This window comes from Eleginops maclovinus, chromosome 14 (assembly GCF_036324505.1).
Source record: "Eleginops maclovinus isolate JMC-PN-2008 ecotype Puerto Natales chromosome 14, JC_Emac_rtc_rv5, whole genome shotgun sequence".
Taxonomy (NCBI): domain Eukaryota; kingdom Metazoa; phylum Chordata; class Actinopteri; order Perciformes; family Eleginopidae; genus Eleginops; species Eleginops maclovinus.
This window is the reverse complement of record NC_086362.1, coordinates 3,808,738-3,879,778: the sequence shown is the minus strand read 5'-3', so window position 1 is coordinate 3,879,778 and position 71,041 is coordinate 3,808,738. Positions and strand designations below refer to the sequence as shown.

The 71,041-nt window shown below is 41.7% G+C and overlaps 4 protein-coding genes, 1 long non-coding RNA gene and 1 pseudogene across 15 annotated transcripts; 5 read left to right on the top strand and 1 right to left on the bottom strand.

Moving 5' to 3' along the window:
- The first annotated feature begins 12,824 nt into the window (after positions 1-12,824).
- Positions 12,825-28,230, top strand: LOC134876293 (uncharacterized). The gene is given in 16 exon segments (XM_063901283.1): positions 12,825-13,033; positions 14,251-14,729; positions 15,036-15,227; positions 15,447-15,542; positions 17,418-17,651; positions 19,369-19,516; positions 19,969-19,995; positions 20,996-21,532; positions 22,775-22,850; positions 23,895-24,846; positions 25,147-25,242; positions 25,352-25,370; positions 25,373-25,581; positions 26,027-26,174; positions 26,289-26,315; positions 26,395-28,230. Coding segments are annotated over 16 exon segments (3,801 nt in total). The 5' UTR covers positions 12,825-13,026; the 3' UTR covers positions 26,949-28,230.
- Positions 28,231-28,455: 225 nt separating this feature from the next.
- On the top strand, positions 28,456-34,096 carry LOC134875739 (E3 ubiquitin-protein ligase TRIM47-like). Of its 2 annotated transcripts, XM_063900353.1 has the most exons (4): positions 28,456-29,229; positions 31,359-31,995; positions 32,276-32,503; positions 32,622-34,096. In XM_063900353.1, exons 2-4 carry the CDS (start codon positions 31,444-31,446, stop codon positions 32,646-32,648), a joined length of 807 nt encoding a protein of 268 aa, XP_063756423.1. In that variant the 5' UTR covers positions 28,456-29,229; positions 31,359-31,443; the 3' UTR covers positions 32,649-34,096. The 2 variants fall into 2 exon arrangements, with proteins under 2 accessions (XP_063756423.1, XP_063756424.1); XM_063900354.1 differs by lacking the exon at positions 28,456-29,229 and having other exon boundaries at positions 30,987-31,995.
- A 223-nt stretch (positions 34,097-34,319) lies between these two features.
- Positions 34,320-38,600, top strand: LOC134875738 (E3 ubiquitin-protein ligase TRIM39-like; annotated as a pseudogene).
- A 919-nt stretch (positions 38,601-39,519) lies between these two features.
- LOC134875735 (uncharacterized) lies at positions 39,520-49,931 on the top strand. 10 transcript variants are annotated; one of them, XM_063900344.1, is made up of 31 exons: positions 39,520-39,661; positions 40,818-41,055; positions 41,212-41,291; positions 41,572-41,652; positions 41,748-41,829; positions 41,905-41,990; positions 42,108-42,171; positions 42,259-42,344; positions 42,450-42,525; positions 42,613-42,698; positions 42,816-42,903; positions 42,991-43,076; positions 43,182-43,236; positions 43,336-43,421; positions 43,527-43,602; positions 43,690-43,775; positions 43,893-43,980; positions 44,068-44,153; positions 44,259-44,313; positions 44,413-44,498; positions 44,616-44,703; positions 44,782-44,867; positions 44,977-45,052; positions 45,142-45,230; positions 45,360-45,485; positions 46,051-46,146; positions 46,224-46,327; positions 46,595-46,703; positions 46,852-46,996; positions 47,177-47,203; positions 48,353-49,931. In XM_063900344.1, exons 2-31 carry the CDS (start codon positions 40,818-40,820, stop codon positions 48,892-48,894), a joined length of 3,159 nt encoding a protein of 1,052 aa, XP_063756414.1. In that variant the 5' UTR covers positions 39,520-39,661; the 3' UTR covers positions 48,895-49,931. The 10 variants fall into 10 exon arrangements, with proteins under 10 accessions (XP_063756414.1, XP_063756413.1, XP_063756411.1 ...); XM_063900343.1 differs by having other exon boundaries at positions 42,096-42,171; positions 43,539-43,602; XM_063900341.1 differs by having other exon boundaries at positions 42,096-42,171.
- Positions 49,579-52,856, bottom strand: LOC134876292 (complement C1q tumor necrosis factor-related protein 6-like). The gene is made up of 4 exons (XM_063901282.1): positions 52,802-52,856; positions 52,157-52,444; positions 51,905-52,036; positions 49,579-50,554 (listed from the first exon to the last, which is right to left on the bottom strand). Exons 1-4 carry the CDS (start codon positions 52,854-52,856, stop codon positions 50,280-50,282), a joined length of 750 nt encoding a protein of 249 aa, XP_063757352.1. The 3' UTR covers positions 49,579-50,279.
- Positions 52,857-60,532: 7,676 nt separating this feature from the next.
- LOC134875704 (uncharacterized) lies at positions 60,533-62,206 on the top strand. Its single transcript, XR_010167263.1, has 3 exons — positions 60,533-60,672; positions 61,151-61,337; positions 61,529-62,206. It is a non-coding gene; the product is annotated as an uncharacterized LOC134875704 (long non-coding RNA).
- The last annotated feature ends 8,835 nt before the right edge of the window (positions 62,207-71,041 follow it).

The window sequence follows — 71,041 nt, the reverse complement described above, 5'->3', positions numbered from 1 at the left end:
TCGCTATACCTGCAACACAAAGCCCCGCACACAGGCAGACAGAAGCGTTGCTCAAAACCGATTCTCTGCCGACTGACAGAACAAGCACACATCCTTCAACGTGGATGAAACGGGAACGCACAACAACAACAACAACAACAACAAAAGCACACTCTCTAATTTATTTTCTTTCCGCCGTCACATGCTTTCTTTCATTCTCCGTCTCTCTCCTCTCTCTCTCTCTCTGCGAGGATGAAAATAACACCGGTCTCAGGTGTGTGTCACCTCTGCATCGCCTCCCGTTGAGGCCAGATATAGGATTGCCTCTGCCGCTCTGATCTCACAGGTGACGGAGGCGGTGGTCATGGAAACTGGCTTACTAACTCTCGCACACAGTCGGAGGCAATTTGCTGCCAGGCGAGATCAATATGTGAGGGGAATGTAGACACGTGGCCCGCTCACACGAGTCGTTAACGCCGCTCTGCCGCGTTACGCCCGATGATCGACGCGTTAGAGATCATCGAGCGTTTATGCGTCTACAGCGTCTGCTTCTCCTAACGGCCCCTCGTGACGCTGTTTAATATCCCAGAGCCAACGGGGCGGAAATCCATTCAGATATTCATATCTAGCCATTTTAAAACAGCAGCTTTAATGGACAACGTGCTATTAGATCTGATGGTGACACACTGACGCCGATAGTCTAAACATAAGAAGCAGGGATACGTATTTCCTGCTGTTTGCTTTAATTTGATTTAAAAAAAACATGGAGTTTGACTTTTCCAACAGCCAGACAATTTCTCGCCCTCCATTTAGGCGACTGGCAGGTATATTTTGCTGTAGTTAGCTAGCTATGAGTCATTTTTGGCTGAAAACTAGAAGGTGAAAACTAAATTTGGATGAATTAAGCCACGAAAGGTTACTCCTGGACACATCTATTCTTCCTCAGCTTAAGAATGTAGCTCAGGTGTTTCTGAAATAGTGACAGCTACACTCAAGATAACCAGTCAAAAAAAATGTGTTAAACATAACACAGTAGTGACGAAACAGCTCCTGGATAGTGTGCATTGTTACCATGCCTGAACTTGTGGCCTCTGAGGCTTTTTTGCAGTCTTTACACGACCAAGAATAGTGTTTGACCCACCTAGAATAGTTCAAACCTCCATCAGGTCAGAAACTCGGGCAGAGGCCACACATTCAGACTGTCTATACAAGAGGCATCATGTTACCCCCTGCGTCGTAAGTCACAGGTAAAACATTTAAACGGTGTCCATCTACCGCTGAAAGCTCGGTGTTGGGTTACCGAGCGCCCCAAGTGTGTAACTAAAAACCTCCGCAGCCTTAAATAAACACTTGATAATGATTCGCAGCAGATGCCAGAGGCGAACCCGAGCCCTGTCACCTTTAGCTCGGACAGGAAGACAGAGAGACCCGGCAGCTGTCGGACCGAGACGGAAAGAAAGAATGGGACTGCAGCACACGTGAAGCACACTGAATTATCCATAGACAACACACACTGTACACAGGACAAAACACACACACACTCCGGCTTCATCCCCCTCCCCTCTCCCACTCGATGTATGTAGCACACTGAACTGCTTCTAAAAAGCCAGACTTACTCCCCGTCGCTTTAATAATAATCTCACTAATTACTAGAATTATTATTGGAATGTAACCTCTTTCTGTTTCGAGGACAGGAAGCTTCCCTCGGCGTAGAGGAGATGTGACGATGACATCGGCTGAGTTTCATATCAAACCTCCTTTCCTCCCCTAACTGGATTACTAAATAATTACCTGACATGCAGTATTATGGATTCAGGTGGCTTTGACATTGGCAGGCATTTTAAATACACAACCCTGGAGTAACAGCGTAGCGTGTGTATAAACGTTTGAATAATATTTCCATCTGTGTGGGCCTGTCCGGCGCAGATACATTTGTGCTGGAGGCTGATCGGATTAACAAGTAAGAAAACAGCTCAGATAAGCTTAGTGGACACCGCTGAGATTCAGCCTCCTTTATGTGCTGCACCTGCATGCTTTCTGTCCAGCTGTTCGACATCACCAACACAATACTCTCGGGCAGGGTGAGCACGCTGTTTGGCGTTTAGAACATGCATTTGTTATTTAAAAAGGGCTTGAAAACATCCAAGCTTGGTCTGTTAAATTCACATTGAGATAAATTGGAAGTCTCAAGGGACACAATGGAAATGTATTCAAGCATTTAATCCATCTGCGTGGTGAGTTTGGACTAATTGTGATGAGACAAATGCTAACAACAGAGAATAACTGTGAGACAAAATAATGAAAAGGACCTAATTTTGCTGTTTCAGGGGCTTTAAAATGGCAAAATGAATATTAGACAGAATGCTATGACCACATCTAACAAAAGCGACGCGTAAAACCTCTGAAAATATAAGCGCTGCGTATCAGATTCTGAATTGTCATCCGAGGAACCTGAGCCAATAAACTGAAATTGAAAACAGAGTGTCTGTCTGCAGGCTGTAAATAGCTACCTGTCAGAAACTAAAGAAGCTGAATGTTGCCTGGCAACAGGCACAACCCAAGAAAGTAACGCAGGCCTGGTCATTTCAATGAGAAGTGTGACTTGTGATAAGCCTGGTGGATTTGAGGCTGGATATTGAGGCGGCTGGATAAAGGTGACCCTGCGATGAAAGGTCGGAGTCTGCACACATGTTCCCGACATGTTCGTCTTTTACTCAACGCCTTAGCTTTCAATGTCACCTTAAGGGAGGAGAGGAGTTTGATTTAAACTCGGCATCAAATGGAAAAGCTGATAAAGCCATCAACTATGATCTGTCACGAGTTTGCATGAAGTCAAATCTAAAATATATAGTTGGAAGTAATCTCTTTTTACTACTATCAAGCAGGGATATCACGTGTTTCTTTGCAATACCATGACAGCTAATACCTTTACCGTACCGATAAGAAAAGCCCTTTGTTTCTCACTGTTAATAAGCCATCAGTGTGGATGCACTTACATGATTGTTATCACATGACAGATGCTGCTACAGCATGTTGTTGGAGATGTGCAAGATGTTTCAGGTCAGATTTGTCAAGGCGTCACCCTAATTTATATTTCCTCCAACATCTGACGACTTCAAGCTGATTTTAGACATTAAGCATCCCTCTATACTGCACCACATTATAGCTCATGACGACACCTCCCTTTCTTTGGTTCTGTTTCTTTGTCGATGCCGTGTTTTCCCTTGGCTTTGTTAGCCTGACCTCATTTCCTTATCCCCCCCGAAGGCAACCAAATGAGGGGTTTCGGCGTGCACAGCATGGTCGGCGTGAATAAGAGCGGAGGATGGGTGGAATAAATAAAGCTTGTGTCATTACAAAGATCACAAATGGAACAAAGACGCATTTAGTTTGTCCGAGATGGCTTAAGTGAAGTCCCCACATCCTCCTTGACGTCACGGCACACAAGAGCTTGGCAAACATCGGCCCAGGCTTTTGTACATACCATTTATACACTTCAGTGTCTGTACAGTGTCTCCCCGAATCCATGCTTGCTGACTAAATATCTTCCTCTGCTCGTACGTGTTTATCTACATCCACTTCTTATTATGCTTGACAAGAATATACTTGATAGTGAAAAGTAATTGGTGCGGTTTTGCCAACAGCGGATATTTGGGCGCAGCTTTCCAGCCTAGAAGAGACATCAAAGCCATACTTTAGAGAACAAAAACATGTATATTTAGATAATCCTTTTCTTGTACATCACTTCTGTTATGTTGTCTGTAGTGCCCGCAAAAGCAACAGTCGAGCAACTTAGAAGAAGAAATCCAGCGCATCCGGCTGAAATAACCATGCCATAGAAAGAAAGCATGTTAAAGTAGGGTTTTAGTTTGTGTTTGAGATGATTGTACGTTCACGACGTGGCGTTGCGGTGTGGGCTTACCCTTCACAGCGTGGCCAATCACTGACCACCGTCCTTTCAGGGAGGCATCTGCCAATCAGGAAGCTCTACAGGGCCCCATCCCACAACCCACCAGTCTCCTTATTGCCTCATGACTTCAATCGATGCTTTATTTATTGCTGGTTATAAAAAAAATGATTATGATTCTAGTTTTCATGTTACGTTGTTGTGAACTCCTCCTCCTCCTCCTCCTGTTTTGTTGTGTTTCTGACGTGATGGCATGTGAAATCCATATTTGTATGTTTTAGGCTATAAATTCCCTCTGTGTATTTTGACATTTCAATCTATGACGTGTTGTTTGATGACTTTCAGAAAAAGGTGGCTAAAGAGGTGAGAATGCACAAGAACACTTCCTGTACTGTGTTTTCTGCACTCAATAAAATTTGCTGCATATTGCTTTCAACTCTACACATTTTGCTTTTGTCAATTACTTGAGATCAGAACCCTGAAAGTCATACATGGAGACCCCTTATTTGGGAAAAGATGGCCCAGCGAACCATTGACGACAAATAGCAAAATTCAGCCAAAAAAAGGTTTACTTCTTGCAAGAGTTTTGCAAATTGAAAATAACATCTGGAAACAGCCAATAATATCTTCTCTTTCTCCATTTTAACTCCACCTGAACAGAAATACACATTTTTATTACACGGCTTGGATAAATACTCAATTCTTATTGGTCATTTTGGACCTTTCAGAGGTTGTTAACCCTTTGATACACAGCATGAGAAAAAAAAAGGGACCTAAATGAATTAAAATTGTAAATATATTTGCAATAAATTACTTTAATCATTCGGAATTCCAGGTATTCCTTAACCGACTTCCTTATATCTTGTTTCAGTACCCTTCTAAGGCCCAACATGGGTCCAAAATAACCTGTAGTCTCTTCCTATGTTGTTTCATGCACGGCTGAGGGTTTCTTTGCTCTATCTTATCTATAAAATCTATATATTTAGTCATTAATATTCAAAGTATTTATGAAATATCTTGTTTTTTATGACAAATCATTATTTTCTTACATTATTTATGAACTAAAATAGTGTTTATATACAGAAATGACCCATGAATAGCAAAGAAATGTGGCAAAGAAATACTCAGCCTTACATGAAATGACATAATAGGTTTTTGGGTGGTCATTAATGAAAAAAAGAAACCCTAACTTATCAAACATGCCTTTCATGTCTGCAGGGGTCTTACATGTGTTACACGTAGAGCTTTCAAAGTGATTGAATTTGCTATAAGAATATCCATTGGACCCGGACCCCTTCAGGGGATGCTAGTTTTTGTTACGAGGGTCCCCGCAGGACCTGGTTTCAATCTGGTCCCCTCTGGGTGCTGCTCCAGTTCAGACAGGCTGGGAGATGACGTTAGAGAACATGGCTTCTTCATTTCGCTCATGGAATGGAGGAATGTGGAGCAGTCAGTTATGAGTAGTTTTTGCATTTGACACCCATGCGTCAAACCACACGTTGTTCCAGACAGAAATATGATTGTGTACTAATCAAATATCACAGCAACATATTTGTGTAATGATTGTTTGGGTTGATTTGGGTTTTCTAAAAAGCCAATAACTGTTCAAATACAGAAAAAGCACAGAGTCTCTCTTTAGGAGTTTTGCAATATAAATGTACTGACGGTAAATAGGATGTATCAAAACTTAAATATTGATATTTTAATAACACAAATAGAACAATATTGTGTAAAAAAATCAACAACTTTTAAATAATTTCCATTTCTTCCTTGTTGTACTGTTCTAGTAATGGACCCTCACCCCCTTACAGTCATATTTTGAGTGTAATTAATCTGCCAAAAAAGAGACAAAATGCACAAATGATTAATATAATTTATAATGTCAACAAGTGACAGTGCTTTATTTGGATTTGCCAAATTATTACCAGTAGTAAACTGGATTTCTCCCACCATAATGAGAAAAATCATCATTAAAGTAATGATGGTTTATTAAAAGAAAGAAATAATAAAAAATGGTTATATTTACAGACAAAAAAATACCAACATGCCTCGATTCTGTGTTTTTTCCAAACAAAACGAGCAAAATCTTGGCAATAAAAGTCAATCGCTACGCAATATATCTGAAAAGGCACGTCAATCTGTCCAGTGAGCCTTCTGTAAGTCGAGTCAGTCCAAAGAAATGTGATTAATTCACCATAAAAGGCCACATGCCAACAGCGCTTTATCAGCATCTAACTTCCTGGAAGGTAACCCACTTTGAAAGGTCTTGTTCAGCAATCCGCAATGCACCCTGGGTTATTTTTTGAGGGGCCACTTCAACCGAGGGGTAATAATGGCAAGGACGTGTTGAGTTAAGGATGACTCATTTTTCACAACTCAAAGTGTTCCCCAGCAAATGGTTGACTACAATTTCAATGGGCTGTTATTTCCCATTACGAGGTCAAAGGTTATCCTGCTATGTTCATGGAGCTAAACGGATCACTGCTGATAAATATTTGGAAACAGACAACAGAACAATGAATCCTGCCTGGTGTGTATTGAGCCACATCATCTTTAACCTCAAAATGTCTCATATGATCACATGACGGTAGGACGTGCAGCGGGCCTTTTGTCCACCGTGGCCTCTCCAGTGTCTTTATTAAGTCAGATGACGGGAATATTGTACAAGCTGAGCGACGAGATCAGATCAGACGGCATCAGATTAGATCAGATCACATCTGAAGAAAGACGGGTTAATGTCGCTGTCAAGCGCGGCATCATGCTCGACTGTTTAAGCTGTTTAAAGCAGAATGTGGTTTAAGAGGAAAATCCTCCGTTGGCCCTGAACGCTTTCACGATTACGTTCAAGAAACACAGTCATCCGGGCGACAAAAGCCACGTGATGCGTGAAAAGGCATTACCTGATAGGATGTGATACAGATATTACAGGGAGAGGAGATTCACTTCCCCAATCCACAGTGCGCACACACACACACACACACACGCGCAGCAACAGGCAGGAGTCGTTACATGTGGCGCTCAAAGCACGCTTCCTCTTTGAATGATGGTGAAAAAAAAAGGGGCTTATTTCGCTAAAAATAAAACTCTTTCTAAAGCAGCGTGGAAATTGCAGCTCCATTTTAACAGGGACGGTTTGGCTCCCTCAGAATTGATTGGCTCCACATTCATGCAAGCTGAATACATTTACACATGCATGCAGTAATCTTTAGAGAGTGTTGATGGGTATGGGAAAAAAATCCTTCCTCCTAAAGAAGCAGGGAGGATGTAAGAAGCTGCAGCCCTATTTATGACTTTTTTTTGGAGCAGTGTGCAAAACATCAAAGTGATGACTAACAGCAACACATACAGAAAGCAGCTGATTTAATGCTGCTGCTGAATTACAAGTAAGCCTCCTGCTTTCATTACTCTGCTCAGACTTCCATCTCATGCTCATTATCTCCCTCCTCTCCAACGATAGGGCTGCTGATCATGGGGGGTTAACATCTTACCGAAACACAATCCATTACTTTGATGATTAATTCATTGATATTTCGCAACCAAAAAAAAGGACTTGAGATTGTACAGTGAGGCTGTATTTGGAGCACAGGGCTTTGAGCTAAATGCTAGCTGTTAGCCTGGTTTGAAAGTAGACGGGATACTTCATAAATTGACCTGATAATGGCCGCTGGATGATGGATGATTTGCTTACCTGCAGATATTTAAATAAGACGACTGATGGCACACGGCACTTGGTAGTTGCATCAGCGTTCATTAAAGGTGCAAATACTCAACGCTAACGCTTGCTAATAATCTGGAAACATAAATGAATCACATTACCAAGTTTGACCTCAACTTCTCCCCATCTTCCACGGGGGTTTTTACCATGAAATGTAGTAACAGATAGTGCTCACAGTATGATAGCGGCACCAAAAACCTAGGGATGTCTCAAGTTACACTGAAGTAAAACAAATCTCAAACCAGTTCATCTTGTATGTCTTTTATTCCATCACCACGCGTGTTATCGTCGTGATGAATCATGATTCATCACTAACCAGAATACATTTGTGGATCAATTGACGCCACATGTTATGTCACTGATGATTGATCAGTCATGCAGTCTGCACACACTCTCACACAACCATTCAGCTATGCCCTAGTGTTCAGAAACACCTTTCAAGTCACAGTAATGAGCACCTGTTCTACGCGAGTGCCCTTGAGCAAGCATCTCACTTCCCTGAGCCTAAAGAGAATATCCAAACTGGGATTATAATCTCAGTGCTAATGCAACAGGACTGCCACCTGATCAGATCCAGGAGGCGTGCTCTCAGCTGTGGGTTTTATTTTTGTGTCCTCTGGTTGCCGGGGCACAGCGCGGTTACCAGTGACATAGAGAGTGTGACACTATCCGCACTGACTATCAATAATGCTCACGAGCGCTACCGTATCCCCCCGGAGGAGGTGAGCGCACTGATACCTTCTTTGAGAAACCAGAGAGCATCGAGAGAGGAAGGCAGAGGATGACACACAGGAGTAAGCTGGAAAGGAGGAGGGGGTGGGGGGGGAAGCAACATGCTGAGATGTGAGGAAACAATAAGGAGAGAGAGCGAGCTTACAGGTTTTAAGAGGAAAGCTGCAGAGTGTGTAACCTGAAGCTACATTTTATTAAGAAAGACCTGTGTTTGTTCTGCAGGCGGGTTCCCCAAATGATGTGCGAGTTTAGAGGAGAAGGGGGGGGGGGGGGGGGGGGTTAAGACAAGAAAAACCCAGCGCAGTGGAGAGACTGGTGCTGGATTGCAGTGAGAAGAGAGAAACAGGAAGCAATGGAGAGAATCAGAGAAGGGCAGAGCTCCAATAATTAACCGAACGATAGAAAGATGGGTAAAAAAAAAAGACGCTGCTGGTGGACAGAGAGGAAGAGAGAGGGGGAGGAAAAAGGAGAGGGGAGGGGGGGAATACATTTACCTTGACTGACACTGCGACAGGGAGAGAAAGCAGAATCCCCCCACTCCAAGAAATTGTAGCTCCCCAACATCTATGCGACACAATCTCTGCAGTGGGTTTGCTTTAGGGCTACACTGAGTATTACCGCATGCACGCTCATATGCATGCCCACACACAACCACACACACACACACACACACACACTGTAACCATGAGCCAATGCAAGGTGGTGGTGATTGTGCAGGTAAAGTTCAATTTTAGGGAGGAAGTTCACACCGAAACAAATGAGCTTTCAACTACATGTTTTAAAGGGAGTTTCTCTATAGGAGCTGAGGAAAATGAAGACGCACAAGACAATCAATAATATGCAACAGATAAATAGAGACGAGTGACATTTGCAGGAAGTAATAGGGATCGATAACACCTCAGAGACCTGGACGTGTCGGTCATTTTTCCAATAGAGCCCCCCCTCTTTAAAGCCTCATTGGACCAGAAGGATCAATACAGTCGATACGCTGCAGAGCAAAGTGATCAATCTCTTTGAGAGCTCGGCGGGCGGTGGGTTTCAGGGTAATGATTCAAAGTTTGAGACCAGAAATAGAACATGTTACATGAGCTGAACACTGACTTGATCGTGGTCCTTTCACCTCTAACATCTGACTTTTATAAAAGGTGAATATCGTGGGGGATTTCAGCCTGTTTCTGTGGCTGTGCACATACGTTGCCATGACAGCATCTGCCACAGTATAGGGTAAAAATGCATCATGACTGTAAAGTGTGTGTGGACAGCAGCTGGGCTTCACTCAGCACAATGCCGCCCACTAGTGGTGATGATAAAGCATTGCAGCTTCTACAATGCTATCGTTACACTGAAAAATCTTAAATATAGCAAAACAATAAAAGGGAATAAAAAACAAATATGGTTTATAATCATTAAGTGTTGTTATGTACGCCATTTAGAGCACTTTTTCTCAGTTTCTCAACAACTACTGGATGTATTGCCATAAACTGTGTGATTTCTTTCCCCTCTTTCTGACCTATTCTGTAGACATTTCACCACTATGTTGTTCCACCTCCAGTTTCCATTGTGCAGCGCAGTTTGGAAAAAAACAGAGTGAAAGGAAACCGGTTCATTGCTCCACATGTAAATACAATTCGGGAAATACAAAGAGATTGCGTTACAGCCGTTACACCCAGCGGTCCAAACAGGAAGAAAGATGGCACCTGATAACTGTCATACCTGCACGAACAGCCAAGATAAAAGCAGGCATGTTGTGATATCTTATCATCTATGTGCAGTGAACAGGAAAGTGGATTTTCATCCTGCTAAGGGGCTTTACATACATTAAGAGATATGGGTTTTGAATTGAAGTTCTTTCTTTAAGAGCTACTATCAATAGACTACCTGCATGGCATAGGATAATCAGAGACTACTTGGCTAAGTTTAAACACTGCAGGTTACTTTTTATTTCCCCTCCAAGTCAAAAACTAAAATCAAATCCACTTTAAAAAACTGTTTGGGGCTTTGAGATGCACTTAAGTGCCAGAAACTCTGCATTATGAGGAGCTCTATTCAGCTTTGGAGGCTATTTTTAACATAACAATAACTAAATCTCATTCCTATAACATGCACTGTCTGTTTATACCTTGTCACTTCCTCCTGCCACCAACATTTGTGTTCCTCATGCCTTTATGTTGAAGGAGAGGCTGGATTTCCCCCCCAGCTACATTGAATGTTGTGGACTTTCCCCTAGTAGAGCAAGTTTGTGTGTATTCTAACACATAAGTCAGTCTACTTCACATTAAAGTCTAGAGAGAGCAAGAGTTCTTAAGGCATTAAGTACAAAAAGTAATGTTTTTCACTGTGATTTAGCAAGATTTTAGATTTGGCATAGCATAGGAAGACTCGGACAGCATGGAGTTGTCTCGCTGTCTCCTGTGCATTGAGATATTTGGAATATTTACACAACTTCTTTTTTGCAAAGATATATATTTAAAGCAGATGTACTGCCTGAAAATAATTGAACACAGTAGTATTCTGCCCCAGTGACATGTCCTATAGTATTGTACACAAGTTAAAGGAAAAGTAGGCCGGTTAGTAGTAGGGTAGTAAAGAGAAGCATGATAGTGTATATTACTTACTGTTTAATACCAAATAAAGTGTTTTAAATGTCAACTTCACACACCACAACTCCAAATGTCCAAAACAACCAATGAGTTTTCTGTTGACACACTTGTAGCCTTTGCTAACAAACAATATAAATACACAACAACCTCAGTTAAAAGAGACACAACTTAAACAGGTATTATGAAACCACATAAGTAAATATCCTGACGCTTCATGAATACCAAAATATCCGAACCCAGAGGAGAGACACTGTTTAAACATGGAGTGAACCCACACACAATGCTACATTGCGACACAGCGGTTGTTGACGGTTTTTTTTCCAGGTGAGTTCATAGACATGTTGTGTGGCTGTACTCACGTTTGAACGTCACTCTTCAAGTCTTCCTCAACGCGAATTCTTCCTCAGTCTTCTCCAGGTTCAACTCTCAGCCACATCAAGGTAAAAGCCCCTCAGCAAACGCAGAAGTCACCTGGAAAATCCACCATTAGCATGTTAGCATTTTAGCTACACATACACTTGTTGCAGCATTTGGGTCAATTAGCATGCTAGCTGCGTGGTAATACAGTATCTATGGATTCATTAAAGAAGATATTTCCTTTACCTTACAAAAGGTACACTCAAAGGATGCTAACCATAACATTTGGTACTGAATTTCATTTAATTGTTGTGCATGTTTGTTTGCTAACTGCTGGTCCAGGTGTGTCACTGCATTGACCAAACATTAGCCTTTTTTTCACCTCAAAACTTTATTTAAAACAAAGAAATTAGCATAACAGTATTACTTCAAGTACCTTAATGTTTAGTCATAGTATGTATTATTAGACATTGCCATGATTTCAACTACACCTGTATCTTGAACATTTGTTTAAGTCAATACTGTTATTATTATTCATTTATTAAATCTATATTTTTTAAATGCAGTCTTTTTTTTAAATGCATTTTTGGACTTTATGGAACATGGACAATGGCTGAGAATTGGTCTAAGCTTTAGGGTCATATGTGGCCATTATTGGTTAACACAAGGGTGTTTGTTACCCTGGAAGATCTGACTGTGTCGTTGACAGTCTGATGATTAAAGGGTGTTGGATGAAAACGCTGCACGTTAAAAATAAAGTGATAAATTATGTTGTCACTGAAGAAGTTTTGAACTCTGGGGGGATTTGATTAATGAGCTATTTTAATTTATTTAACTACTCTTGTCACCTATCACCTAACTAATTATGGTCTGTCTTTATATCTTAAGAAAGTGTGGTAATTTGCACGTTGGATTTTTTCCTGTGATTAAAAAAATAAGTCAACTTTTAAATCATGATTTACATGATTTTTGTTGAATGATCTTCAGGATGTAACTTCTGTAAAACAAACAACCAACGTGTCTTACATTTTTAAGAAAATGGCCTGTACACTTCATCAGATGAAGGTTCAGGTCAGAGAATTGAATAAATAAACTAGTAAATAATCAAAGCAGTGTTTGTTTTTAAAATATAAATTAACCAGATTAACAAGAAAAGGTCATAAGTAGTCCTACAGTTCCTTTCAAATGAAGATATTGATATCATTGACACTTATCAGAGTAGTAAAAGGTGAGTAAAGGGTCTACAAAATGTTGTAGCTGAATAGTTGTTATGTATTAGTTTATATATATATATATATAATAATTGCATACATCAAAGCGAAATTATAAAAATTGAGGGCATGAGAGCACATAAAAGCAGATAGAATGACAATGAAATAAGATAAAAACCTTTGATTAATAAAATATAGAGAAGTGAATCCTAATATTAATGATGTAAAACCAGTCACTTAATACATATGTAAGATGAAGTAAAAAAAAGTGTGGATTTATTAAGTGATGTGCTACTAAAACTAGAAAAACTGTGTGTTTTAAGGAGGCCCTTGCAGCGGGCTCTGCATCTCTACAGCGCGCAGCCATAGAAATCAGAGAGTGATAACAAAGGGCGGGATGTGTGGAGGTTGGGTGTGTGCACTGAGAGTGGGAGGGACACTTTAAGTTTCAGGAAGAGAGCAGCACCTGTCGGAGTGAGACACACAGCGAGTGAAGGACTGCACCGCTCCACGTCACAGGAAAACATGCAGAGTAAGTTCTACCTCATATTACATGTTTTTAATCAGTTATTACCTCTTCTTTCCACATGGTGTGTCTTGTCTTTACACGTCTAATACATTTTATTAAATTTACATTTGTTTGTTTTGCTAGGAGAAACAATTGACACTACATTAGTTCGTAAAAATGTGTCTAATTAAGTTCTCGTTGGCTACAAAAATACTTCAAATCAACATTACGGTCGACGAATGTAATACAAAAGAAATCTTCAAAATATACCCATTACTGAATACTGGTGTAGAATCGAGTCAAGCCTGTAACACCTTATTGAAAATGACATAAGCAGTTGTTGTTCTGTGGGGTTGTGTTTTCTTTTAAATGTGAAGCAGGTGCTGCGAGGTAGCAGGTCCTGAGTTTCTGCATTCCTCAGATAGTTACTCATTCACCACAGGACAGAGTGACGCTCTTAAGTATACTTCCTGCTTGAGTGAACCAGCCTTGGTGCTGATTATGAAAGGTTTTCTCTTCTCCTCTGTGACTCTTTACGATGTAACGCACGGGCCAAGAGAACAATAACACTGACCTTTGACCCTGGAGTGAGATTAAGGGTAACACAAGCCCATTTTTCTCTCCCCACCTTATTGTTTCCATATAATATCAGTATTGTGCGCATAAAACAACATCAAATACGCTCGTTTTTAATCAAATATTAAACCTTATCAGTCAGTGCAATGGCTATGCTGTCCTGAAATCCCCTCTGAGGCAGTTTCACAGCCATTCACACTTCATTTCTCATGCCGCTGACATGAAAGTCACTTAAATGACTCATTCATGACATAGAGGCGTGAATGAAGCACAAGCAGATCCAGATTTTGGGTTTCTAGATATATTGTTAGTATAAAATCTTTGCAAACACAGGTTGGAAAGGTGCCACATTTTGAAGCCTGATACCTTGTTGTGTTTTCCTTTCGTCACCCTTCAGTAGAACTCTGTCAAGAAACATTATTTTGGATGTCAATAGGACAATAACTATATTTTATACTGTGTACTTTATATGTAGTCCATCACAGCTGTGAGGTGATAGAGAAGCTTTAAAACGCTCCTTGAGAGGAAGTAGAATTTCACGCTGGAAAACCCCTGTATGTACAGTTCGAAATCAGGGACTTCTTGACTTGACTCAGTCAGTTTGTTATAGTACCTAAGCCTTGTGCCTCTAACCATGTCCTTCCCATCCGTCCTCCTCCCTGCAGGCCCTAACTCTCCAGGCCTCAGCCGGGCCCTCTCTGAGGACCAGTTCAGCTGCTCCATCTGTCTGGAGGTGTTCGTGGAGCCCGTCACCACACCGTGCGGCCACAGCTTCTGCAAGGCCTGCCTGCAGGGCTACTGGAACCACAGCAAGAAGTTCCTGTGCCCCATGTGCAAGAAGGGCTACAGCAGACGCCCCGAGATGAGCGTCAACAGGGTCCTGGCCGAGATCTCCTCCCAGTTCCAGGGGCTGATGGTGGCGGGAGGTTCTCCAGGAACCGGGGGAGGATCAGGGGGGTCCTCACGGGGATCCACGCTGAATCTGAGCTCAGATACGAACCACTGCAGCACCGACAACGGGGAGTTCGCCCGGGCCGGGGAGGTTCCCTGTGATGCGTGCATCGGGAGGAAGGTGAAGGCCCTCAAATCCTGTTTGAACTGTCCTGGATCCTTCTGCGAGGTCCACCTCAGACATCATAAAAAGGTTAGATTGTTGCTGCTTTAAGATTATTACACTTAGAAATATCCCTTCTTTTTCAGAAGCACTTCCTCTTTGTTTCTTTATTCTGTTAGAATTTGATTAGATTCCATTTTATTATGTGTGTACTTGAAGCCAAAATTGATCATCATTAGTTACATATTTTACATGAATATATATATATTTTTTTTAAAGAAATTGCTCAATAAGGGTTCAATTTAACATATATTGTGCAAAACGTGTTCATGGAATACTCCCTTTTTATATTTCTTGTGTGTTCACAACTGTCTTTCTCTTTGCACTAACTCCTAGGTGAAGACTCTGACATCTCACCGGCTGATCGAACCCACTTTCCACCTGGAGGAGAAGATATGTAAGAAACACGAGCGTCTTCTGGAGATCTACTGCCGCACCGACCACATCTGCATCTGCACGGCCTGCGCAGAGGCCTCGCACAAGCCCCACGACATCGTCTCCGCTGAGCACGAGTGGAAGAAGAAGATGGTGAGCTACACGTTGTAAAGGAGTAATAAGGGACAAACAGTCACTACAAATAAAAGAACAAGTGTACTTTTTGATTGATTGAATGACTTTATGTCCTCGGATTTCGATTCTCCTGCAATAACAACAGCTGGCAGTTGTAAGAACATGGACTTTTTATTCTGCATAAAGCTGCGTTTATATTAATTCCACTAATCCACAATCCTGATTTCTTTCTCGCAGAGTAATCTGAGTAAGAAGAGGTCGGAGCTCAAACATTTGATCAAGGAGAGAACCAAGAAACTGGACGACATCAAACAATCCATCAAGGTCATCAAGGTGAGTCGGCAGCGGGACCGCTTTAGTGTCAATTTCCAGCTCTTTTACGTGTCAGACCAGAGGGAGCAGCAGCTAATCTGACAATGCACGTACAGTAGCCCCAATTTGTCACATCCAGATAGGCAAAAACACTGATTTCTTAAATTTAAAGGCATTTACTGTTTAAATGTGAAGCCTTTTGACATGCGCCATAGAAAACCCTCAACACAGAGAACAAAAACACAACCATGTGTGAACAATCAATGTCAAATACCATCTTCATATTGGGAATTCATAATAATTGTTAAGGATTGAATTGTGAAAGGCAGCTTTTGCAAATGTAGGTATAAGACCATCCTATCAAGAGAGCAAATTTACAGTAGAGCCGCAAGCATGTTAGCATGATGGGTGTGAATGGACATTGAAAATAAGTGTATTTAACCAGTTTTAGGAACATTTAAAAGCAAAACAGTGGATTTATAGCTTAAGGATTCACAGCTAATCCAAAAAAGGTAACAATTAGGTGACAGTTTAGCTATTCTTCTGACATTGATCCCTTGATTTGTTGAATGAATTTATTTTTAAAAAGCTTAAACCAGTGTATTATCCTTCAGTTATCTATATATTGGAAGGATGGGTGGCACCGACTGACTTGTAAATCAGAAATGTGTGCGGTTTTAAACACGCACGTCTCGTGTTTAAACTGTTGCTTTCGCCCTGCTTGTTAAATATTAACCCAGGTAGCGAGGTAAAGCTTCCTTTGCACTTCAAGCAGCGCTCTGATCCATGCAAGCATATAAAATGTGCGGGAACACAGCTGTCGGAGGGATTCTGTGTCAGTTAGAGATACCATACTGTAGATGTAGGTCTGTAGCGAGCACAGGAGAATGCGGTTTGTTTTTCTGGGATCTATGTCTGAGGCCGTCCAACCGGTGCTACCAAGATAAACATTTACCTTCCAGTTTCCCACACCCTGTAGGTACATACCGCCTCCCTAAAGACCTCCAACAGGATTGTATTTATAGCTTAAAAACGAGTGGAATGTTATTGACGTTGTTTTGAATTATTATAGACGCACAGGTTGTTTTTGGTTTCATGCTTGGTGACATTTTTATATACTTTTATAAATACAAAGAGGATCGTGTTACCGAGTGTGTGTACTGTGTGTGTGTACTGTACAAACACACTGCATACGACTGACAGACTTTGAAATAAAGGAAATTATACTCAGTGGATTCTTTAAAATCTTGGAGAAGAATCAAGTGAACTCTAATACGTGTTCCTCTTCAACACTTTTATTACAGTATAGGAGTGTGTATTGTTTGCAGAGTAAGACTGAGAGATAATGCTTGGTAGTTGCTTAAGTTTGGCTGGGGAAGACAAACCTGTTGGTCCAGTTTTAGAGGCGGCAGACCGACACTCGGGAAACGCCGCATGATAAAGATCTGTGATAACTGAAACTGCAGGTTTAACAGGGTAACGCGTTGGTTTTAATGGTTTGTTTGAACCCTAACCCTGCTATATACAGATATGTGAAGAATGTAGACAACAGAAGCTTTGAGGCGAGGCAGGATTAGACGGACAAAATACTAATTTGAACCTGAAAATGAGCAGAATAGGGCCCCTTTAAGTATACCTTACAGACTCCAAGTGCTCCATCCTACGTTTCCCACAATGCAGCCCTTCTTTTTTTGTCATTATACCCTTTCTACCTGGACCTAAAGTTTGCAATGCACACTTTCTAGTAGATATTTCTAGTCTTTAAGCCAAATCTAAACAAACATCGCTGTGACATCATTGGGATTATTTCAGGAAGTTCATTCAGAGCCACAGAAGAGGGTATACACACACTATTTTGTAGAGACTTATTAATCACATTCCTCCCCTCCTTTGCAGGCCAGCTCTCAGAAGGAGTTGGAGGAGAGCTGGCAGGTGTACGCCGAGCTGCAGCGCCTGGTGGAGCACAGTCAGGCGGAGCTGGTGGAGCAGATCGCCAAGAGGCAGCGCGAGGCCGAGCGGCACGCGCAGGAGCTGGCCCGAGGTCTGGAGAACGAACTGAGCCAGCTGAGGAGCCGCAGCAATGAGCTGGAGGCGCACGCACACACCCAGGACAAAGTGCTCTTCCTGCAGGTAGGACACACTCACATTTTTTATTGGTCGTTCCCTATGACCTCTAATGCGACCTGCACTCCTGACGGTCCTTAAACGCAACAAATGGTCATCCTTTGATCAGGGATTAGGCAACCAACCAAAACTACATGTAGCTACATGTCATAAAATATATTTGAAATATTTATAAAAATAAAAGCAATAAAAATGTGCAAATGGAAATAAAATAAAATAAAATATTTAAATAACTATAACAACTTTTAGTAAAAATGTGAAATAAAAATATTAATAAAAAGTTAAAGGAAATAATAAAAAATGTAGATAAACAGAGGAATTGTTAATGAGTTAATTTGCAAAAAGAAGATCAAATAAAATATAACAACAATAATTATATAAACATAAGACGTTTAAGTAGAAAACTCTTTTCAGAAATAAGGAAAATAAATGTTTGATATAAAATCTTAATCATGTAGCCTGTAAATTGACATAGTTTCAAAATGTAACATTACCTTTACGTACGAAACTGAAAAGAAGACAACGTTGACGTCATTACACATGACTTAAATGCTTCCTTTATCATGGATAGTAAAACACAGGAGGCAGGTATAAAAGTAGAAACAAAAAGCTGATACGAAAAATAGAGGGAGCCAGACCAGGTAAAACAAATCCACAAAAACTAAAGAAGTACAGACCAGAGGACACCAGGAACCAGAACAGAAGGGAAGACCGGCATAAATACTTACAAGACTAATCACAGAGACACAGCTGAAGCACAAGGTGAACATAACCACACAGAAAGTAAAGCAAGACGGGACAGGTGAATAAATACATTTAAAAATACAACACCGGCATCATGACGTCCTTTGCTCTCACTGGAGGTTGTCAGGGTTGATTTTTGTTCTCATTTTTAGATGAACTCATTTCAAATGTTTTCAACTGAAGGATTCGTCAAAAGGCTCCGAACTTCACCTGTTCCCCAGCTTTTTTTGTGTAGCTCTTCCATTTCTCTCACTGCTAATGATGATCAATATTTAAAATCAGGACCACGCTCCGACTCACATTTTAAAAATGCATGCCGGCATATTGAGCGTTACTTCATTAGTCAGTTTTCCAGTGTGTAGCCTACATACACAGGATTTATTATGCATTTAGGACAGCAAGGGAGCTCATTAAGTTAAAATCCTCAAGACACAGACGCTGCTGCTGATGCTCCACTTACAGTAATGCAGAGACATCCACCTCAATACACTTTATGATTATTGATAACGTTGCCAACCAAGCTGGGACTACATATATATATATTTAAAATGGTCCTTTTTTTCTCACATAATAACCAATTATCTCACAGACCTCCATGGTTACGTTAGCCGCAGTTTCTAGGAGATTTGTAACACAACATCAAACGCCTCACAGGAACAGAGCCAGCTGTTATGGAAGTCCCCCCTTGTGCATTTACCCTGGACTGTTTATGTGGATATAAAGTGGATTTTCTTTCATGAAAGACGTCTTTGAAGTTATTCCAGATAGTATGAGAGGAAGCAAATAAGGCATACATACCAATTGTGGACAAATCTGTGTCTCCTGTTAAACACTTTGATTTATAGAGACACATCTGCACACTGTCAAGATGTCTGCTGTAGAATATTTGGTGATGAAGAAAATGTATTTTCCCGTGGACGGATATTCCCATGTTCATTGACTATTGCCCGACTTAACCTTAGACTCCCATTTCCTGCAGAACCTGGCGACGCTGACGCCCCCACCCGAGCCCAACGATTGGTCGGCAGTCAGCATCAACACCGACCTTTACCTGGGAACCATCCGCTCCTCCGTCAGCGGCCTCATTGATAAATTCAACGAGGAGCTCAAGAGACTGTACGGGAAAGGTGAGGGCGGATATGCAAAATAAAACCTTTTTGTAATTCAACTATCCTAAAAAACCACGGCTGTAAAACCCCATAAGCATATAATGAACGGCTGGATGGTATTGTGAGGTGTTCTTCCTCATCTGATGGCCACCATATTTCCTCTGCAAAATCCCCCTAACAGCGACATTTAGGCCACTGCACGAGCACTTTGAAATAGAGACGTGACTCATCATTGCGCCACACGTTCACACAGACAAGATGGGGGGACAGATGGAGATAGTGTTGATGCCACAGTTCAGCCACTTGGAATCAGCGAGCGATGAGTGACAGCAGCACATGTCTCCCAGCGTTTACAGCTCTGGATTAGATACTTGTTTACCACCCACACGTGCCATCTGCTTCGACTTTGACACTATTACTTTATACACGAATGACTTGCTGACTTGCTTTCTTTGTTTTTTCTCTCGCAGAGCTCCGGAAGGTGCAGAACTATTCAAGTGAGTAAATTGATTCTGAAATAGTTTCCTCTTTTTTCGAGGCTTGATTCATCTTTTATCAAATATTTTTGTATTTGCAGTTCTGTAACTTGCCCACAAGAGGGCGCCACTTATTCAACCTCCAAATGGGAAATGTAGCAGGTGTTAAATATACTGTAATATCTTTACACCTCTACTACTGGAAAATAGATTATTAAATGGAAATATTGAACTAAATACGTTTTTACAATTGAAAAAAACATGTGATTTATTTATAAAATGTAATATGACAGGTTAAATGTCCTCCCAGGTCATTGTAGTTATTGTGGCTGTCAAGTTTGAATTGGGCAAATCCAAATCATATGCTTTATAAGTATTTGCGATCTTGTTCGTGGTTATAACTTCTGTACCTTCAGAAATGTTGCTCTTTAAATGCAGGACTTTTACTTGTGTTTTTACATTGTGCAATTGCTTCTTTTACTGGAGTTAAGGATCTAAGAAGTCCAGCTCCAACTATATTTGGTGTTATCAGTTCATTATGTGACGGCTCATACCACTTGTAATGCTGCGGACAGGACATACTGCACTTACACGCACGTTGTAAAACTGTCAGGGTTATTAACAGGGGTTAAGGTTGTGAATTAAAGCAGTTGGTTAGCTTAAGGAAAAGATCCCGGATAAAGTCAAACCAAAACGTTTTTTTAGTTGAGTGTAAATTAAGTTCATAACACTTTTCAAAACCTCTGCAATTCAATACCTTACCAATAGTAGAAATCAGCCGACTGAGTAAGTTAGGAGGAATAGAGCCATACCACCTTAAATCCATGCTCCCAATTATAATGGCCATTTAATTGATTGATAACAATGGTTAATCATTAATGAAGAGTGCCATAACAACCGTAACCAGGACATTTTTGACGGTCCTGATACGTTTTCACTGTTGCATCAAGCAGACGTAGACAATCCGTTATTGTGAAACTGTAACTGTCGCTCTATAATATTTGGTGGGCTCCCTGTCCAGGTGAGGTGATTTTGGACCCTGCCACGGCCCAGAGGAACCTAGTTGTGTCTGATGACGGCCGCCAGGTGAGATACGAAGAGCGTAAGGCCACCCACAACGAGAGTCTCAAGCGCTTTAGCCCCGCCCTCTTCGTCCTGGGTCGAGAATGCATCAACTCCGGGCGCCACTACTGGGAGGTGGACATGGGCCGCAAGACGGCCTGGACGATCGGCATGGCCAGCGCCTCGGCCAAACGAAAGGGGGAGATCAAGCTGAGTCCCGATGGGGGGTTCTGGTGCCTGTGGCTGAAGAACGGGGAGGTGAAGGCTTTGGCTTCATCCCGCCTTCCTCTGCTGCTGCCGTCCCAGCCCAGTAAGGTGGGAATCTTCCTGGATTATGAAGGAGGCCAGATTTCCTTCTACGATGTGAAGGCACGTCTGCATCTCTACTCGTTCGTCGATAACTTCAGCGAGAGTCTGTACCCGATCTTCAGCCCCTGCCTCAGCCAGGACGGGAAGAACTCTGCGCCTCTCGTGATAGCCTCTGTTAAACACGCCTGAGATCAATTCAACTGTTGAGTGCCCATACTTCTTATCTAATCTGATCTGATCATTTGGCCGTTTATTTGGTCTTTAAACATCCTTTATTTTTTTTCCTAATGAGCCGACTGTAAGACAGTTTTACTTGTTTGCATAGCACTTTATCTCCATTAACCTAATAACAAAGCAGCAAAGCAAGCCATTTTTCATGTCAAAACTACCCAAAACAACATTTTCTCATAGTATGGGCACGTTATTGCATTAGTTTAGGCAGAATCCGGCTCAGTATAGCTCCTATAAGGGACAGTGACTCTTTCAGAGTGACTGTTTCAGAGTGACACAACCAAAGCAGTGTGTTTGGATCCCAGGAAACAAAAAGATGTATTTACAATTGGTTATTTAAAAGTTACAAATAGACGCCTTATCCTGTACTGTATTCTCTTTTCCTAAATTGGACATACAATACACACACATCACGTTGTAAAACATGTAAAGGACTAGAAGGATTTTTCTGAATCAAGGATTTTATTTTTTGCAGCCCTTGGAAGTATTAAGGAAAGTTGAGTTGAGTGATATACTTCCGGCACTTTCCTTTCTGTTTAAGTCTTTGTTGTAAGGCTTTGGAGACTTTACAGATTGAAGAAATAATGTTAAATAGATGTACATTTAGAGTTTTGGGCTTGCCTGGGGACTACAATTTTTGTTGTTGTTGTACATACTGTAACTGTGTAGGACTTTGATGTCTTTAGCAACGGCTGTGTTTAAACATGTTCTGACATTGAAACTATGTTCTGTATTTTTATATCAAATGTCTGCTTTTGTACCCTTTTACCTAACTTGTCTAATAAAGATTATCAGTCACAAATAAATACAGAATGTGCCTCCTTCATGCTGCACTCGTAAACATAATTCATTACAAATGCTGAGTTGAGCTAAGTTTCTGCCTAACTAGCATTCAACCTAAGTGGTGAACAAAATAGCACCAAAAAAAAAGCACACGATGAATTGAGATCAGCAAGGAAATACTAAATTAGTTCAGTCCAAAATAGTTTTATTGCCATCTTTGTGACAAGAATCACATGATGCCTTAAAAAACTACAAACATGGCCGAAAAAGATCACCCCACTGCAGAACAGTTTGAAGCCATTCCTCCTGTGTGGGCCTTGGGCCAGAGGGTATAAAACTGTATCTGGGGTAAAAGAAAGGGGAGGAGGGGGGTATATTTTGGGTCTCAGTGTGTGTGTGTGTGTGTGTGTGTGTGTGTTGGTGGGGGGGTTTGAGGTGGCAGTGGTCTCATGTGTCATTGTACAGCAGAGCTCTGAGGCAGCTGCTCTCTGGTGAGTGCTTCTGCTTTTTCGTCTTCTCGTAGTACTCAAGCTGCATTTTCATTTCCATACCATCACATCTGCTGCTCTGTGCGTCGGTAGATCTATTTGGGGAGTGTTGTTGGTATTAAATTGTATTACTGATTGGCAGTCCGTGCTATGATCTGAAGTACTCTTTCCTCTGTAGAAGTTATACAGAAGGAACCCTTCTATCGAGTTGGACGCTTGTTTTTCTTTGTTTCCAGGTCAATATAATCCAGTTTTAAGAGTGGTGCAAAACAGGTCACTGGCTAGATTCATATTTTTGGAAAATTGTTAATCGGGCACACTAGGCCTCGAGCAGAGAGCTGCTTATTTTAAAAGTCAAACTCACTTACGGCTTCACAGACACTCAAAATAATTCAACAAGCGTGATATATTTAGCTGCCGTTTAAGTAAAGACACACATGACTTGTTTGGAAAGCAGAACTCTTCATTAGATGTTAAATACATGTAAATCTGTTCTGTAGGTATTTCTTGGTCCATATAATATGTACTGTAAAGGCAAACAGATTAAAACAGTGAAGCCATAATGTAAAGGTTTTTATTCCACTCAGTTGATGTCCTCAAATGCATTTAATAAGTATATTATAAAATGACTTATGTAATGTATTTAAATTAAATATTCTTTTCTATGTCTTTGCAAAGCTGCTCCATTTTTATCCTGTACTGCCAGTCAGAGCAGTTTGGTTCTTAAAGAGACAGGCACCAAAATGGACCGTAGATATTATATATTATATTGATATATTATTTTGAGCAATAACTATGTAAACATGCTTTAATAGAAACCTATCCAAAAAATGACCATGATATGTGTCCTTTAAAATCGATTAAAGGAATGATATGAAAAACACTCCCCAAAGACTCGCAAGGGCTCATTTATTACCAAAAAATGAATTATTTCAGCTTCAATTTGAAATAATAAATGAGACCTGTCATGCTTTGCTTCACAATTATCGCATGAGATGACCTCACCTAAAGTCATGCCATCTAACTCGAGCGCCCTTAATATCACAGCAGGATTGATGCCCCGTTCAGAGCCTGGTTGCTTGCGCTGAAAATGACCCTGCCAATCTGCCGTGCAGGAATGGCCACCACCGGGAACCTTTCTGAAGAGCAGGTGCATTGCTCCATCTGTCTGGACGTCTTCACAAACCCCGTGTCCATCCCCTGCGGACACAACTTCTGCCAGGGCTGCATCCTGGGATACTGGAAGACCAGCCCTTTGTACCAGTGCCCTATGTGCAAGAAGTCTTTCTGCAAGAGGCCGGACATTAGCATCAACACGGTGCTGAGGGAAATCGCAGAGCAGTTCAAAGAGATCAGGGTTAGAAGTGAGGAAGAAAAGGTGAGCGAGGAAGTGGAAGACGTGAGGGAGAAGAAGTGGATGATGGAAAGAAAGAAAAAGGAGGATGAGGAGAGGCTTTTGGAGGAAGAGCAGAAGCAAGATGTTCGGGAGGAGCAAGAGGAGGTGAGAAATAAGAAACCAGGAGAGAAAAAGCTTCTACCAGAGGACTTACCACCGCTTATCCCCCCTCTGTCAGCACCCAAAACATCTCCTCTACCCTCACCAGCACAGGAACCGCCTCCACTGCCCCAAACATCACCCCCACCATCACCACAAATCCCTGCTTCTTCACCTCCCTCCTCTTCACTGCCACCTCCTGCCTGGGAGGAGGTGTTCTGTGATGTTTGCCTGGGCGACGGCAGGCCAAAAGCCATCAAATCCTGTCTCGTGTGTCTCACTTCCTACTGCGAGGAGCACCTGAAGGCTCATTCGGCCCGGTTCACCAAGCACAAGCTGATAGACCCTGTCGCCAACATGGAGGACCGGATGTGTCCGAAGCACGAGAGGCTCCTGGAGCTCTTCTGTAAGAAGGACCAGACCTGTGTGTGCGTCCTCTGCACCGAGACCGACCACCGGGCGCACTACACCGTCCCCGTGGAGAGGGAGTGGATGGAGAAAAAGGTAAGACGTTTTATGTGAGTTGTTAGAGGTGCTTTCAGCGTGGAAACCTTATTGGTGGTGTTTGTTTGATTGAGAGAGCCGAAGAAAATGTGATCTTTGACTGTCAAAACAAAAGTGGTTCCCTGGTTGGGCGATTGGCGATAGTCGTCATTTACACTGGGGACCATCACTTTATGAAAAGGCAATGCCAAGTGCTGTTGCCCCCAAAACCAAGACCACAACTACAACAGTAAAAGTAAAGACGGAGATATTTTTGGTGTCATGTTTTTGCCTGTCATCTGCCTTTGTTTGCGCATGCAGGCGCAGCTGAAGAGGACAGAAATAGACGTCCAGCAGATGATTCAGGAGAGAGAGAAAAAGGTGGAGGAGATCAAACTCTGCGTGGAAGAAAACAAAGTGAGTCCTCCCGAGATCCAACGCAGACTGGCACCTTAAAACTCCAGCGAGATGCATTCACACAAAGGTTATATCATCCAACGTTGAGCTGTGCATTGTGTATTTCCAGGCCAGCGCTCAGAGGGAGGTCAGGAGAGCATGCAGGTTGTCTCAGAGCTGGTTCGCTCCATCCATAGGACACAGGGCGAGCTGGTTTTGGGCATAGAGGAGAAGCAAAGGCAGACTGAGAGGTGGGCTGACGGCCTCATCGCTGAACTGGAGCAGGAAATCGCTGAGCTGCAGAGGAGGAACACAGACCTGGAAAACGTGGCTCGGACGGACCACATTCACTTCTTGAAGGTGAAAGAGCATCGTTGTGTAAAGAGTAAAGATGGAGACCTCTTAAAGGTTTAAGATCTTGTTTTCGGACTCCAAACCATTTAATGTTGGGATGTTTGACGTCTCTATTTCATGCTAGGGGAAACATTTCAGAAATTAATAGTATCCACAGCAGCTTGTCGTTTTTCCCCCGTCTTACTTAAGAATATAATGCTAGCTTATTAAACCCTTTGCTTGGCATTTGTTCCACCGTCTGATTTGGGCTCAAACAACATTACCCTTTTCCCATTCTGAAATGCAACGTAATTCAAAGACAAATCGTCTTAAAAATAAATATAGTCTGAGTACTCGATAAAAAAGAAAAGAAAATCTGATTATTACTAAAGGTTTTTAAACAGACTTCCAAAAGTGTGGAAATGCTATTGTATTGACTAACTCGTTTTTCTTACGCTTTATCTCTCCGTAGAGCTTCCCAGCCCTCAGCACTCCTCCTTCTGTCAAAGACTGGTCTGAGACCAGTGTTCCCACTGCCATGTGTGTCGGCATGATCAGGAGATCCTTGTCCAAACTGGAGGCAACATTAAAGGAAATGATCCGTAAACTGGCAGAAAGTGGTACGCTTTCCTTTAACATTGAAATATAGATTTACAGTGTTTTAGATTGAGAGCCTCGCCAGGATAAGATGGACCCTGCACTTTACCTCATATCCTTCTTGTGTTTTTCCACAGAGATCAAGAAGATCCTGAAATATACAGGTATTTTCTTTGCACACATCTCGTCATCTTGAAACTGTCCAACAAAATGAATCTTACATTTTGTTTCATTTTCCTGTAGTGGACATAACCCTGGACCCTGACTCTGCCAACCCGTGGTTGCAGCTTTCTCAGGACAGACATCAGGTGAGACACCTGGGCGCATGGCAGGACCTCCCAGATCACCCTCATCGCTTTGACACCGTGGTCATCGTCCTGGGCCGCGAGGGCTTTACCTCAGGTAGACATTACTGGGAGGTCCAGGTGGGGGACAAGGACGACTGGTACATGGGTGTGGCCAGGTCTTCGGTCAACAGAAAGGGCAAAATTGCCATAAGTACTACCCAAGGCTACTGGGCTCTGGCCATGAAGAAAGGCCAGGGGTATCGTGTGTCAACATCCCCGCCATTACCGCTCGCCATCAACCCCAAGCTCAAGCGAGTGGGCGTGTACGTGGACTACGAGGAGGGGCAAGTGTCCTTTTATGATGTGAAGGCTTTGACCCACATTTACACATTCAAAGATACGTTCACAGAGAAGATCTTGCCCTTCTTCTACCTGTACTGCTGCGACAAATCCTCTGATACCATTGTGATATCTCCTGCGATTGAGAAGAGCCCGATCAAGCAAAGCTAAGGACGCGTTTGACAGTATAAACAGCACTGGACATAGGTATGAAAGTGAAAACTGACTGTGTTTTGTTTTAGCCGCCATACTTGCTCTGATGAAATCCTGTATATGTATTACATGTATGGTGTAGCTGGACAATATATTGATTCAACAACTTATGATATCAGTTCAAGTTCCATGAAAGGGATAGTTGTTACAGCTGTCCTGTCTGTACACTAAATCTGAAACTAATGTTCAGTTGACATTTTCTCTCACTTGAAAGCGCGATTTAGAGCATCAATGCGTTCAACCTGTTTTGGGTTATGAGTTGTGGGATGGTGTACTTACACTTCTCCTCCCTTCTTAGCAAAAGGGAAGGAACAAGTAGCGATGGCAGTTGTTTATGTAACACATATTCTATTTTTCACTAGATACCCCAATTCTGTTGTCAGGTTTAAGCCATCATTATGTTTATAGAGTTACTTAAGGAGTCTGTAATGATTTGGTACAGCAAACGATAACGCAAATGCTAGTTAACAAGCTAACAGTGGCGATTGTCATTTCCTGACATCAGTACGTAGTGTACACAGTGTAGCCTACAACAGGAACGTTTCCAAATTGAGACACAGCATTGAACTAGCAGTCAGTTAGCTTAGCAAAAATGGGGGGTTTACAGTATGTTCAGGAATATTAATCTTTTGTGTTTCAGAAATAAAACAAACATGGTTTATAAGAACTAAATTGTACAGACGCTGGCTAGCTGTTTTCCAGTCTTTATGCTAAGTTTACCATTATTTACCGTGCAGTCATAACAGTGGCTTTTAATTAGTATAGTATTTTCTAAAATAACCTATGCTTCTAAACCCATGTCATAAAATTTAAGGAAAGTGTAGTTTCTATATTTCAAGATTGCATGTTGAGTTTGAATCAAGTGTGATTGATGCGGCTAAGGTTGTGAGTTCCTGATGGCTTTCTTGAAAACATTGCTTCATTTTAGCTAAATGTCTCTTGACCACACCCACTGACAGTAACTGCTGTGCTTTCAGGGCTCTTCCCGTAATGAGTATTGCATTGTTTGTGGTGCAATAAGTTACAGCGCATCATGTTTTCACAAGAGACACTAAAGTCATTTGGAAAATACTGGAGAAAAAAAAGGAAAATGTGTCATACAAATAATTTAGCAGTTTTGGTTTTGGTTTTGAAATACAGACCTGTAGGCATGTGATGCCGGAAAAAGATCTGCAAGTTCATTCATGTGCAAATGACTCATTGTGTTCTAAGCAGCCATAAATATAGACCTGATTCTCAAGATGTATCTGACTTTTTGGCTCTTTTCCACCCACAAATGTTATGTTCTGGCACAGGGGTGTCCCAACTTAAAATGATGCTTGATACTTGAATATGGTTTAAAAAATAACAGCCTACATCACAGCTCTCCGTAGGGTTTCATTTTCTTTTGCTAAGTGTTGGCAGCTTATCCCTTAAAACAGAAGCCACAGATCGCTTATAATAAGGGGAAATATGAAGGGTTTCAAGCTTGTTATGCAAATAAGTTATTGGGCTTTTTTTTTTATCAAGTAAGTATTGTTAGAAAATGTTGTCAGTTTTAATTGACTGAATATAAAAGTGGGCTCATTAACTCATGAATACTGCTGTGTAATATATGTCAACATATATATAAGTACAATATGAGAAAAGCACATGTGGGCCATATTCCATTATGCTTTTTATCCGATATGTCTAAAGATCCTCAAAGACATTTCTCATCGATCACATGGACAAGACTAATTTGTGTGCTTAAAAAACCCCAATCGAACTCTTAAAATGCTGACATTTTCGCACGACTCGAACGTGCGGATAAACCTGAAGCACAGACCTTCCATCCAAGTCTGATTGTTGTGCGTAATGGTAAATCCACATGAAAAATGTGCCCCAACAGAGCTTGGATTAATGTGTCATTTACTACAGTATGTCATAACGGATTTCTTTCCTTTTTTCATGGCATAAATATTTTTGACACCCTCCATGAGAATAAATGTAGTGTAGTTGAGTTATTACAAAGGTGAACTTGTTTTTTCGTTGCCCTTTTTTGGAGTTGCGGCCACATGTTTATGAGTAAACATCATCTGCTTTATCAGATGTACCTGAGTTTATGAGTGTTCAGGAAATGACGGAGTCCAACAGGACAGCCCTCTTTCCCAGCACTGATAGGTGTGTCTATACCTGCAGAGGAGGAACCGGCTGATAAGAGTGCAACACAACACTGTTAGAGCCTCAGGGGACACAAGCTGGTAACTGCTCAAGAAAGGTATGTGAACATTAAAAAGGAATTAAAATGCTGTATTTATAAGCAGGCTACCGTTCTGGTTTTTAAATGAAGGTGACAGTGTGTTCTGATCAACTATCTTTTACTTTACTACATTGTTTGTACATTTAAATTAAGAGTCAGTCTTACTTGTAGGAACTCTACACTGGCATGTCAAATAATAAATAAACAACCAGAAATATATGTTTACCGTTAATATTTTGACTGTGTGTACAAAAGTAGCAATCTTTCTGTATTACTGAGTTAATCTTGACATGTATCTTGATTTGAATTTGGCCAGGGGGTATGTGCAATATTTTTGAGATAACCACATGACTTTGATGTACTTTCCTCACAACTCTTTTGAATGGATGCCAGTTTATGATGAATACTGATGGCATGTCCATGTTAAAAGAGTACTAACGCATATATTCTGTATTTATTCATCTCCTCTTACAGTATATGTATTCTTCCACAACATCAGGTTATCAACTTTATCTGCGATAGATAGATAGATAGATAGATAGATAGATAGATAGATAGATAGATAGATAGATACTTAATTCATCCCCAATTGCGAAATGATTTAGTTCCAGCAGCAGTGCTGTCAAGCATTACAAAAGTTCAAAATCTAAATCAGAAACCGTTATTTGTCCCACAACGGGGAAATGTACATGATAACAACAGCTGATTAATTAACTAACTTTATTAATAACACCATAACTAAAAAAAAAGACTAAAACTAAACATTTACATCATATTCCAACTATTCAAAAGATACTATAAAATAAACATAATAAGAACTAAATTAACTAATTTCCCCGACTAAAAACAAATGTGGGATTGAAACCGGAGCACCCAGGGAAACCCAAAACTAAGAAACTAAGAGAAGCTGTGAAGGTAGTGTTCACCTCCTCCACCTGCAGCTGCTGCTGTGCTGCTTTACCGGATCAGTACGATTAAAGCAAAGGCAACAAGCAGACCTGCGATGAACAGGACCTTCAGCAGATCTTCCTTCCAGCTGGAGGAATCCTTCGTTGCCAGCTGTGTAGACAGCTTTTTGATGTTGGCCTGCATACACTGGACGATCGCTGCCTCCACAGCCGGTTGCTGTGATAAAATCAGAGACTCCAGCTGCCTCTTGCTGCAAAACTTCTTCTGAAGGTCTTTCAGAACATCCTTGCACACTTCCTTGGTGCTCCTGACGTCGGGGCAGAATCCTTTAGTGATGGCGAGTCCCTCCATGGTCTTGTTCACCAGCCTCTTTGTGTGGGTAGTCCAGTCCTCCTGGCTGCGATTCTTGAGAGCATGACACTTGCTCATCACTTTCACCGTCAGCAGGGTGACAAACAACCGAAGCTGTTTCTCACTCTCTGCGGCAGAAAGATCAGGTGTTTCAAATTGGTCCAACTCAGATGTCTCCTCCTCCAGGATCATCTCTAGTGTTTCTGTCTTAGAAACGGTTCTTGTCTGTGGGTTTTGCTCCATGTTGTACATGATGCTTACTGCAGCAGTGTTCAGTAGGCTAGTGGTTAATCTGTGTAGTTACAAGTGCTTTGACTTCATGTGAACTCACATTCTAGAACCCTGGGGCTGGTGTTTGATCCTGGGGCTGTGACATCACATTCTAGAACCCTGGGGCTGTGACATCACATTCTAGAACCCTGGGGCTGTGACATCACATTCTAGAACCCTGGGGCTGTGACATCACATTCTAGAACCCTGGGGCTGTGACATCACATTCTAGAATCCTAGAATTGTGATGTTGGACACACACACACACACACACACACACACACACACACACACACACACACACACACACACACACACACACACACACACACACATTTACTTCAAAAGAGATGTTTAAACCCTGATGTCAGCAAAACTTAAAAACTTTGATTACAAGCGTTATTGCCCTGAAACTAGGAAGAAGCTTTCATTGAACTTTATTGTCTTTAATAAAATTAAGCACTTGGTTTGCAATGTGTGCAAGCAAAAAGAAAAAAAACACACTTCTGAACTTCAAAACTATTGGAGGGGCAGGAAACATTACCAAACTGAAAATAAATGGCAAAAATGTTAAACTTGTTCATCTATATGCTTACACACATTTGTTCTCTGTACAGATACCGTAATCATCAACCAATAGAACACATCATCGTCTGTGCATGCTGATACACCATCAAATCAGACCACGGGTTGCATGCTTGAATGAACACACACACGCAGAGTGTAATGTCCGAGCCTCCTCAGTGCTGCATCTGTCTGGATGAGTTCAGCAGGCCTGCCTCCCTCCCCTGTGGACACTGCTTCTGCCTGGGCTGTATAGGGGAATACTGGAGGATCAGCAAGGTCTGTCAGTGCCCCCTCTGCAAGGCCTTTTTTCCCAGCAGGCCACAGCTCAAAACAGACCAAACGCTGCATGCTGGTGCCCTGACTGAAGAGGGAGACGTGCCTTTAAACGTTGGAGAGGTTCTGTGTGATTTCTGCCCAGTGCAACACAGAGCAGTCAAGTCCTGCCTGAAGTGCCTGGCCTCGTACTGTGCCACTCATCTGGAGCCGCACTACCGGAGTGAAGACCTCGGGTGCCATCTTCTGATCAGTGTGGTGAAGAACCTGGAGGACTCTGTCTGCAGGCTGCATGGGAAGCAGTTGAACAGGTTCTGTAGGAGTGATCGCACATGCATCTGCTCCATGTGCACCCACACAGAACACAGGGGCCATCACATCATTTCTATCAGCAAGGAAGCTACAAAGAAGAAGGTAGAGTCTAAAAAAACAGCGTCAAAGCAAAATTATTTGGTAATTTGCCATAATGCCACTTGTGTTTGACCACTTCTATGACAGAAAGCTTAATCTGTTTTTGTGTGTCTTGATTGTGTGAATCGAAAGCAAAAAATACCCTGGCACGACAATTAATTCAAACATCATTTCATTACAAACACCACGGGGCAATCATCCTGAGCTTAAAACAAACACAAAAGCATCTTTGAAGAGGATTCACATTCAATTACTCCTTGAACCTTATTTTCTTTTTTTACAGGTCAAACTAAAGTGGAGAAAGATGAAACTCCAGCAAGCAATTCTAGAGACACTGAGTAAAGTTGAGAAGGTTAAATCATTAGACATCGGTGGAGGAAATCCAAAAGAGGCATGGGCACAAAATAAACAGCTCATCAAACAACTAGAGGAAGAAATCTTGGAGCTGCAGACCAGAACCACGGAGATAGAGCAGCTTTCACAGATCCAAGACGACCTCCACTTCCTGCAGGTCTGCATAGCCATGAAAAGCCAATAAATCTCAATATTTTCTGTCATTAGCAATATTTGTGGTGTCAAACAATGGTCAACAACCAGTGATTCTTTATTGTTGTCTCTCTTCTTTACAGTCATTTCAACGCACTGCCTGGTCTTAACGATTAGACGAACATCGCTTCACCTTCAAGAGCACCTGAACGAAGTTGTTTTTAATGTATCCTCTAAAATGTAACGATACTCTACAGCAGCATATATTGTTGGACCATGTGTTTGCTGCATGGGATTCATATGACTTTTTTTCACTTTCTGGTTGAGGTTTAGATTAGAACAGGGGTGTCCAAACTTTTTTCACTGAAGGCCACATACAGAAATATATACGGGCCACTTATAGAGGTGAATGTTGCCTCATAAGTTAAGTTATAAGTTAGCCAAACAAATCAAATGTAGGTGAATAATGCGTGATACTTTCAAATGCTTTAAGGAAAAAACAGCCTACATCCCGTCTGTCTTTAGGGGTTTCATTTATTTTGTTTGCAGCTCATTCCTTAAAACAGAAGCCTCAGATCGCTGATAATAAGAGTAAATATGAAGGTTACATTTCAAGCTTGATATAGAAATAAGTTATTGCTTTTTTTTTAATCAACTAAGATTTGTTAGAAAATGTTTTAAATTCTAATTGACTGAATTTATTTGAAAATTGGGCTCATTAATATATTTGAACATATATATTTGAGAAGTGCAATATAAGACATATTGCATTATACTTTTAGAATTTGCTGAGGGTCGATTCAAAATGGCCCCCGGGCCGTAGTATAGACACCCTTGGATTAGAGGATCAATAGCAGCCTCACATTTGAAGTAAAATATAAGGCTGTTAGCATATTTTAGCATAAAGACTAGCAAACTGTGTACACATCTACATATTAGCATTTCTATGGCTCAATATTTAAAATGCCCACCCTGAAGCAAGCTGTTTCCTACTTGTTTCCAGTCTTTGTGCTAAGCTAAGCTTATTTACTGCTAATTTACAGATATATGGGACGGCCGTATGGAGGTTCTCACTAACTGCAGCGCTAATGTATGTTAGCTTAGCATAAACACTAGTCAAACGTAACAAAATCTACCTATTAGCATCTTTTCAGCTTGATATTTAACATGTTTATCATGTGGTGCTAACGCCCCCACTCCAAGGCTAGCTGTTTCCCTGGGTTTACAATTATTGTGCTAAGCTAGGATAAATGGCTGCTGGTCATGGACATAATTAACAGACATATGTGACAATGTTATTGATCACCTCACCTCACTATCCACCAGAAGCTAATAAGCATATGTCCCAAGATGTCTACATCAGATGCATTTAAATGGATTCCCCTTTGAAATGTTTAGCCCACTTTTCTTTAAAACAAGAATATTGAGCAAATTAAATATCAATTACGATTTCAGAAAACCTTGAAAACCACAATACTGATGACTGATGACAGGGTGTAATAGCTTATATTGTATGAATGTAATTTATGTGTGGGTGAAATTTTTCAGTGTCAAAATGTTTAATGTTTTCCTTTTGTATATTAAATTAAATTATATATTAATAAAACACTGCATTTAAGCTTTTTTTTGTTTTTTTGTTCCTCCTTTTCCCCAACACATTGATGGAATGTAAAACGTTTCAGTCTACCAGTCAAACATTGAGCCTCAGAGACTTAAACAGTTTACTTTTTCAAAGGCAAGTCAGATATTTGATCTGTTAGCACTTGCGAAACAGGAAGTGTACAGAAGACAAACAGAAAATGTGGTTTCTCACGTGTCTCTTTAAGTGAAGCGAGTTACTGGCAGAACCTTTAAACAGAAACGAAACTTAGCAGTAGAGTAAGGACGGCCCAGAGGAAGCACACACACTCACACACACACCAGGTGGGAGTGGAGAGAGAAAGAGATAGACGGAATAGCTCTAAGGTAATATCACAATCTACTACATCATATTACTTTCTATTAAGTGTTGGTTTTAGAAAATGTTAGATTATCATTTGAAGGTTCTGTTCACCTTTTTTGTTGAATACTGGTCCTACTACACAATGTCAAGCACTTAAAATCCAGAGAGTTCACCTGCTGTGTTTTAGACAGCGGATTAGCTTACTGCAATTGTTTGTGCTGGATGATTTTTTGCTTGTGATCTAACACGCCCACACCCCCAAGGGTTGCATACCCAGTGGATGTCACCTGTAATACCTTAGAGCAGGGATGCCCAAAGTGTGTGTGTGTGTGGGGGGGGGGGGGGGTCTGGTGTAAAAATATTACACAGTGTTGTTTTTTAAGTGGGGTTTTTCCATAGGCTACAATAAAAAAACAGGAACAATAAACATTTCCTTTGTAATCCCTTTTATTTTAAATCAAAAAACTATAATTTATTAGTGTTTGATAGAAACGTAGAAGAAGACAGCAGAAGGGGGTACGCCGCAAAAAAGGTTTGGTACCTCTAAGGGTACGCCTTAGAGGTACAACCCTATTAGAGGGGTTTTGTACGTGTTCCTGCTGTTCAGAAAAGGAATGATGCTTACAGAAATGAGTTATAACAAAGATACAACAGCAGGGTTAAACTGCACCTGTATATATAGGGGGGGCGATATTGGAATTAAGGAAAAGCTAAGGTGGCTGTTCTAAAAATGCTATTTTGTAGATCTTTTTCTCAATAATATTGAATCTCAGCAACTTGAAAATAAATCAATAAAATAATGCCAATCTTTTCTGAACCCTCCAACTATATTATTTCAAAATCTCAACGGATCAGCAGGAAACTATACATAACAATACAAGGATTATAAATGAAGGGGTACGGTAGTGACCGTGTTGAGGTTCATAACATGCATGTTGAATCCCTTCGGTTTAATTAGGAGCTTTTATAAAACAAATGTGTTAAACATTGACCGAATACAAACTGTTCCTTTTACAAATGAGAAGTTGCTCAATCCCATTCACTAGTACTAACAGGTAGGGGTGTGGTTGCTGCAAGCGATATGCGCCTGGTGTGGAAATTAGATGCAAATACTATGAAGTTCCTCTTTAACTCATCTCCATGTATGCTTTGTTTTTTCATGTATGATTATCCTGTCATCTAGCAACGATACCCCCCCAAAAAACTCAACAACATAATAATGAAGCGAGATTTATTACACTTCACCTCTTGATGTTGTCTTTACGCAGATATGGCCTCCACTCAAGAAACACCCTGCTTCCTGGAGAAGCAATTGCAATGCTCCATCTGCTTAGATCTATTTGAGGATCCTGTCACTACAACTTGTGGCCACTCTTTTTGTAAGAAATGTTTGCAACGTCACTTTGACCTCATTGTTCCCAATTGCCCACTGTGCAAGCAGCATCAGATGAAAACCCCAGAGTCGAACATCATCCTCAGAAGCATTGCCGAGCAGGTGAGAAAGATCCCAGAGGAAGACGTTGAGAAGTACACCGGGGCGCCCGGCGAAGTGGCCTGCGACATTTGCACGGAACGAAAGCTCAAGGCTACGAAGTCCTGCCTAGTGTGCCTTGCGTCGTATTGTCTGACCCACCTCAAGAATCATTCGTCGACTGAACGGTTGAAGGGCCACAAGTTGGTGGAACCTGTCAAGAACCTGGATGAGAGGGCCTGTCTGAAGCATGGACGGCCCTTGGAGCTGTACAGCAGAAAGAGGGAGAAATGCATTTGTGTACGCTGTATGGAAGAAGATCAGGAGGAGGTTGTGTCTACTGAAGACGAATGGGAAAGGAAGAAGGTGAATTTGAGGTCTTGACAGTCGTGTATTTTAGCTTGAATCCATGTTGTGCAAATAAAGATGCAAACTCTCAGGTACACAAAAAACAAGGCGGGGTTTGCTGGGATATTGACTTGCTTTTCTGGGTTTACTACAGGTCAAGCTTGAAAACACAAAGGCAGACTTTCAAGAGGAAATTAAGAAGAGAAACACGCGGTTGGATGAGATTAATACATCTCTAAAGAACTGCAAGGTAAGCCGCAAGAGAGACAAATATTTGCTTGGATTGAAAAAACCAACCAGACCAGTCTTTCAAAACTGGCAGAGCAAAACAGTGAGACAATTAGGCAGAAACACAGTGTGCTATTTAAAGTTTCCACTGCAAATGACAACGCTTATACTTGGGCCTGTCGCTTATTTACAGCATGCCCATCCAAACCTGTGGCAGAATAACTCTCCATATTTAGTTAAGCTGTGAGTGTTGTAGCAAGCCAAAAGAGCTAACCTAACCCTAACCCTAAATCATTTCAGGATCGACTGGAGAATGAGTGGTGGGATATTGAGGGTGTGTTCACAGCTGTGCTTGCCATTGTGGAAGAGGCCCATGCTGCGGCTCTTAAGCCACTGAAGGATAGGAGGGAGTGTTTGGAGAAAGATGCCAAACACATCAAAGAGGAGTGGGAAAAAGAGATCAAAAGCCTTAAGAAAACGATCTCTGAGCTGGACGATATATCTGCACTCGAGGATCACATCCTTTTCCTTCAGGTGGGAGGATTGGGTCATACAGTAGGGTCTTATGAAGAGCTACAACAACAATCCAGCTACTGAGGCTTGTATGATTTGATCCTATGTTATGTATGTTTGTTGGTTAATCCCAACACTCTTCCTCTTTCTTTGTCTCAGAGTTACCCATCTCTTCAAGACTTTGACCTCAAGGACACGACAAAAGTAGAGCTTGACACATCAGTGTCTTTTGGCACCATGAGAAAAACCACCACAGCCATGTTGGAACAAGTTCAACAGCAACTGGACAAGCTGACCTCCATTGGTAAACGTTTCAATCGAGACGGAGAATGTTAAGATCTAAAATGTTGACTTAATTGATTAAAAAGTGTTTCTTTACTCCACAGAACTTGAGAGAGTTCCAAAGTTTACAGGTACATGATTTGATCAGCTTATTCCTGACAATACCTTTAAAATAATAGACTTTTGTGATCAGATCTGTTAAGGAACTCCAACTTGTTGTTTACAGTGGATGTAAAGCTGGATCCAACCACCGCGCACCAACGCCTTGTTCTTTCTGTTGGTGGGAAGGAAGTGAAAGACGCTGGAGAGGACCAGGAAGCAGATGATGCTCCGGAGAGGTTCGATATGTTCGGCAGCATCCTGGGGCTCAACAAGTTGACCTCTGGGAAGTCTTTCTGGGAGGTCGAGGTCACAAACAAGTCGGGGTGGGACCTCGGTGTGGCAAGGGGCGATGCAAACCGCAAGGGAAAACTGTTGCTGAACCCAGAAAACGGTTACTGGGTCACCGTACATTATGAGGATGATAAGTACGCAGCCCTCACAGCGCCGCCGGTTCGTCTTTCGCTGGAAGAGAAACCTGAGAAAGTCGGGGTGTTCGTGGATTACGAGGCAAGGTCTCGTGTCCTTCTACGATATGAAGGCCCAAACTCACATCTACTCATTTACTAAGTGTTGGTTCGGTGACGAGCTCTTCCCATACTTCAGTCCCCATGTAAAACACGATGAGAAAAACTGTGGTCCGTTGATCATTTCTGCTGTGAAACACTGCGAGCAGGATGTGAATGAACTGAAGAAAGTGCAAGATTAGCTGTTAAAATGTTGTTTTTTTGGGGGGGAGTTTGGTCAATCCTGCCCATTGAGGCTTGATGAATTTGCAAGAATGAATCGATGGCAGAGTATAAATGATGAGCAGCAACACGGAGTGCTGAAAACAAGCCTTTGGGAGCCACAATGCAATATTTAAGGATGCTAGTTCAGCTACATTTCCTAGTAGCATTAGCGTAGCGCAGTAGGTGGTGGTGTAATTGAAAAGACCTTATTAAGTGTTTTATACAACCTTCAACAAAGCTGTAGCTTAAAGTAGATTAGCCTCATCAGCTACTGACCGGGGACATGTTCATACAGCGTATATATAGGTTTATCCAACTCTTTTATGACCAAATTGGTAGAAATTATAGCAAAAGATGTATTAAACTAAACTACAAACGATGAGATATGTTTTTTATTGACTGTTTTTATTGGGTGTGGGGGGGGGTTTTCAATGTACAGTACGCTGAATATTTCCAACATTTACTGAAATAACAGGTTTTTAATCTCATTAAATACATTTTTCCTTTCTGTGAGGTTTCCTGTGTGATATTTAATCAACAGCAGAACTCTTTCTCGCTCCATTTATTTGATATGATGTCTTTTTTTTATTACAGGCTTCACATAATGCAAATCAACAATAAATTCAGATATAGTATAGCTTATTAAGATGACCCTTACACGTTAATGGCTCACTAATTATAATCGAAAAAGAGCCAATCTGCATAATTAATGTTATTTGTGGTACTTTAAGTCACATTTTCAATCAGAATCAGGAATATTAACAAGTAGGTTCACACATATGAGGAATGTGTCCTGGTTTTTATTGCAATACATAAAATAAAATACTGATACAAAATGTACACCTCGTAAAAGTTCAAATATGCAAAAAAAAGATTGTTATATTGTGTGACGGTACTCCACTTCAATAAAAAAAAAGTCATTACTTTTACATAACTTGATTATTTTCACTTCATGCCACTTTATACTTTGAATCCACTCCACTTCTCAAGCCCGTTTTTGACTTCATTTATTCTAAATATTGAGTTACCGTTGCAGATTGAGGCTATTAATGCAAAATGTAAAACGACACACATCATAACCTCTCATAATAGGTTAAGCTACCCAGAAGTGTATAAAGTAATTCATATACACCTTTACCAATTGTAACCCTGAAGTGATAAAGACATTAATGCATCAATCATTTTAATAAAAGGATTCTAAAATAGCTGGTGCTTTGTACTTTTGGAACCTAAAGTGTCTTTCGATGCCAATACTTGTTCACTTTTAGTTCATTATTATTTTGTTTGAATATACAGGAACACTTTATTTTTTGTGTTAGCTCTTCGATACTGCAAATGACTACTTATTATACAAGTTGCCCAGGGAATGAAAAAGAGGTTTGTTTCCTCTTTGGTCTTTTTTTTTTGGATAAGTGTTGCTCAACAGGATATCGTGTGCAGGTGGGGTGATTTTAAGGAACGCGTCCGTATTTCTTAGTCAAAAACGAAACTTAAATAGTTGAATGAATATATAGGAAGAGAGCCTGAGAGACAGATCACTCAGAGGAGCGTCGGGGATCGAGAGGCAAGGTTGTGGTTTTTATTAATTTTAAAATACAATGGATTTTTAATGCATCGTAACTAAAAATATTATCCTATTCAAAATGTTGCTCAAGAAATGTATAACAACTATTTACATCGAAATATAGTTTGAGTACCGACAGTAAAAGTAATTTCATTTCCGAAACAAATATTATGATTTGATTATAATTATTCATCATTCAAGTGTTATCAAAGCTGGGAAAGGTGCAGCTAGTTTATTTTTAACGTAATAGATTTCGGCAGTCTGACCCATCACGTTTGCAGCTGTCTAGGTTGTATAACAGTCGCGCAAACACATTAATAGTAGACTTTGAATGTGGTAGGGCAGTATGCAAATACGCTGTGGGTCAGGGTCAGGGCGTGTACACATGCAATGAACACAGTGGGGAGTGTGTGGAAAAGATAAGTGTTTAATGGGGTGTTTTCCAGCTGCTGTCAAAGAGAGATAAATAAAGTGTCCTATGATGAATGTGTTTTTTTACATTTCCAAGTTTGTTCAAAGTCATCTTACACAGATAGAGGCATTAGTAGTAGTACAAATGTGTATAAACAAAATAATTAATTGATAACTAATAATAATATAATATGTAAATATAATAATTATATATGTAATTTCTATATTTCCTTTTTGCTTCTATATGTGTTTCATTATTTCTTTTATATTTATGTACTTACTCACTCTACTATTTAAATTGTATACTGTTTATTTTTAGTTTACATGATTTTAAAATTGTTTTAATTAGCTTTATCTTAAAGCAGGAAGTAATCAACTCAACAGGAGGTACTGTAGAGAACCTTTAGAGGGCGACAGATAGCTGTCTAATTTCAGTCCTACACATCCAGACTGCAAACAGCAGAGTCTGTAAACACATCAATAATGGCTTTTGGGGACTCATCACAAGACCATTAGCATCTTACTTTGGGTTTGAATTTCTTCTCCAAATGTCCCCAAAAAAATACAGCTTTGACGGAGGCATAAGTTGTAATCTGTACTTCCTACTAAGAAACTAAGAAAATATCCTTTTCACTAAATCTGTGAATGAATATTAGAAAATACAATCATGCTCCTCGGAGCCTACTGTACACACATTTTCTACAGATGTGGAGCACGCCCTTTCCTAATGTCTGTGCTTGTCTTCTACAGATGTGCGACACACCAGAGGAGAGAATGCAGGTTTGCCTCTCCTGCGGATGGTCCAAAGTTACCACCTACCAGGGTCTGAGGATTCACCAGGGGAAGAAGGGATGCACACCGAGGGGAATGGGTATCCCTGAGGGGGAGCAATTCAGATTCACAAGTTACAATTATACATTTGCTAACATTGGACCTACAATCCAAATCGAAGAGCCTTTGACAAATATCTTTGATTATCGAAATCTCGGTGAGTGTTACAGCTTCTTCGTTATAACTGAAGTCTTTCACATAGTCAAATGTAGGAAGTAAGAAGAGTGACGGTCATGGTTAAAAGCTCCCTGCAAAATATGGATGGTTGTCTTCTAGAGAAAAAAAATGTGGTTTTTGTTGTTTATTTTTTCAGGTAGTCAACTGTTTGACTTGGGAAATGCCATGGAAGAACGCCTTCAAAGAGACAGCAGGGTAACTCCAGCCTGGAAGGAGGTACATTTAAGCAAATGAACATTAATTGTGTTCACATATAGACATGTACACACAAATATTTGTTTTAAATTATCACTTTTTATTTGTGTTAATTCCTCCACAACATGGGGCCCTAGATGTGCTTTACATTGCCATCTAACTTTCTGCTGTAAAGCATCGTTTCAATCTGTATTACTGTCCTGGTGGTGTTTCATTTACAGCAGGAAGTAGTCAAAGCCCCCACTAACAGTACCTAGAAAGTTCCACTAGAAGGCGACTACTCACTGCCTAAATTCAACAGGTGAACTGGGGAAATGCCCTGGAAGAATCTGATCAAAGGGATGGCGGACAAAATAACTCTGTTACTTCAGTCAGGAGAAAGGTATATCCAAGAGAGAGATATAGATTAAATGTGCTAAATATTTCCCTAACCCTAACTCATTCTAAAAAAGGTGCCTTCCTCTGTCTCTCTGACAGAATGTACCTGTTGCTTCAAACTTCACCACCCCAACGGCCTCTCCAGTTGCAGGAGCCACACTGATCAACACAAATCGATTGTGTATGCATTCATCTTTTTAACGTATCATAAGGCTCTCAGCTGTATTCAACACTGACCCATCCTCTTTCCTTACAGCTGTTACAGCTCAACAGAACTCTCAGCAAACAGCCACAGACTCTCACACAACTCATCAAGGGCTCAATTTCTCCAGTGGTGCACAGGTACAATACATTCCTGTTCAACAGTTTTGCTTAAATTATTATTTTTTGGGAAAGGTTGCAAAAGCCTTAACTCATAACATCTTATTTTTCATTTTTATTTGACAGCCCATGTCACAGATCTGTGATACCCCTACAAGTTCTGCAGCTGCAGGAGTGACAGTAAAGGACACAGACAAATCAGGTATTCATTAGAATTTGTTGCTTATTTGTCACTTGATTTGGCAAAATGCAGCTGTATTCAACACTGACCCATCCTCTTTCCTTACAGCTGTTACAGCTCAACAGAACTCTCAGCAAACAGCCACAGACTCTCACACAACTCATCAAGGGCTCAATTTCTCCAGTGGTGCACAGGTACAATACATTCCTGTTCAACAGTTTTGCTTAAATTATTATTTTTTGGGAAAGGTTGCAAAAGCCTTAACTCATAACATCTTATTTTTCATTTTTATTTGACAGCCCATGTCACAGATCTGTGATACCCCTACAAGTTCTGCAGCTTCAGGAGTGACAGTAAAGGACACAAACAAATCAGGCATTCATTAGAATTTGTTGCTTATTTGTCACTTGATTTGGCAAAATGCAGCTGTATTCAACACTGACCCATCCTCTTTCCTTACAGCTGTTACAGCTCAACAGAACTCTCAGCAAACAGCCACACACTCTAACACAACTCATCAAGGGCTCAATTACCCCAGTGGTGCACAGGTACAACAGCTTTCTCTAAAAAGGTTAAACTGTGAACTAATTATTGAGTAAAGAGAAAACGTTTGCAATATATTAAGTAAAACCCATAAAATCTCATCTCACACTCTTCTATGACAGCCCTCGCTGTTCCCCATGTCACAGATCTTTGGTACCCCTACAAGTTCTGCAGCTTCAGGAGTGACAGTAAAGGACACAAACAAATCAGGTATTCATTAGAATTTGTTGCTTATTTGTCACTTGATTTGGCAAAATGCAGCTGTATTCAACACTGACCCATCCTCTTTCCTTACAGCTGTTACAGCTCAACAGAACTCTCAGCAAACAGCCACAGACTCTCACACAACTCATCAAGGGCTCATTTTCTCCAGTGGTGCACAGGTACAATACATTCCTGTTCAACAGTTTTGCTTAAATTATTATTTTTTGGGAAAGGTTGCAAAAGCCTTAACTCATAACATCTTATTTTTCATTTTTATTTGACAGCCCATGTCACGGCTCTTTGGTACCCCTAAAAGTTCTGCAGCTGCAGGGGTCACAGGTAAGGACACAAATTAATCAGGTTTGCATTAGAATTGTAATATATGTGAATTGGATGACCATAATGCAGGTGTGTTCAACCCATGCTCTTTCCCAACAGTTGTTACAGCTCAACAGAACTCTCAGCAAACAGCCACAGACTCTCACACAACTCATCAAGGGCTCATTTTCTACAGTGGTGCACAGGTACAATACATTCCTGTTCAACAGTTTTGCTTAAATTATTATTTTTTGGGAAAGGTTGCAAAAGCCTTAACTCATAACATCTTATTTTTCATTTTTATTTGACAGCCCATGTCACAGATCTGTGATACCCCTACAAGTTCTGCAGCTTCAGGAGTGACAGTAAAGGACACAAACAAATCAGGTATTCATTAGAATTTGTTGCTTATTTGTCACTTGATTTGGCAAAATGCAGCTGTATTCAACACTGACCCATCCTCTTTCCTTACAGCTGTTACAGCTCAACAGAACTCTCAGCAAACAGCCACACACTCTAACACAACTCATCAAGGGCTCAATTACCCCAGTGGTGCACAGGTACAACAGCTTTCTCTAAAAAGGTTAAACTGTGAACTAATTATTGAGTAAAGAGAAAACGTTTGCAATATATTAAGTAAAACCCATAAAATCTCATCTCACACTCTTCTATGACAGCCCTCGCTGTTCCCCATGTCACAGATCTTTGGTACCCCTACAAGTTCTGCAGCTTCAGGAGTGACAGTAAAGGACACAAACAAATCAGGTATTCATTAGAATTTGTTGCTTATTTGTCACTTGATTTGGCAAAATGCAGCTGAATTCAACACTGACCCATCCTCTTTCCTTACAGCTGTTACAGCTCAACAGAACTCTCAGCAAACAGCCACAGACTCTCACACAACTCATCAAGGGCTCATTTTCTCCAGTGGTGCACAGGTACAATACATTCCTGTTCAACAGTTTTGCTTAAATTATTATTTTTTGGGAAAGGTTGCAAAAGCCTTAACTCATAACATCTTATTTTTCATTTTTATTTGACAGCCCATGTCACAGATCTTTGGTACCAAACCTATTTCTGCAGCTGCAGGAGTCACAGGTAAGGACACAAATTAATCAGGTTTGCATTAGAATTGTAGTATATGTAAACTGGATGACCGCAATGCAGGTGTGTTCAACCCATCCTCTTTCCTTACAGCTGTTACAGCTCAACAGAACTCTCAGCAAACAGCCACACAGTCTCACACAACTCATCAAGGGCTCAATTACCCCAGTGGTGCACAGGTACAACAGCTTTCTCTAAAAAGGTTAAACTGTGAACTAATTATTGAGTAAAGAGAAAACGTTTGCAATATATTAAGTAAAACCCATAAAATCTCATCTCACACTCTTCTATGACAGCCCTCGCTGTTCCCCATGTCACAGATCTTTGGTACCCCTACAAGTTCTGCAGCTTCAGGAGTGACAGTAAAGGACACAGACAAATCAGGTATTCATTAGAATTGTAATATATGTGAATTGGATGACCATAATGCAGGTGTGTTCAACCCATGCTCTTTCCCAACAGTTGTTACAGGTCAACAGAACTCTCAACCAACAGCCACACACTCTCACACAACTCATCAAGGGAGCACTTTCTCCAGTACTGCACAGGTACAACAGATTTCTGTTCAAACAGATTCAACTGTAGTGGGAATATGTTGTGATCGGGAAAGTTAGCAAAGCCTTGTTGAGTTAAACCCTTCAATTTGTTCCCCAATAGCCGATGCCACAGATCTTTGGCACCCCACCGATTCTTTCAGTTACTGATGTCACAGTGAAGGACGCCAACAAATCAAGTATTCTTCATAAATGACTCCTATACATATCACAATATTTAGATAAGATTAAAATTAGCTTGTTTAACAATCCTTTTTTTTCTGTACAGTGTTTGAAACTCCCCCCCACCACACCACAACTCATCGAAACACCAACAGCGTTCGTAGAGCGCTCGATTTCTCCACCGGTGCACAGCAGGTACAACAGGGCTCATGTTTATGAGTAAATTCTACCAGTCTTAGAATTCCTTGTTGTAACCATGCATCCTTCTTTGCACACTGAGAAGTTATTTGGGTCTAGCTTGCACTAAGTGCTTTCATCCTGTAGGTGGGGCCATTGTTCTGGGAACTTCCAACGACCTCAGCTCAGGAAATTGCCTTCCAATTAAAGGAGAGAGAGAAGGAGAGAGAGAAGGAGAGGGAGAAAGAGAGGGAGGCTCAAAAACAACAAAAGGTACCCAACAAAACTGGCAGTGTGGCTGTAGGTATGAAATGTTTGCCTATTGGTGGGTCTGTTGTCCCACCACTATGGTCTGGTCTTAAATATTTCAAATGAAGCTCAGTGAAAATGTGGGACTGATAGCCACGGTCCCTACAGGAAGAATCCTGCAGACTTTGAGGTGAAGAGTAACACTGACGCCGTAAACACGTCAGATAAATGTTTACTCCTGTAATTATTCAATTGTTTCAAACTCATAGGCTTCCATACGAACATCCACATTCGTTTTTGCAACATTTGGTTGTCCCCCCCTACTGGCCATTTGAAAGAATAACGGTTTAAGAAGTGTAGCATCACATTTCAGATCCATGATACATTGGCCAAATTAAAGACATTCCTGGTCACTAGATGTCGGTGTTTCCCAGTTCCCATCTTCTAGTGCCTCCAGCAGGTGTACATTTTTTGTTTTAAGGTATTGTCCCATGAGCTTCGGATGGGTTTCCATGACAGTTATGTTCCCGTCCGCTTTTATTGGCCTAATTTTGCATCCTAATAAAAGTATTTTGTGTCGTTACTCAAGCTGAGACGAAACGTGATAAGAGCGGATTTACAGCAGAAAATTCAGACAAGAGAACAGAAGATTACTGATGTCACATCATCTGTAAAAGCCTGCAAGGTGAGCCGAAGCAGATTATTTACATGTAGGATCAACGTGTCTTCAACATCCTCATCATCCGTTACTCTTTTTTTTAGGGTGGCTTGGATGCCGAATGGCTGGAGATCAACAGCGTTTTCTCAGAGGTGATGAGAGTCGTGGAGGACTCTCGGCAGAAAGCCCTTCAACCTCTGGAGGAGAGGTGGGTCGTGTGTGGCTCAGTATATATCGCAGTCATATATGGCATTAACAACACCAAGGTTTCAAGGTTTCAAGGTTTTTATTTGTCATATGCACAGCAGATACAGCGTATATGTTGGCAATGAAAATCTTATGTCGCGTGCTCCTCCAACAACTCAACATACATGGTGCAAAAGATAAATAAAATAGTGAAAATAGTGAAAAAGAGAGAAGAATGAAAGGTCATCCATAAATCAAACAGCTTATTGTTACTATATGTTATTTTTAGGAGACAGAGAGTGAGTAAAGAAGGACTAGATCTGGTCAAGAAGCTGCAGAAGGAAATCAACAAAATCAGGAAGACCATCGACGAGTTGGAACAAAGTGCCGATTTGCAGGCGAGGAATCCAAGATTTTGCCATTTTTCTATCATTTAAACAAATCATTTGGCCTATAAAATGCTAGATATCAGTATGCAAGGACAATATCCAGATCAAAGGGACACTAAAAGCTTTGTATACTGAGAGTATGACTTTTATCCCACAGGGTATTCCTAAACCAGGCCTGGATGAATGTCGAGATTGGAGAAATGTAACAGTCGACACTTCATTCTCCTTTGGGTCATTGAGAACAACAACATCAAGCATGGTGGAACAGATTCACCAGAAACTGGAAAAACTGTCCACTGTCGGTAAGGACGTCTTGATGTTGAAACGTTAAAACTCGAGCACTCTGCTTTCTTTCGTTCAGGGAACCCACCTGGATGAAGATGTTGTTCTACAGGCATTAAATTCAAAACAAAAAAACCTATCCACTAACGTAATGTTTTTAAATCATAGCAAATGTTTTAATACGATTTATCTTTCCGCAGAACTCAAGAGGATCCCCACATTTGCAGGTGTGTGAATCAGAATATGAGGGGACAATATCCGTGAAAACGTGATGATGGTTTAAAGGGAAACACCCCCAGGCACTCACAAGAGGAGTGATGAAAGGTTTCATGGCTCGTTCAGGGCACTAAACAAAGTAGAAAATGAACAGCCGAACCTGATCCTTTCATACAATCATTCAGGGCTGCTTCCTCGTTGGGTAATTGGGTCAACAGGTGGGTGCTCCCAAAGATTTTACCAACGGAAATAAATGAAACATAGAAAACAAATCTAACGAGGATGAACATTGTTATTTGGTTAAAAATACTATTAAGAAAAATGTAAATACAAAAATATTGGTTTAATTCAAAATGAGTAGGACATATCATTTGGGAAATTTGCTAATAGGCTGCAGCAAAGATGGGAGACCAGACAAGTGCATCGAAAAAGCAGATTTATTTACGATACAACAAAACATGAGGATATTGAATGGATTGAAGGACCCATTTGTGATCAAACCTCCAGAGAAAAGCCTTCTTTTTTCTTTAATGGAGTAGACACGTCATCCTGGCCTGAATGAAAAAATGTATTGTTAAATATTTATTCAAACACATATATGTTTACATGTATTTGAATGATGGACCAGGTTTGATTTGTTTCTTTTTTGTGAAATATTTAGAAAGTTCTCTCTGAAAGACACTCGTTATCTCCCACCTGTTGACCCAATTTGCAATCAGGACACAAACAAAAGGATCAGCCTCAGGTGTTGCCTCCATTTCTCACCTTGAAGCAGACCTGCCAAGGTTGAATTCAGTTTCATCAGCATTTGTTTGATGAGTGCATTTCATGTCTGACCCACTGAGCATACCCATTCTCTTTTGGTCAAAAAGAATCCACAAACAAACTCTTTGCAGTCTTAAAGTTTGACGTTTTGACTACACAACTATTCAACCTGTGTTTCTTCTTGGGAGGGCAACCTACACCTTGTGCTATGAACAAGCTGAGACCTTAAAAATTATAAGTTACATTTAAAACGTTATTCTTCTCAAAGCTCTTCAGACTTCTTTATATTTGCTTTCTTTACGGAGTTATTTCAATTCAACAAGTTAAAGTTAGAAGCATCAGCTTTAGTCACCCATATGAATTGACTCTATTTCTATTGATCTCTTCCACCACAGTGGATGTAAAGCTGGACGCAACCACAGCACACCAGTGCCTTGTTCTGTCCCCTGATGGAAAGATAGTAGGAGATGGAGAAAATGACCAACAGGTACCTGATGCTCCGCAGAGGTTCGACGTGTTCGGCAGCATCATGGGGCTCAACAGGTTGACTTCTGGGAAGTCATACTGGGAGGTGGAGGTCACCAACAAGGCGGGGTGGGACCTGGGTGTAGCAAGACACAATGCAAAACGCAAGGGGAAACTCTCGGTGAACTCGGAGGAGGGTTACTGGGTAGTGGTGCATTACGAAGATAAAAAGTACGCAGCCCTGACAGTACCACCAGTCAGCCTCTCCCTGAAGGAGAAACCTGAAAAGGTTGGAGTGTTTGTGGATTACGAGGAATGTTTCGTGTCCTTCTACGATGTGTCGGCTCAATCTCACATCTACACGTTTACTGAGTGCATGTTCGGCGATGTGATTCTTCCATATTTCAGTCCACATCCTAAACAAAATGGGAAAAACTCCCCTCCTCTGATTATCACTCCTGTGAGGAAGTAGTTGTAGTTGTATGAATTGAATAGTTACTGGTGCACTAAGTTATAAGGCACCACTCAGTCAATATGAGTTCAGGTGTACATGGTATTTCACGTAACTTCCAAAGGGTTTAAATGTAGGGTTTTTGCATCTGAGATATCGATTAATTTTATGCATTAATTAGTTTGAATTTAAACCTTTCAAATGATTAGACCTTTGTTATATTTTGTTGAGTATCTTTAATGAGATAAAAATTTGAATCGTTTCCTAAGCCTTGAAAAGTTCACTTTGGTCACTTAAACGGGTTGTAGGCTATTCCCCGGGCGCTGCACAATAGCTGCCCACTGCTCCTAGTACTAGGATGGGTTAAATGCAGAGGACCAATTTCACTGTGTGTGCTCTGCTGTGTGCATGTATGTGACAGTAAAGAGGGTTTCATCCTCCGATTCTATCCATCTTCTATCTTCTATCTATCGATGCTATCCCCTTTTGTTATGAATCAGCTTTGTGGTTTTCCGCTAGAAGCTGTTATAAATTGACTTTCCTTCCAGTTTTCTTATACATTTTTGAAGTTTACACTTTGTATATCTTGTTTGATTCTAACCATGCATTTTAACTGAATGCATTTGATTTCAGTTACCAGACATGTGGATCTTGAGCTAACAGCAGCGCTAGCCAAGCTAACATTAGCAGGAGCAGAATAACATCTGAAGAAAACACATTTTATTGCAAAGCTTCTTTAATCTGTGTTTCCATCGGTCATTATAACAAGGACTGTTTATGGTGTTGACCAGTTCACTCACTATTAAATCCTCCTGAACATGATCTTAGAATTATAAGACAAACAGAATAAGCTTATGGTAGCTGGTTAGCTGGCAACCCCGCGGATGCATTTGTAAAGCAAAATTCTACAAGCTGTCTACTACTTTGAGACTAAAAAGTATACCATTCTTTCAATGATCACCTAAGAACTGTGAGAAGGCGTTATGACAACTCATATTTGGAAAACATTTTGTAAATCTCTTCGGGGTTCTTGTAAAAAATAAAGCAATAAAACATGATAGACGTTGTATTTGTTGATGTACCAAGATCCTTAAAAAGGAAGTGTCTCAGTGCGGTCGACCTCGAGAAGTCTTCGTGAGGAAGGCATTATTAGACTATTATTTTATTAGGTATAGTCCTGTGTGACAATACATTTAGAATTACATGGTGGTGGATATTAAATGTGTTTTATGTCTTGTAATTGCATTGTTGAGGAACCTGTAACCCAATGTGTTCATTCATTAAGGGTGCAGATTTGTATGTGATACGACATTGAACCTGTTGAAGCTTGAATCTTGAATATAGTGAGCTCAGATCTTCAACCGCCCTCAAGCAGGAACAACTACAGAGATACAGATTTTCACATTTCATGTGACCAGAAAACCACTGAAGGTTGTATGATAATTGTTTCCCCAAACAAAGGAGTTCGCACCCAGCCGCACATACACCTGGTCTCCTTGAACAAGCTGCAGGAACACTGCGTTTCCTCCATTATCAGCCTGGTCAGGAGCTGAAGGGCGATCACTAGTCGCGAGCAGAAATTCATTGTTCTTGTAGAGCTGTAGTATAGTTTGATGTTTCCCTCCAGCATTGTAGAAGATGGTAAAGTAATAAAGACCTGCAACAGGGGCAACAAAGATACCTGTGGAAACAACAGGGTGTTAGTCACATTTCATAGGCATTTTATTCTATTGCTTTCCAACCAAATAAACCAAAGTATGTAATTGAAAGTAAATATGCCAGCAACTTTGAATGTCAAGGGTGAGGGAAATAGGACCCAAGTGCAGCAACAACGGGAGGCAGGTATAGGTACAAACAGCTTCAATCCAAAGCTGTTTTACAAAAATACAAAGGTTGGGAAAATCCAGGACATGAAAAAACACCGGACTTGAACACATGAAAGATGATAGCGATCTGACAGAGAACACAGGGGAAAGCAGGACTAAATACAAAGACAATAATCACAACACAAGCCACAGCTGGGGAGGGGAGGCAGAAACAGAGGGCAACAGGTGACAACAATGAAACAATCAGACACAAGGAAAACCAAAAGACAGGAAGTAAAACTACACATGACACAACAGAGGGAAAACATTTCAAAATAAAACAGGAAACAGATACAAAACAAGGATCATGCCATGGAGTACGGTTTAATGGTTTTAATGGTTTTACAAAATGTAATAATACACAAACATAACAGATGAGAAATGACAAACAGTGCTGGAAGAGGCAAAAAGCACATTGAAAGGGCCTATTGAAAGCCTAGAAAGATTGTTAAAAATCACAATCTTATATCAGACAGCATACTGACACGTGCTTGAAGTCAATAAAATGTCACACTCTAAGAACAACTAGTACAGCATTACACACTTTAACCAAAACACACTATGAAAACCAGCTATCACACACTGGTCAAATGATTTTTTAGGACACAAACACATGCTGTTTTGTCGGAAGATCATTCCAGATCAGTGTTGCCCTGAAATGCCCTGAAAACTAGGGCGGTGGTGGCGAAGTCCATAGGGGCTTGGCCTGGGAACTGGAAGGTCACCAGTTCAAGTCCCCGAAAGACCAAGTGCCACCGTGGTGTCCCTGAGCAAGACACTGGTTACCTACACTGCTCCCGGCGCCGTACATAATGGCAGCCCACTGCTCCTAACACTAGGATGGGTCAAATGCAGAGACCGCATTTCGTTGTCCTAGTACTTGTACTCTGTGCAATGACAATAAAGTTGAATCTTTCATCTTTCTTTCTTTCAAATGGATGGTAAATTGAGGCACATTGAGGGGGGGTGGAGCTTTGATGAGGTGTGTGTTTCATCAAAAGGAACCTGTGATTTGTTTTTGAAGTAGGTATTGAAGTGCATAGGAATGTTCCCTTCTCCTTAAGTATGTTTTGTAAATAAAAAGGCATGTGAGTTTTAGATGAGTCTTTTTTTTTGTGCCACTAAACACGTTTTTTTAATATTTAAAGATGATTAAAGAGTAATACCTGTGATCGGACTGTAGGCACCACCAACGCTTGTGATCACGGTCCTGTAGATTAAAGTTGTGACTGTGTTGAAGGGTCCAATGTTTGTACCTCCTCCCCCTACTGCCACGCTGAATACTACCGTTTTCTTTTCTACAGAAAAACATTGTTATCACATTATTAGCATTTTGTGTATTTCCCACTTTTCCATTTGTTAATTTCATCCCAAACAATTATTCGCTAAAATCGTCCTGAGAAACAGTTCTACTTTACCTTTGTTCTTCAGTTCCAGAATCTCTTTTTCAGTGTCCTTCAGCCTGTTTTCAGTGTCCATCAGTTTTGTTTCCATAGCCTTTAGTTTTTCATTTATCTCACAAGCATCGCACAACTGTGTTTCACTGGCAAGAATGTCCCCCTGGGCCAAAATTGAGCCGCTAAAAAGAGACACAATCAATAAAATGGACAAACTCATCTTTACAAAATGGTACAACGTTGCTGTCCCCTGAACTTTAAATGATGTGATCCCTCCGGAAGCTTCACTGTTGTTTAAAGTGACCGGTTAATGTTTAACATCAGTTTATTTTTAAGTCATGCTTTTAGTTTGCAATGAGAAAAATAGTATTGACTGTATTTTCTGGCAATCGGTTAATCATTGACATCCCAAGGCTTAACCCTACATCCACTCGTCCACTCTACCTGTCTCCATTCGTATTGAACTTGTGCATATTTAAAGTGTGGTTATGGTCAGGCACATAAACAGAACACAGGTTACAGATATGATTAATGACATGCAGCATAAAAAGCATAACCATGTTTGTCCGCTTCTAGAAAAATCACATCCCTATTGACTCTTTTCTCAAACTTATTTGAACACACTAAAGGTGGTTTCATTGATTCCCTAAATGTTTGTATTCGCACCTGTCTGCAGATGCATGGACCCCGTATTTGCCAAGTTATCAGACCCTTCAGGCATCGTGGTCAAAGGTCTTCACAATACGCTGATTTCTTTCAAAGAGAGTTAGTTTCACGTGTCATTTCAAACATATTAAAGTACATTGAAGACACCTGTTGGGATAACATTTAATTCTGAAACAGCTTTGAGACATAACTACTAAGAAACCATAACCAGTGCGATTTTTCTTCTGGCAAATACCCTGCATCATTATACAACGGTACAGTGCAAAGTACAGATTAGGCTGAAGGCCATGTCCTTGGCTTACCTTTAAAAACAAAACAACCCTAAAACAAATATTCTAACTTACACTTTTGCACATTGAAGCGTTTCGTTTTACAAATGTATTTTGAATTAAAAGTTTCAAGACAATATCAATACCACTGTACAAACCAGTAAATTGACTTGAGCCTTTTTTGATTGTAGATTTGTGTCTAATGTAAGGGCTTGATTGGGTACGGCCCCAGCTGTTGATGCACTGAATACTACCGGGGTAGTGGTATCATGTTTTCCCCTCAACCTCAACAATGACTTCTGACAGGGAAGTGTTTGGTTTAATCAATAAAAAAAGATCAAGCATGAGGATGACTGGCAGATTGCGGGCCAATGAAAGATTGCAGAACAGCAACACGACCAAAAATAAGACTGTCGTCTACGAACTCAATGACTCACTGGTTCATCTGTAACATCAACTTCTGCAATAGCAAACTGTTGTTTCCAGGTGCAAGGGCTATTGATTGTCATTCTGCAAGATGGGGTTGCACAACAATATGCAATTGTAACTTAGTACATGTACCAGAAAAACAGGTAAATGATCTAGGTAGACATGCATCATTGAGTCCTACGCTCTGTCCTATAAAGAGAGAATAAACAGAAAGAGATTCCACAACTTCAAAGACTGTCCTTGATGAGAAACTTTGTGACATCCATCTGAAGGCGTTTTCATAAAAGGCAGAGTTCGTGTTTTCGCAGTTAGCATTCTTAGCCGTTAGCTTGCGTTAGCTGCAGCTAGCCTCGCTGGGCCAACATCCAGAGGAGGCCTGTTGTTGTTGTTGTTGCTGTTTACGGGGTAAACAACCTCCATGCCCCCCACCTATCTCTTGACTGCGACCAAGATATCCTGAACCACCGGCTGCAGCACGACATCCGCATCCTCACAGAGAAGCTGAGTAGAGTCAACGAGAGCCTGGCTCAGAGACTAGCCGCCCGAGCCAACTTCGACCAGACCATCGCAGAGACCCAGGCTGCGTACACCAAGACCAAAGTCATCTGATCACTGCTGCCTGAGGCCTGCTGCTGCACTGCTCTGCTACACTGCTCTGTGGTAATCCTACCTGCTGCCTCACTGCTGCCTGAGGCCTGCTGCTGCACTGCTCTGCTACACTGCTCTGTGGTAATCCTACCTGCTGCCTCACTGCTGCCTGAGGCCTGCTGCTGCACTGCTCTGCTACACTGCTCTGTGGTAATCCTACCTGCTGCCTCACTGCTGCCTGAGGCCTGCTGCTGCACTGCTCTGCTACGCTGCTCTGTGGTAATCCTACCTGCTGCCTCACTGTTGCCTGAGGCCTGCTGCTACACTGCTCTGTGGTAATTCTATCTGCTGCTTCACTGCTGCTTGCTGCCTATAGCGTGCTGCTACACTGCTCTAACACTCATGTAGACTATGGACTAACAAGTCCGTGACTGTGGATATACAACTTGTGGGTGAGTGTGACCTAACTTATCCAGCTAACTGTGCTAACTGTTAGCAGCAACTTTTTTTTTCCTCGAACCTAGCATGGCCTGCCTCAAACTATTCAATGTCCTCCTTCTCCTTGCTTTCCTCCTTACTGTCTCGCCCCCCTCATCAGTTGCGCACATGGGGAAGTTGATATTCTTCGACCCCCCTCATTTGCCTGACCATCAAACTGACTCAGTCAACATCTATAATAGAGACTTGGCTTCCCTGCTGTTTACACTGTCTCTGGGGTCACCATCAATTGTAAACATTACTATTCCTCCTCTGTCTTCATGTTATGTTATGAGTCTTCTCAGCAATATGATTATTTTACCTTCTAATCTTCCTACACTTGACAAATGTAAACACAATGACTCATCCTCCCTTTGCCGTGCTCTGATTGTGTTACTACTCATAATCTCTGGTAATGTTCATGTTAACCCTGGTCCTTTTGATACTGTTCCCCCCCTCAATGGTTTTCAGTCACATGATCTCTGTTTCCATGATTTTTGTGTTAGAAACAATATGGGTTTTCTGCATGTAAATGTAAGAAGCTTGGTGCCAAAAATGGACCAACTTAAAGTCTGGGTGGAATCCTCCAATCCCCATGTCCTTGTCCTGACTGAGACATGGCTCCGTAATTCTGTCTCCTATCCTGATACCAACATTAATGGCTATAATCTATTCCGCCAAGACAGATCATCTAAAGGTGGAGGAGTAGCAATCTACTCTAAAGAACAACTACACTGCTCAGTGGTACTTGCCAAGTCTATTCCGAAACAGTTTGATCTCTTGATCATTCAGATAAGGCTATCGAATAATTTTTGTATTACAGTGGCCGGCTGTTATCGCCCCCCCTCAGCCCCTGCATGTACTCTTGAGGCTCTTAGTAGAGCACTGGCACCTTTCACTAAGTCTGAGCTTGTTCTGCTTGGTGATCTCAATTGGGACATGCTTAGGCCTCCTGAGAAAGTCATACAGCAGTTAGACTCCCTTAATCTCCAGCAAATCATCACCCAACCAACCAGGCTCAACTCCAACTGTCCGGAGAAAGCTACCTTGCTGGATGTAATTCTTACTAACACTCCCCATATGTATCAATCTGGTGTGTTCTGCAGCGACCTCAGTGACCACTGTTTTATAGCCTGCATTCGCAAAAACATCTCCACCAAACAGCCCATTACCATCAGCATTAAGCGCTGTCTAAAGCATTTTAACACCCAAGCTTTCCTCCATGACCTGGCCAATATTAACTGGCACAGAGTCAGCCTGGTTCCCTCTGTGAATGATGCGTGGTCTCTGTTCAAAGACCAGCTTAGTGCTGTGGTCAATAAGCATGCCCCCCTCAAGAAACAACGGTTGAAAAATCGTCACAGCCCCTGGTTCACACAAGAGCTCACATCTCTTCTCCATCAAAAGAATGCTGCATGGAGAAAAGCCCGTCTATCAAAGTCTCCCACAGACTTCCTCAGATTCCGGCAACTCCGCAATAAGGCTACACAAGCCGTACGCCAGGCCAAATCTGGTTACTTCAAGGCTCAATTCACACAATGTAGCTCCGATCCCAGTGCTTTCTGGAAAACAGTAAGAAAACTTCAGAACAAGCCCTCAGCCATGCCTGTTTCACTCAAAGTCAATGATCTTGTCATCTCAGATAAGACTGCAATGGCAGATACTTTCAATAGTCACTTTGTAAAGTCTGGCTTTGTCTTTGAGAACACACTGTCCAAAGGCCCTACTATATCGCCTTCCACAGCCCATAGTCTTCTAAGCCCCCCACACCTGCACCCTCCCACACACAGCTTCTCCTTTCGGCCTCTTACAGAGGGGGAGGTTTTAAAGGAACTGTCTGCTCTAGACCCCAAAAAATCAGCTGGGTCTGACAACCTTCCCGCATTTTTTATTAAAACTGCAGCTCCCATCATTGCAGCACCCATAACCAAACTCTTCAATCACTCATTCCATACGGCTGAAATACCCTTTGACTGGAAAGAAGCCATCGTCCTGCCCTTGTTTAAAGGTGGTGAGCAGTCAGATCCAAATAGCTACAGACCCATCTCCATCCTGCCCTGTGTGTCCAAGGTATTTGAGAAGCTTGTGAACAATCAGCTCACTAACTATCTTAATACTTTTGGTATACTCTCTGACGCACAGTCTGGGTTCCGCGCTGGGTATGGGTGCACAACAGCCACTTTAAAGGTATTAAATGACATTACATCCACGCTAGACACCAAACAACATTGTGCTGCTATTTTCATTGACCTTGCAAAGGCCTTTGACACTGTTGACCATCCCACCCTCATCAGCAGGCTGAGTAGTATTGGGGTCATAGGTCACTCGCTGGCTTGGTTCTCTCACTATCTATCTCACCGGGTGCAACGCGTAAGGTTCGATAACTCACTCTCTCACTCCCTCTCTGTCACAAAGGGTGTTCCTCAAGGTTCTATACTTGGCCCATCACTGTTCTCCATCTATATCAATAACATTCCCCTAGCTGCTGGCAATTCACTCATTCACCTTTATGCCGATGACACCATCTTATATGCCTCTGGTCCTTCTCCCTCCTCTGTCCAATCCACGCTCCAGGATAGCTTTCTCCAGGTACAACATGCCTTTACACAACTGAAACTGTCACTCAACACAACTAAGACAAAAGCCATGTGGTTTCATCGGAAGGGTGTACCCTCTCCGTCTCCCTTAAACATCTCCACCTGTGAGGGGGCAATCTTGGAGCAAGTCTCCACCTACAAATACCTGGGTATCTGGTTAGACACTACAATATGTTTTTCACATCACATCTCCCAGTTACAGTCTAAGGTGCGGGCTAAACTTGGTTTCCTTTACCGCCACCGCCACTCTTTCACTTCCTCTTCTAAACTCACGCTTATAAAAATGACTATTCTCCCCACACTTGATTTCGGTGACACTATCTATAGAACTGCCTCTAAGGGCACTCTTGCTAAACTGGACACACTCTATCACTCTGCCATCCGTTTTGCTACAAACGCCCCCCTAAATACTCATCACTGCAGTCTTTACTCTCTGGTAAATTGGCCATCGCTTCATACTCGTCGTCATATTCACTGGCTCACTCTCATTTACAAGACCATCCTTCATCAGACACCCCCCTATTTGTCCCGCCTGCTGCATCGTCTACCTACCACATATAACACTCGGTCCTCTCTTCGCATCCTGCTAACAACCCCTCAAACTAGATCCTCACTCGGCCTTGCATCATTCCAGTCAGCTGCTGCCACAGACTGGAACGCACTACAAACACACCTCAAACTGGTCACTTTCATTTCCATTCCGGCCTTCAAACACTCCATCTCACACCATCTCACTGATCCCTGCAAGTGTTTCCCCTCCGTCTAATCCTTCAGCTCAGTCTCCCATTTGTGCACCTAGGCCCGCTGATTTAATGGTTTTAATGATTTTGTATAACCAATCCTTGTTTTCTATGTCTTTGTATGTTTTTTAAGTGTCACCTATTTTTGTTTTATGTCAGGCCATCTTTGTAAATAAGAACTTGTTCTTAATGATCTGCCTGGTAAAATAAAGGTAAAATAAAAAAATAAAAAAATAAAAAAAGATCAAGCATGAGGATGACTGGCAGATTGCGGGCCAATGAAAGATTGCAGAACAGCAACACGACCAAAAATAAGACTGTCGTCTACGAACTCAATGACTCACTGGTTCATCTGTAACATCAACTTCTGCAAAAGCAAACTGTTGTTTCCAGGTGCAAGGGCTATTGATTGTCATTCTGCAAGATGGGGTTGCACAACAATATGCAATTGTAACTTAGTACATGTACCAGAAAAACAGGTAAATGATCTAGGTAGACATGCATCATTGAGTCCTACGCTCTGTCCTATAAAGAGAGAATAAACAGAAAGAGATTCCACAACTTCAAAGACTGTCCTTGATGAGAAACTTTGTGTTGTTCCCCATTACTGTGACCAATAGGAGCAATTGCTTTCACAAATTGATAAGTTTGAGCATCCCGGGGTCTTGGTCAGGATGGGGGTAGTTTGATTGCGACATCTACCGGTGAAGGGGTTTGATTTCTGTAGTGGTGGGATCATTGTACTGGATTATTGTGAAGAGGAGGCTAGCTGAGCCAGAAGGAAAAGGTTTGTACTTTCCCATCGATGTACCTTCTGACCCTAACCCTAACCCTAACCCTTCCAACCATCAACAACGGTCATGGTCTCTTGGTAGCGACAGGCTAACATCAAAGGGGCTTAGACATCCAGAGCTCGGAGAAGAACCCCTGGCACCTCCTTGGGGGGTCAGGAGAACAGTTCGTACCCTGCTGTACACGCAGTCTTAACATAGTTACAGTTTTTTGTTTACATAACAAATGTGTGAAGGTGATGACGTCCGAGCGATTTAACCCCTGCTTGTAATACCACTTGTTCCTGAGCTCCTCCGAGGGGTTTTCAATCACATTGACACACCATGTGCTTACTGACAGTTAGTTTATTGGAGTAAATTCAATGTGTTAACAACTTGTATTTGGGTCTTTTTGGTCCTTGTGATTCTTCGGCTTTGAAATTGGACCAAAAACCGTACGGTCAAAGCACACAGATCTTACAGTCTCTGGTTAGTTGCACAAACACACAAATGGCTAACGTAAACTATAGGCCCATGTGAAGATGCTGTAACACAAAATCCATCTTGGCATCACACTTTGTTTTTGTGTTAGAGCAGGGGTGTCGAAAATGCGGCCCGGGGGCCAAATGCGGCCCGCAGGCTATTTTAAATTGGCCCTCTGCTAATTCAAAAGGACAATGTCATATGACCCACACATGAAACTTGTGCTTGTCTTATATTGTACTTAAATATAAGTCAAGCACAAGACGATATGTAAGCATATATTACACTGTTTTCATGAGTTAAAGAGCCCACTTTTCAAATAAATTCAGGCAATTAAAGTTGAAAACATTTTCTAACAAATCTAAGTTGATAAAAAAAAAACTGATTTACAAAACAAGCTCAAAATATACCCTTCATTTTCTCATTATAAGCACTCACTATAAGGGTGAGCCCTTCGGAGAGCTGTGGTGTAGACTGTTCTTTTCCTACAGCATATTCAAGTATCAAGCCTAACTTACCTACATCTGATTGATTTTGCTCATTTATAACCAAACTTAAGAGGCAATGTACTTCAACTCTAGTGAGGGGCCCAGACCTCCGTATATTTTTTTATTTCTGGCCCTCAGTGAAAACAGTTTGGACACCCCTGCTTTACAGTTTTAACCACAACACACACAAACCAAATTCCAGCTGATGAAGTTAAAGTTGATGCAAGGACACAAAGTTCAACTTCTTGTGAGAAAGTGACAGTCACTGCTCAAGAGGAACTGGTTTGAGCAAGAGTGTTGTTTTGGAGCTGATCACTGTCCCTTTAGACCAAATATGTTTTTTCTTGTCCAAGCTGTGTGACCTCCACTAAGCCCCAATGATGACTGCTGTAGGGAACTTGATGGTTTTATCAATAACAAAGATCACACCTGTCAGGATGACAGGCAGATTGTGGTGTAGGCTGTTCTTTTCCGACAGCATAGTCATGTATCAAGCCTAACTTACCTACATTTGATTGATTTTGCTCATTTATAACCAAACTTAAGAGGCAATATACTTCAACTCTAGTAAGGGGCCCAGACCTCCGTATATTTTTCTGTATTTAACCCTCGGTGAAAAAAGTTTGGACACCCCTGTCATTGGACTTCCGCAGGGATTTCCAGACAACCAACAAGGAATGAGGGTGTAATGAATTATTTAACACACAGATCGTTGAGTGGCACAAACACACATGCAGACAGGCAACAACGAAGGAGGGTGTAGTATACCATGCAAATCACCATCATGGATTTTAATCTTTGATACTGCAATGACAGACTATGGTGCCTAAACTTTCGTGATTGTCTAAATGAATGCATATGTTTATGGGTTTGGTCGCCACTCAAAAAGAGGCTGAGCCTGCTGAAGATAAACAGGGAGGACACTTCCTCTTGTGACAGTATTTAAGCAGCTCCATCCAGCTGATGATTCAATCGTTCAGCTGACTGATCGCAGAGTTTGACAGATCGCTGCTCGCTCGCCTACAGACAGGTAAGTAGTAAGAACAGATTGGAGCAAAGGATTCACTGTTCGTGATGTCTTTAATTGTAATACTTCTTATATGTATAGTAAATGACAAGACAATAAGGACACATTCACAAGTGAAGAGAAACGTTTACTTCTTTTTCACCTTTCTCCATCGATGTTAGTTTGATCACATGATGAGTTGTTGTAAACATTTCTCCACGTTAGTGAATCTGCTGCTGTTGGGTCTCTATCTTTAAACGAGGAACAAGGAAGTGCAGCTTCAAAGGCCCTGACTGGGTCCTTTAAATTATCCAACACTTCTTACTTATTCAGTATATTATATTTGAATGTTTATTGGACATAATATATCATTTATCATGCATTATGGTTCAACCAACAGTGGCTATTTTATTTCACTTTTGAGAGAGACTAAACAAATAGAGTTGTTTTTTTTAACAAACAATACTTTCCTTACTTAAATATTCTCCTTCTCCCCCTCTAGAAAACATGACCACTGCTCCCCTGATCCTCGTCATGATCGCTTTGGCCTTCGTACAATCATTTGCACTGAAAAGGCACAATAAACCACCTTGTCGGGAGAAAAATGATAACAATGCGTACCAAATATTTTCTCAAAAACACATCCTTCGGAAACAATTTGACACAAACAACATAGCTGCGTGGCAAACGTGAGTTAGGTCTTATTACTTGTGTGAGTTCAAGTCAGTGTGTTAACTGAATACGTTTTTTAATAAGATCAAGATTCATATTGATATCATGTAAAGTCAGACATTAAAAATAAAACTGCTTTATGAACATGATTAAAAAGTCATGAATTACATGATCAATGCAATTTACTTTCAATGATCTCGTTTTGCAGATACATCCATGGACTGCGACTCCCCGGCAACAGACCTCTGCAGTCATTCTTCGACAATGGGGATGAGCCAAGAGTCCAGGCCATCTGTAATGGCAAAGGACACCAGATAGCTAAACCACAGTATAACCAAGCTAACTTATGCATCAGTGACCAACCATTTGTTTTTCATTTTGTTGAATCGGATCAAAATGGCAGGGTTTTAAAGGTTACTCATCCTAAACAATTGGTGGTTGTGGCTTGTGATAAGGTCAGAAACCAATGTCGTCCTGTTCATTTTGAGAAGTACAACAGCCAACAGCCTAATACAAAAGTACCCTGTAGGCCTTAGCAGCGTAGAAACGGTTTTTGAGGGTTAGAAGACATTAGATTGCATTTCTTAATCCTATGCCAGGTTGAGCCTAACCAGGCCTCTTTTGCTTACATGCAAACATGTTATTTTGGATATCTGCTAAATCTTTGAGCCCTGTTATTATAACAAGCTGTTACATGGAGGGTATGCTTTGAAACACTTCAGGGATTCATTACTGCAGAAATCGTTGTGGAAATGTAATCACATCCTGAAGTGGTGCTTTGAATGTGTGTTAAATAAATTGATTGAAGCTGCATTAATCAATAACTTCATGTAAACATTGAATTATGAACTTTTGTGCTATTAAAAAATATTTCCTAACCCCACAAGAGTTTCTATTGTTTGGACAGTCTTACATGCTATGGTAGAGTTAAACAAGTCCAACTGTGGATGACAGCAGGTAATGGTTTCCTTCTCTGTTGCTATTGGAATATTAACATGTGCTATGGCTGAAACACAACAAGTGAGCAATGTTTGAAATGTAACCACTCCTAATTTCTCTAATACACAATAAGTACTGCTTATGGGTTTCCAGCTGTGGCACAAAGAAGCTGTGACATCTTTGGTCAACACCAGAGGGCAGACTCTGTTCATTTACTGTCTATCATTACTACTGAACCCCAAGGGATTTACAATTAGGAATATATTATTGACAAACTGTATGCTGCACTAAATACTGATTGTATGCTAATGACATGCTAATATGACAGGACACTGCTTCATTATGTATAGGTTATTGAAGATCTGGATCATAAGCTTCAGTAAAACTCCAGGAGAGACCATGAGAAAGGAAAGAGAGGATTTACTCTGAGAGAAAGATCTTTTTCTCTAGGTATCTTTAACAGTGTGGTAATGCGTTTCCTCTAACAGCTAATGAAGCAGGTTTCATTTCAACACATATCTATCTTTTATCTCAGTTTACTTCTGCATTCATGTGTTGAATCATTTTATCATAATGAGTCTCCTAAATGTTTCGGTCTATTGCCCCTTTAGGATGATCAAGGGGTTCATGGTAACCCTAACCCGGGTTCAACATGTCTGAATATAAAGTGAGATGACAGAGGGTTAGAGGTTATTTATCAAGGTCTATAGAGCTTTTTTCTAGATATTTCCACAGGTTTTGAATTAACAAAAGAAGAAAACAGAGACTTTGTATTTTCTGATCCTTTAAGGGACATAGTCCGGTGAGTCTCTCTCTGATACAACTCCGAGCCACCTTTGAAAGTTAGAGTTAAAGCAGGTGAGTTTTGAATACTGATTATACGCAAATAGGTTCGCTAGTATCAAAGTAGTGCTTCTGCCACCGCTCCTGCATGTGTGTGGTTGTGTGTGTGCACGTATATCCTCCCTACTCACAGAGTATTATCTGTGTATGGACTGTAGGCACCCCCAATGTTTGTGATCATGGTCCTGTAGATTAAAATGATGTCTGTGTTGAAGGGTCCAATGTCTTTATATCCTCCTCCGGTCGCTGCACTGAAACTCACGTTGGTTCTTTCTGTGTCATACAAAACATGCTGATCACACATCGATTGAGGGGCCTCGTCTTCCTATATACCAGAGACTTTTTAATTGATGCTAGTTTGATATATTTTTTGGGGAAGTCATTAAAAAATCCTTTTACGTTTGTTCTTCAGTTCAAGAATCTGGGTTTCACTGTCCATCAGTCTGGTTTCACTGTCCATCAGCCTGGTTTCACTGTCCATCAGCCTGGTGTCAGTGTCTTTCAGCCTGGTTTCACTGTCCATCAGCCTGGTTTCAGTGTCCTTCAGCCTGGTGTCAGTGTCTTTCAGCCTGGTTTCACTGTCCTTCAGCCTGGTTTCACTGTCCTTCAGCCTGGTGTCAGTGTCCTTCAGCCTGGTTTCACTGTCCATCAGCCTGGTTTCACTGTCCATCAGCCTGGTTTCACTGTCCATCAGCCTGGTTTCACTGTCCATCAGCCTGGTTTCAGTGTCCTTCAGCCTGGTGTCAGTGTCTTTCAGCCTGGTTTCACTGTCCATCAGCCTGGTTTCAGTGTCCTTCAGCCTGGTGTCAGTGTCTTTCAGCCTGGTTTCACTGTCCTTCAGCCTGGTTTCACTGTCCTTCAGCCTGGTGTCAGTGTCCTTCAGCCTGGTTTCACTGTCCATCAGCCTGGTTTCACTGTCCATCAGCCTGGTTTCACTGTCCATCAGCCTGGTTTCACTGTCCATCAGCCTGGTTTCAATGTCCTTCAGCCTGGTGTCAGTGTCTTTCAGCCTGGTTTCACTGTCCATCAGCCTGGTTTCAGTGTCCTTCAGCCTGGTGTCAGTGTCTTTCAGCCTGGTTTCAGTGTCCTTCAGCCTGGTTTCACTGTCCATCAGCCTGGTTTCAGTGTCCTTCAGCCTGGTGTCAGTGTCTTTCAGCCTGGTTTCACTGTCCATCAGCCTGGTTTCAGTGTCCTTCAGCCTGGTGTCAGTGTCTTTCAGCCTGGTTTCACTGTCCTTCAGCCTGGTTTCACTGTCCTTCAGCCTGGTGTCAGTGTCCTTCAGCCTGGTTTCACTGTCCATCAGCCTGGTTTCACTGTCCAAGCCTGGTTTCACTGTCCATCAGCCTGGTTTCAATGTCCTTCAGCCTGGTGTCAGTGTCTTTCAGCCTGGTTTCACTGTCCATCAGCCTGGTTTCAGTGTCCTTCAGCCTGGTGTCAGTGTCTTTCAGCCTGGTTTCACTGTCCTTCAGCCTGGTTTCACTGTCCTTCAGCCTGGTTTCACTGTCCTTCAGCCTGGTGTCAGTGTCCTTCAGCCTGGTTTCACTGTCCATCAGCCTGGTTTCACTGTCCATCAGCCTGGTTTCACTGTCCATCAGCCTGGTTTCAGTGTCCTTCAGCCTGGTTTCACTGTCCTTCAGCCTGGTGTCAGTGTCCTTCAGCCTGGTTTCACTGTCCATCAGCCTGGTTTCACTGTCCATCAGCCTGGTTTCACTGTCCATCAGCCTGGTTTCACTGTCCATCAGCCTGGTTTCACTGTCCATCAGCCTGGTTTCAGTGTCCTTCAGCCTGGTTTCACTGTCCTTCAGCCTGGTGTCAGTGTCTTTCAGCCTGGTTTCAGTGTCCTTCAGCCTGGTTTCACTGTCCTTCAGCCTGGTGTCAGTGTCCTTCAGCCTGGTTTCACTGTCCTTCAGCCTGGTTCCCATGGCTCGAAACTCTCTCAGGAGATCTCCCATGTACGGATCGCCTGACTGTGTCTCATTGGCGTGACCATTATCCTGGGCCAAAATTAAACTCAGCATGGACACAAACCAAAAATTGGTCAAACTCATTTTGTTGATTCACGATCGCTCAGTCACGAACTCTGACTGATGCCATCCCTCTGGATGTTTTTATGCTGTTTAAAGATGACCTGTTAATTTGAACATCCCATTTTATAAGGTGCTTCTTCATCCTATTGTAAAGCAGTTGATAAGAAATGAGGAAATACTGGTGTGTTAACTAGAAAATGTATGTTATTACTTTAGTTTGGGGGCCAAAGATCAACAATGCCTCAGCTTTACAATGATCTTATAAAACAGGTTTATTTGTATTGCACCTTTCAACTGCATAGTATCCTGGACAACAACGCTCACCCTCTCCACCAGGTGCTAACAACGTACAGAAGCACCCTCAGCAACAGAATCATTCCCCCCCCCCCTGTGTAAGACAGAACGCCAAAGGAAGTCCTTCCTTCCTGTTGCCATCAGACTGTTTAACTTATCTACCTCAGGTCAGCGGGACAGTGGAGACACTGCGTCCTGAGGCCAAAATGTCACTTTATCCAATCCCACTGTATCACTTTATTTAGATGATACTTGTTTTATTTTATATATGCTGCTAAATTGCACAGTGTGTTTTGTTGTATATTGTATATACCTACATATTAACTGTAATTTTATTGCTTTTAGGTAGTTTATTTTATCTTTGTTTGATTTGACCTCTCACTTTGTATTACTTTCCTACTTTTTCCTGCTACTGTTGCGCAGCAATTTCCCTTGGGATAAATAAAGCTTCTTGAATCTTGAACACCATAGCATTCAAAGTGCTTTGTGATAGGCTTTAAAAACAATATTGGAAAAAAGAAACCAAAGGCGAGCCCATATATCACCAAAATCACATAGCATTATTCTCCCAATCATCTAAATGTATCCCAAATGTGACAGGAGTGTCAATATGCTTCCAATCAAGGATGTCTAAGCTGTCTGGACTGAGAAAGCACAAAGGACTTTCAATTTAGTTCTGACGACACAAACACAAAGCCTGTCCAGCTCTCTTCTCCAGTCAGTGTGGCTGTTTACCTGATGACATTCTCAGTGGGTCTGGGTACATTTGATGGGTAATTAATTGAAGTGAATGCAGAGTGATCTCTTTGTGTGCTTTTGGTGATTCTTCCATTTTGAATTTAGTCCAATAAACAAACCAAACAAAGTAACCCTAACCCTAATTCAACATGTGCGATGGTATAAGAGGAGAAAATAGAGTTAGGGATTATTCATCGAGGGCTATTTTCTAGATATACTTAGAGATTTGTAAAAAATAAAAGAATAAAACATGAATGACTTTCTGTTTCTTGTTGGACATAGTGCGGTGAGTCTCTATCCGGCACAACTCCGAGCCACCACCTTTGCAAGTTTGAGATAAAGCAGGAGAGTTTTGCATGCTGTTATGCAAATAGCACTTCTTGAAATTTTGATAGATGGGATCTTCTCCACGTTTTTATTTCTCGCTCCTTGTGGCTTCCATTGATGCTTTATCAGAGCAATGAGATGGAGCTTTGAATTAAAGGCACAACGCTCAAAATACACTGCCTGGCCAAAAAAAAAAGGTCCCACACTCTAATATTCGTTGGACCGCCTTTAGCTTTGATTACGGCACGCCTTCGCTGTGGCATCGTTTCCACGAGCTTCTGCAACGTCACAACATTTATTTCTGTCTTGAATTCATTTTTCGCCAAGATCTTGTATTGATGACGGGAGATTCGGACCACTGCGCAAAGTCTTCTCCAGCACATCCCAAAGATTCGGTATCGGGTTCAGGTCTGGACTCTGTGGGGGCCAATCCATGTGTGAAAATGATGTCTCACGCTCCCTGAACCACTCTTTCACAATCTGAGCCCGATGGATCCTGGCATTGTCCTCTTGGAACATGCCCGTGCCATCAGGGAAGCAGAAATCCATTGATGGAATAACCTGGTCCTTCAGTATATTCAGGGAGTCAGCTGACCTCATTCTTTGAACCTAGACCAGACCAACTGCAGCAAGCCCAGAACATAGCACTACCACTGCTCACATTTCTCCATCCAGCATGGAAGAAGATGGTGATCTTTGACCCACAGCACCAACACACATACAGTAGGTAACATAAACTAAAGGCCTGCGTGGAGATTATAAGATAGTCGTGTTTTTGACTGGCTTTGAGTCCCAGCAGTTTGGTCAACTTTGGTCTGATGATTGAACATTTAGGTTGTAAGGACCCCCAAGTAGAGGTGAAATGCAGCCCCCTCCTTGTTTGGAGAACAGTAGGGAAATATTCATCTGTTATCTATCACCTCTGACACCTCTCTTTCTTGGAAGATGTCTTTGTTTCCATCTAAATTATTGACTGAAGCTGGAATTTATAGTGGAGCAAAAAGGGAAGAGGATCTAATAAATGATCGAGTGAACTTTTCTTTCTTTCTTAGCATTACGCTTTGTTTGTTTCTAGCCAGGCAAGAAGGAAGGAAGGTGTATTATACCATGTAAATCTCAATCATTGATTAAATACTCACTAAACTTTCGAGGGTGTCTGAATGAATGCATGTGTTTATGGGTTTGGTTCATATACGTATGCTGTTCTTGGAGCTTAGAGTCGATCCCTTGTTATTCGTGTTGCAGTAGAAGTAGTTCATGCATCTGATCAGGATCCTCCAGAGGTTTGCTGGGGCTTCACATCCAACTAAAAGGAGTCCCCAGGGCAGAGCCACATCATGCTGGAGAAATGTAATATCTCATCAGGCTTGTGAAGGCATTGTTTGGATCCTTTTTACTTCTGCATTCATGTGTTGAATCATTTTATCATAATGAGTCTCCTAAATGTTTCGGTCTATTGCCCCTTTAGGATGATCAAGGGGTTCATAGTAACCCTAACCCGGGTTCAACAGGTCTTAATATCAAGTGAGATGACAGAGGGTTAGGGGTTATTTATCAAGGTCTATAGAGCTTTTTTCTAGATATTTCCACAGGTTTTGAATTAACAAAAGAAGAAAACAGAGACTTTGTATTTTCTGATCCTTTAAGGGACATAGTCCGGTGAGTCTCTCTCTGATACAACTCCGAGCCACCTTTGAAAGTTAGAGATAAAGCAGGTGAGTTTTGAATACTGATTATACGCAAATAGGTTCGCTAGTATCAAAGTAGTGCTTCTGCCACCGCTCCTGCATGTGTGTGGTTGTGTGTGTGCACGTATATCCTCCCTGTGTGTAATGTGTGTAAACAATACAGAGTGGGGAAAGAAATTTCAATGTAAGGGATTAATAAAGTATATCTTCTTCTTCTTCTTCTTCTTCCGGTGCATGCTGGGAGATTTCGGAGTGTGAGCGAAAGAAAAGAGCGACGTTATATAGTTAAATTTTTTCCGTTTTTACTTGTTTATGGGTGTTAGTTTAATATAGTTTATCGGTGATAGTTTACTTTGCTTAATTTTTGGGTCTTTTGGTGCTGTTTTTGGGGTGTTTTGCGGGCTTCTCCTGCCGGTGTCTCGCCGGCCGGCGTCTGACGCCATGGTGAATGGAGACTTTGCCAGACTCACTCGGAAGCACGGCATCAAAATATCGGCCGGCTTCCCATGCACTGTGGAGGATATCGGGCTGGCTGTGGGGGAGAAGGTCGGACACAGCAGCATTAAGTCCCTGGCGCGGATGAACAGTGCGGTCGTGATCTTTCTGGACCAGGTGGAGAAAGTGAACCGCGTTATCGAGACAGGCATCACGGTGAGTGAAATGTTTGTGCGGGTGCAGCCGCTGACGCTCCCTGCAACCAAAGTGGTTTTATCCAACGTCCCTCCCTTCATAACTGATGAGTTCCTCAGTAGAGAGCTATCCAGACACGGGAAACTTGTTTCTCCGGTGAAGAAGATGCTGTCTGGGTGTAAGTCTCAGTTACTGAAGCACGTGGTGTCTCATCGCAGGCAAGTCTATATGATACTTAACAATCGGAACGCGGAGCTCAACCTCCGTTTTCACGTTAAAGTAGATGATTATGACTACGTGATTTTTGCAACCTCATCGGTTATGAAGTGTTTTGGTTGCGGGGAAGAGGGGCACACCGTGAGTGCCTGTCCGGGACGCGGGGACTCGGCTCCGCCTGGTCCGGATGTCACTTCTGCCTCCGCGCCGGGGCCGGCTGCGGCCGGGCCGGTTGTAGTGGAGCAGCGGGCGGCTGCTGTTGCTGAAGGTGGGGTGTCTCCAGCGGCGGTGTCCGCTGGTGCGGCCGCTGTGGTGGTTGAGGGCTCCCCTCCGGAGGCGGCGGCTGCTGCTGAGGGAGGGGTGTCTCCAGCGACGGTGGCCGTTAACGCGGCTGCTGTGGTGGTGGGGGGCTCCCCTCCGGAGGCGGCGGCGGCTGCTGAGGGAGGGGTGTCTCCAGCGACGGTGGCCGTTGATGTGGCCGCTGTGGCGGTGGGGGGCTCCCCTCCGGAGGCGGCCGCGGCTGCTGACAGCGCCGCTGCGCCGGAGCAGCCGGCTGTTGCTGTGTCTGACGGGGCATGCGGGGGTGTTGCACAGGGTGTGGGTGATGGTAAGGATGTTCACGAAAGGGAGGTTGTGGTTTTGTGTAGAGGTGAAGAAAATCAGGTGGTGGGAGAAAAAGAAAAAAAAATGGTGAAAAAAACACAAGAAAAAACTGAGGTAATCGGAAAAATGGTAGAGACGGGTGAAGTCTGCCAAACACAGGAGGAAAATATGGTGAAAACAGGAGAGGAGAGGAAAACATGGGGTGAGCAGGTGGAGATTGCTGAGATGGAGGATGAAGAGGTGGCAACAGCAATAGCAACAACAAAAAAGACTGCCAATAAACGCAGAAGCACGAGGAACAACGCACCTACTCTTAGAAAGAGCAGCAAAGTGGTGAGCGAGGGAAAGAAAGGAAGAGAGCAAGGGCAGACAGATGAGAGTGGGGATGAGTGTGTGTCAGACGGCAGTGACGTGATAGGGTTCAGTGACAGTCAAAAGGGAAAAATGTACACAGCGGAAATGATAAAAAACTATCTACTGCAGACAAAGAACCAGCATGGGGTAGTTGTGGAAGACTATTTCCCTGATTTGGTTGTTTTTTGTTCTTCGGCCAAGTTCCATCTAAGTCGAAAAGAGGAGTCTGCCTTCACAGAACAGGAAGCTTGGAGACTAAAGAAACTGGTGCATAAAGTACGAAAACAAATAAGCAGCAATGAAGTTAAAACCCCTTATGTGTGTTTTATTTAACTTATTTGTTTTTATTGTTGTATGCACTACCTCACTCACAATGGACACTTTTAGAGTGGGAAGCCTGAACGTCAATGGAGCCAGAGAGCTAAGAAAGAGGGCGTTAATTTATCAAACAGCAAGTATAAAACATGTCGACGTGCTTTTTTTACAGGAGACGCACAGCGACGTTGGTAATGTGAATGAGTGGAAAAAAGAGTGGGAGGGGGAAGTCATTTTAAGCCACAGCACCTCTCTCAGTGGAGGGGTGGGCTTCCTTCTCTCCAAGTCTTTTAATCCTGTCTCACTGGAGGTCGAGCAGTTTATCAAGGGGAGGTTGCTTTTAATAAAAGCAAGGTTTGACCTTTTTACGGCTGTTTTTATAAATGTGTATGCTCCAACAAACGGTGCAGAGAGGAAGCTGTTTTTACAAAAAGTGAATGATGTTTTAAACGGCTGTGCCACGGAGGACTTTTTATTCTTGGGTGGGGATTTTAATTGTACGGAAAATGTATCTTTAGATCGCAACCATGCAGAGCCGCATCCAGCATCCCAGCATGCTCTGAGGCAGCTGGTCCACTCCCACGGCCTGGTGGATGTATGGAGAAGGATGCACACAGACGATAGGCAGTACACCTGGTCCCACATCCGAGAGAATAGGATTTCATCAGCCAGACTAGATCGCATTTATTGCTTTAAGCATCATTTTAACACTTTTAAAATGTGCACTATACTCCCTGCTGGTTTTAC

Excerpts from the sequence above, each read along its gene's own strand:
- LOC134875739 (XM_063900353.1), top strand. The coding sequence starts at position 31,444 with ATGAACACACACACGCAGAGTGTAATGTCCGAGCCTCCTCAGTGCTGC. Across the intron at positions 31,996-32,275 it reads AGGAAGCTACAAAGAAGAAG|GTCAAACTAAAGTGGAGAAA; the intron begins GTAGAGTCTAAA and ends CTTTTTTTACAG. Across the intron at positions 32,504-32,621 it reads ACGACCTCCACTTCCTGCAG|TCATTTCAACGCACTGCCTG; the intron begins GTCTGCATAGCC and ends TCTTCTTTACAG.
- LOC134875735 (XM_063900341.1), top strand. The coding sequence starts at position 40,818 with ATGTGCGACACACCAGAGGAGAGAATGCAGGTTTGCCTCTCCTGCGGA. Across the intron at positions 43,776-43,892 it reads ATTACCCCAGTGGTGCACAG|CCCTCGCTGTTCCCCATGTC; the intron begins GTACAACAGCTT and ends CTTCTATGACAG. Across the intron at positions 46,997-47,176 it reads GGAAAAACTGTCCACTGTCG|AACTCAAGAGGATCCCCACA; the intron begins GTAAGGACGTCT and ends ATCTTTCCGCAG.
- LOC134876292 (XM_063901282.1), bottom strand. The coding sequence starts at position 52,856 with ATGCCTGAAGGGTCTGATAACTTGGCAAATACGGGGTCCATGCATCTG. Across the intron at positions 52,037-52,156 it reads TCTGGAACTGAAGAACAAAG|AAAAGAAAACGGTAGTATTC; the intron begins GTAAAGTAGAAC and ends GTTTTTCTGTAG. Across the intron at positions 50,555-51,904 it reads TGCCTACAGTCCGATCACAG|GTATCTTTGTTGCCCCTGTT; the intron begins GTATTACTCTTT and ends TTGTTTCCACAG.